Source organism: Halichoerus grypus, chromosome X, assembly GCF_964656455.1.
Source record: "Halichoerus grypus chromosome X, mHalGry1.hap1.1, whole genome shotgun sequence".
In the NCBI taxonomy this organism is placed as follows: Eukaryota; Metazoa; Chordata; class Mammalia; order Carnivora; family Phocidae; genus Halichoerus; species Halichoerus grypus.
In genome coordinates this window covers 112702192-112773985 of record NC_135727.1, presented here as the reverse complement: position 1 = coordinate 112773985, position 71794 = coordinate 112702192, and the positions used below count along the sequence as shown (strand labels likewise).

The 71794-nt window shown below is 41.8% G+C and overlaps 2 protein-coding genes, 1 long non-coding RNA gene and 1 other non-coding gene across 11 annotated transcripts; 2 read left to right on the top strand and 2 right to left on the bottom strand.

The window, feature by feature from the left end:
* Positions 1-5608: 5608 nt before the first annotated feature.
* On the bottom strand, positions 5609-11171 carry LOC118524039 (uncharacterized). Its single transcript, XR_004911401.2, has 3 exons — positions 10418-11171; positions 9607-9779; positions 5609-5858 (listed from the first exon to the last, which is right to left on the bottom strand). It is a non-coding gene; the product is annotated as an uncharacterized LOC118524039 (long non-coding RNA).
* A 42-nt stretch (positions 11172-11213) lies between these two features.
* Positions 11214-29166, top strand: PRDX4 (peroxiredoxin 4). Of its 2 annotated transcripts, XM_036073983.2 has the most exons (8): positions 11214-11575; positions 15187-15304; positions 18130-18246; positions 20275-20397; positions 23072-23202; positions 24228-24262; positions 28165-28211; positions 29054-29166. In XM_036073983.2, exons 1-8 carry the CDS (start codon positions 11323-11325, stop codon positions 29055-29057), a joined length of 828 nt encoding a protein of 275 aa, XP_035929876.1. In that variant the 5' UTR covers positions 11214-11322; the 3' UTR covers positions 29058-29166. The 2 variants fall into 2 exon arrangements, with proteins under 2 accessions (XP_035929876.1, XP_035929875.1); XM_036073982.2 differs by lacking the exon at positions 28165-28211 and having other exon boundaries at positions 11215-11575.
* A 10261-nt stretch (positions 29167-39427) lies between these two features.
* On the bottom strand, positions 39428-64567 carry ACOT9 (acyl-CoA thioesterase 9). 7 transcript variants are annotated; one of them, XM_078064843.1, is made up of 16 exons: positions 64425-64567; positions 61128-61225; positions 58975-59010; positions 58332-58377; positions 56276-56446; positions 55974-56011; positions 51639-51722; positions 51107-51210; positions 45614-45687; positions 42120-42187; positions 41459-41570; positions 41206-41296; positions 40945-41030; positions 40452-40539; positions 40154-40304; positions 39428-39730 (listed from the first exon to the last, which is right to left on the bottom strand). In XM_078064843.1, exons 1-16 carry the CDS (start codon positions 64445-64447, stop codon positions 39657-39659), a joined length of 1344 nt encoding a protein of 447 aa, XP_077920969.1. In that variant the 5' UTR covers positions 64448-64567; the 3' UTR covers positions 39428-39656. The 7 variants fall into 7 exon arrangements, with proteins under 7 accessions (XP_077920969.1, XP_035929870.2, XP_077920970.1 ...); XM_036073977.2 differs by having other exon boundaries at positions 58984-59010; XM_078064844.1 differs by lacking the exon at positions 64425-64567 and adding an exon at positions 64134-64320.
* On the top strand, positions 49977-50049 carry TRNAE-CUC (transfer RNA glutamic acid (anticodon CUC)). The gene has a single exon. It is a non-coding gene; the product is annotated as a tRNA-Glu (tRNA).
* Positions 64568-71794: the final 7227 nt, after the last annotated feature.

Sequence of the window (71794 nt, the reverse complement as noted above, 5' to 3'; positions counted from 1 at the left end):
ATTAATTGGATAGGTGATTTTAATTCTACCTCTACCTCCCTAACCCTCCAAACTCTTTCAACAGGTAGCATACACAATGGCCTCCCAGAAAACCTATCTTACTCCTAAACTGGCCCAGACACCCTAGAAGAGGTTGGACAGTGGGAGGACCCTTATGCTCCCCGTCACCCACCATGTAGATAAGGAATGTGTGACCAGATCCTGGGGAGCCACACCTCTCGTAACCTGGCCCACGCTGATCCAGCGCAGCACGGATTTCAACTAATCTGACCTTACTGTGTTACCACACAGATCGGGAGAGTCTCATCTCATCCACTGATCCAACCAGGGTCAACCCAAGTGCCATGGATCCCTGGTACCTTATCCTTTCTAACATAGAATGCACAATGCCCTAGTGGGGGGGGACCCTACAGACTCTCTCACTCACCCGGATTACAGGATGCACTACCAGATCCTAAGGAATCTATCTGAGGCCCAAACCAGGCCAGAGTGGCCTCTTATCTAATAAAAGGGCATCATAATTTTTTGGGCCACACATTCCAGACCAAATCTGTCATCTCATGCACAGAGACATGCAAGGCCAAAGCCAGAGCCCAAATTATTATTCCACTAAAAACACAAAAAACTTTTAATATTTTGATACTTTAATACTTAAAAAAAAAAAAAAAACAGTAAAATGAAGAATAAAGCAAAAGCGCCAGCTTCCCACAATTCTTGTCCCACACACCAAAACAAAGACAGGGTAACAAGAGGGTAACTTAAGACCTCAGTTTGAGTTGTAGGATACCCCCTTATGGAGAACCACCTCTAGGCTGCAGCTAAGTGCTTTTCTATCCTGCAGCTCTATACTCATATGAGGGCAGGGCAGAAATTCCCATATCTCAACAGACCCTGAGATGATGAGAAAAATGGCCTCATGAGGATGACGACTGGAATGGTTGACTCAAGGGCAACCTTTCAGAAAGCTTCACTTGTGTTCCCTGGATTCATGTAGAAAGAGTAGCAGAAGCTAGAATTGTCCCTGGCAATAAAGACAGAAGGAGGCTGACATGGGAGAGAACCGCACGTCCCCCAGCTGAAGAAAGAAATGTCCACAATAGCCAAACTGTGGAAAGAGCCAAGATGCCCTTCAACAGATGAATGGATAAAGAAGATGTGGTCCATATATACAATGGAGTATTACTCAGCCGTCAGAAAAGATGAATACCCAACTTTTACATCAACATGGATGGGACTAGAGGAGATTATGCTAAGTGAAATAAGTCAAGCAGAGAAAGTCAACTATCATATGGTTTCACTTATTTGTGGAACATAAGGAATAGCATGGAGGACATTAGAAGGAAGGGAAAAATGAAGGGGGGAAATCGGAGGGAGAGATGAACCATGAGAGACCATGGACTCCGAGAAACAAACTGAGGGTTTTAGAGGGGAGGGGGGTGGGGGGATGGGTTAGCCCAGTGATGGGCATTAACGAGGGCACATACAACATGGAGCACTGGGGTGTTATATGAAAACAATGAATCGTGGATCACTACATCAAAAACTAATGATGTATTGTATGGTGACTAACATAATATAATAAAATAAAATTTAAAATAATAATAATAATAATATTTTGAGAAGGGAAAATTATGTACATGCAAAACATAGGAACAAGATGGAAACATTGGAACATAGCTGTATAAACTCAAATAAAATATTAGCAAACCAGAAAAAAAAAAGAAATGTATTTTCCAAAGTTCACATGTAGACCCTGAAAAAGGAACAACAGTGGGCATTTTCTCAACCCTCATGGGGGGGGGACAAAGATTACTCCCCCCTTGCCTCAAACTAAGTACAGACAGTTTCAGAAAGCTTGATGTATGTCCCCTGGAGTTAGGGGGACAGTGGGACTAGTGTGTGACTCACAGAAATGAAGCTGAGAGCCTGAGGCAGGAACCAACTGGGTCTGAAGATACAAGAGAGGACTGGCTCGGAGCAAAGAGCACTTCTAACAGCTGCTATGAGAACAGCTGTGTTTTATATGGTCCACACACAGACTCTGCACAAGTGAGTGGACTAAGACTGTCTTAAAAGTAAAGCACCCAAGAGGGGCACCTGGAGACAGAAAACCCCAATCCAAGAGAGGCCTACAAAAGCCCGAGTGTTTAGGGGAGTTTAATGTTCAGAGAGAAGCTGCACCCATGGTCCCTTCAGATAAAGGGACACAGGCACTAGTCTCTAACTGACACAGGACAAGAAGATACGGGTAGAGCTGCCCTGCGGAGGAAAGGTCTCTGTTTTCCAAAGTCAGTATGTGCACCCTGAGGAAGCGATAATAATGGGCATTTTCTTCACCTTCATGAGGACAGGACAAGGATTACTTCTTCCTACCTTAACCAAATATAAACAACCTGGAGAAAGCTCAACTCAAGTCTTCTTCAGTTAGCCGGACACCAGAACTAATGCCTGACTCATGCAAATAAGTCAGGAGTCAAGGGCTGGAAATGTCCAGCTAGAAGCTACACTAAGAGGGCTTGATTGAAGGAGAACTACACTATGACTACATGCACAGAAGGATGGTGGTTTCCATGGTTGACATGAGAACCCTGTACAAGTGAGTGTATCAGCTGTCTTAAAAGGAAGGAACCAAGATAGAGCACCCAGAGAAGTAATGACCCCAACAGAAATGTGGGTCACAAGAGACTAGGGGCTAAGGTGGAGTCTGGGGGCCAGTTAGAGCAAAGACACATGATAAGGCAGGAGCCAGCAGTCTGAGGTCCCTTTAAGAAGCTCAAAATGTGCCCATGAAAATGTCAGCTCAGGATTTCACTGTCACAACCCCAAAACTACATTACAACTTTACAGATCATGCCAGGGTGTGCTCTTCTCCACACACCTCTCCCCCTGGAGATCACATCTAGAGTGGTGATCAAGGAATGGAGGGAGGAGTAAAGAGAGGAAAGGCAAAAATAAGTACTATATCCATCCTATGAACACATATACACGGATCACTAACAAGATGACAAAACCCATGAAGGCACCAGTTGGTTTAGACAGAAACTCCTAGTATTCAGGAACATAGTGTTTTGATTGTTATAGTACACTTCAAGCTGCTTGGAAGGGACCACAGGATGGTTGGTTATTTAAGAGTTAACAGTTGGCTATGGGACCTTCTGGAAATTTCCTCCCAGACTAGGGACAAACAGATCCCCAAGGAAGTTTTCATGCATAAGTAGAAAGAGAAAAGGTTATTTTCTCTTTACACTTGTCAAAGGATACTCAACAGACTGTTGATGAAGACCTATTCCAGAGGAAAACCCATTTTTTGGAAAAGCTTCTGTTTTCCCTCCAACAACTGTAGGACAGCAATATCAAAAAAGTATCTCCAAAAAGAAACATTCTTGGAAAGGGCTGTGCAAATGTGTATAGATAACTCCAGAAAAGGTCACCTCAACTCTGAAACAGGAAATGATGAGGTCCCACTTCACAGCTATGATGCTCAAATGAGAGCATGCCATTTCAGCCTACAGAATATCACCTATATTTTTCCAACAGAATATTGTGGCCTTAGACTCCAAGAGGAAGGAGTTAAAAATCCTGTGGGATCAATCTGTCAAAAGCTTCTGAAAGCTCAAGAGCTTGGGCCAGGGACCCACATGAAGACAGGTCACTTCAAGGAACATTCACTGCCATGTGCCCAAACTTGGGCTCAGGCTTTCTGGCCTGGTAAGGAGCCCATAGAGCCTGGAGGACTGATACAGTACTACACAAATTGCAGAAGGAACATAAAGGCGAGGAACTGGTGTTCACTGAAACAAAGCACTACCTACACTGGCCAGCCAGACTGACTAGGCCCATTAAGCTGCAGTGATTTCAACAACCAACAAATACTGAGACTTTTTAAGGGGCCTTTAAATTTACAAAACAGGTTCCCTGAGAGAACCCAAAAGGCTAAACACTGAGGCTTGAAAGCGCATAGACAACATCACAACGGGGATGTTCCTCTTTGGAAATTTTCTCTGAGAACTATCAGGAGAATTCTGGTCCAGAGATAGATGAAGGCAGTCACATATGTGAGGGATCTCCATGCACCCTGAAAACTCCTACAAGGATGGGATAAAGGGAGACAGCCTTCCCTCACTTTACCCCAGTGTGACTTCCCAGTACCCTCCTAGGCCCCCACTTTTCTCTCCTTTTCTGCCATATTTCAACCTTGTGTTACACATCAGTTTCTTTAGTATGATGCTGATAGCCCTAGCAACCAAAGTAAAAGTAACTGAACAGGAAATTATGAAAATTTTTGAAATTTTGTGTCAAAGAACAGTATCAAAAAGTAAGGACGATCCACAAAGTGAGAAAATATATTTGCAAATTATATCTGATAAGGTTGTAGTACCCAGAACAAACAAAGAACTCTTAAAACTCTATAAACAAAAGACAACCCAGTTAAACAACGGGCAAACATATGAATGGACATTTCTCCAAAGACAATATACAAACGGCCAAAATGCACATGAAAAGATGCTTGACCTCATTAGTCATTAGGCAAATGCAAATCAAAACCACAACGAGATACTACTTCACACACAGTAGGATAGCTATCATCAAACACATGGACAATAACAAGTGTTTGCAACCATTTGGAGAAATCAGAATGCTTGAACATTACTAGCATGCGATGGTGTCGCTGCTGTAGAAAACACTCGAAAAGGGCCTTAAAAAGTTAAACGGAGTTACCATACGGTCCAGCAATTCCAGTATAGATATACCCAAGACAGCTGAAAAACATGTTCACACAAAAACTTATACTCAAATGTTCATGGCAACATTATTCATAATAGCCAAAAGTAGAAACAACCCAAATGTCCATCAGCTGAAGAACAGATAAACAAAATGAGCTTTATAATGGATCATTACTCACCCATAAAAAGAGTGAAGGCAGAGCACAGAGGATTTTTAGTGCAGAAAAATACTCTGTATGATATTATAATGATGGATATATGTCATTATTCATCTGTCCAAACCCACAGAATGTACTACACCAAGGGTGAACCCTAAGGTGAATTAGGGACTTAGGGTGATTATGCTGTGTCAGTGTAGGTTCATACTCAGTAAAAATGTACCATTCTGGTGAGTCATTTTGATAATGGGGACACTATACATGTGTGGGAGTGGGGGGCATATGGGCAATCTTTGTACCTTCTCCTCAATTTTGTTATAAACCTAGAACTGCTCTAAAAACAAAATCTTTTAAAAAGAGAAATGAATGATTGACTCATGCTGCAACATGGAGGAACCTTGAACACATTCCGATACATATATGAAAGAAGTCATTCCCAAAAGACTAAATATTGTATAATCCCATTTATAGCAAATGCCCACAATAGGCAAATCCTTAGAGTCAGATAGTAGATTTGTGGTTGTCAGGTGACACAAAGTAGAGGGAACTAAGAGTGATAGCTAAAAGGTATGGAGTATCATTTTTGAGGTAATAGAAATGTTCTGGAATAAGATAGTAGAAAGAGTTGTACAACAATGAATATACTAAAAATCACTGTATGTATGTGAATTGTATTTCAAAAATTGCAAAATTAAACAGTAATGAATATTTATCAAACTCACTGTTTGTGTGGGTCACAATATTCAGGAACTGGTGAGCTGGGTGGTTCTGGCCCAGGGCATAGCATGAGGCTACAGTCAGAGGTCCCTGGGGCTGCAGTCATCAGAATCTGTTGGAGCTGCAAGATTTGGTTCCAAGGAGGTGCAGTCACAAGGGTTGCAAGGTGGTGCTGGTAGTTCATGGGAGGCCTCAGTTTCTTCCCATATGGGTTTCTCCACAAGCTACTTGAGTGTCCTCGTGACGTGGTAGATGACTTCTAGAATGAGAGAGGGACAAATGTTGCTACCAAGCAAATGACAAAAGGTTTCAGAAAGCTGGTGTCTCCTATAAGTTGAAGATCACAGGAAATAGTGTCTAACTCAACACAAGTTAAGTCTAGAGGCTGTGGCTGGAACTGTCCTTACCAGATGGGACAATAAAATGACAGCCTTAGATGCAAACTGAACTGCCAGAAAATGCAGAAAAAAACTATGTTTCTAGGGAACAAATGTGGACCCCACAAAAGACAGTGGCCCGATTGTTATAAAAGGAAAAGCAGGAGCACCTCAGTGGCTCAGTCGACTAAGTGTCTGCCTTCAGCTCAGGTCATGATCCCAGGGTCCTGGGATAGAGTCCCGCATCAGGCTCCCTGCTCAGCGGGGAGCCTGCTTCTCCTCCCTCCCTTTCCCCCTCCCCCTACTCATGCACTCTCTCTCTCTTGCTCACTCTCACAAATAATCTTTTAAAAAATTGAGTAAGAGGGACGCCTGGGTGGCTCAGTCGTTAAGCGTCTGCCTTCGGCTCAGGTCATGATCCCAGGGTCCTGGGATCGAGTCCCACATCGGGCTCCTTGCTCAGTGAGGAGCCTGCTTCTCCCTCTCCCTCTGCTGCTCCCCCTGCTTGTGCTCTCTCTCTCTCTGACAAATAAATAAATAAAAATCTTTAAAAAAAATTGAGTAAGAGATTTTCATAGACATTTCTCCAAAGACAATATACAAATCACCAATAAGCTCAAGAAAAGTTGTTCAACATCATTAGTCATTTGGTAAATGCCAATCAAAACCACCATGAGATGCTGTTCACATCCACTAGGATGACTATAACCCAAACAATGTAAACTACCAGCTGTTGAATAGGATGTAGAGAAACCAGACCCATCACACATTGCTGGTATGACTGTAAAATCGTACAGCTGCTTTGGAAAACACTTTGACAGTATTTTAAAAAGTTCAACATAGAGTTACCATATAGCCCAGCAATTACAGTCTTAGATATACACCCAAGAGCGCTGAAAACGTATGTTCACATAAAAACTTGCACGAGGGGCACCTGGGCAGTTCAGTTGGTTGAGCACCTGACTCTCGATTTTGGCTCAGGTCATGATCTCGGGGTTGTGGGATCGAGCCCTGAGTCGGGCTCTGCACTCGGCGCAGAGTGTGCTTGAGATTCTCTCTCTCCCTCTCCCTATGTCTCTCCCCGCAACTCACACTCTCTAAATAAATAAATAAAATCTTATTAAAAAAACCTTGCACAAGAATATTCATAGCACCATTATTTCATAGTAGTCTAAAAGTATAAACAACCAGGGCACCTGGCTGGCTCATTCGGTAGAGCATGCAACTCTTGATCTTGGGGTCATGAGTTCATGCCCCACACTGGGTATGGAGATTAAAATACATAAAGGAATTAATGAATGAATAAGTAAAAGGATAAACAACCTAAAAACCCATCAATTTATGAGTGGGTAAACAAAATTAGTACATCCATACAATGGAATACTATTCAGCCATAAAAAGGAATGAAGTATCAATACATGCTACAACATGGAAACCATTGAGCTTAAATGAAAGAAGCCACACACAAAAAGATAAATATGTGATTCTACTTTATGAGGTACCAGCAGTAGTGAAATTCTGAGATGAAAAGTAGAATGGTGGTTTCCAGGGGCTGAGTGGAGGAGAGAATGGAGACTTACTGTTTAATGGGTATAGCTTCAATTTGGGAAGATGAAAAAATCTGAAGCATACTAAAAACTGTGGAGTTGAGTGCACAACAATGTGAACAAACTTAATGTCGTGAACTATACTCTTAATGGTTAAAATGGTATTCTGGTATGTATATTTTACCACAATAAAAAAAAAGGAATGAAGTACCAGTACATGCTACAACACAGATGAGCCTTGAAAGCATTATACTTAAGTGAGAGAAACCAGACACAAAGGGACACACATTGTAAGATTCCATTTATATGAATATGAGATGTCCAGAATAGGCTAATCTATAGAGAGAGGAAGAAGATTAGTCATTGCCAGGGGCTAGAGGAAAAGGAGGAATTAACTACTAAAAGCATAAAGTTTCTTTTGGGGGGTGGTGGAAATGTTCTGGAATTAAATAGTGGTGAGCACAAAGCACAACATGCTGACTATGCTAAAACCACTGAATTATACATTTTAAAAATTTAAATTACATGTTTTAGGAATTTTCCTTCAAAAAAAGTTTGGACAGAAAGTCTTCCCCCAGAATGAGTAATCCAAGTGCAAGACAGAAACTATCCTTTTTATGACCGAGCTTCCCAAGTCACAAAGCATTTCTCCTGTCATATGCATCAGAAGTGAGTCCTAAGTTGTGAAGCCATAGCTTCCTGGGACCCCCCCCCCTTCCAAAGGACCTCTTAATCATTTCTAGGGCTTGGTCGGTACGCTTGAATGTTTTTAAGCTCCCCAGGTGTTTCTGAGATGCATCCTATATATAGAACCACCCCCTCCGTGCCTGATAATTTTGTATTATTACTATGGGCAGCTGACTCCAGCTGGACGGTCAGTGCCCTGGGGGCAGGGCCCCCACCTCCAGCTCCCTCGCGACTGCCACTGTGACAGCACAATGTCTGCCTACACAAGGCAGGAGCTCAGGAGCTTTCATTGGACAGAAGGATTCAGAGCAACCGCCACCTAGAATGTCCTCTGCCAAGGAGTTCCAGGGGAGCTAAGGGGAGCACAGTTTGTGCCTGAGAGCTGGCCGCCCTGGCCACTCTCACCAGCGGGCAGGAAGGTCGCTGGGCCCACTTGGTGGGCAGCCCTTGCTGCCAACTGTGGCACCTCAGCTCAGCCTAGAACAGAGGTGTCAGGAAATAACACTCTCCTCAAGCTTCCTCTCCCAGTTCTCAAACGTAGAGACCCAGCCTAGGGCCTAGAATTCACTGAGGCTCGGTGGCTGTCCAGCGGTCAGCATGGATCACCGAATCCGACCTCGGGGCATAGGCCTGGGCCGAATCCTTGGGGCTCAGTCCCGAACCGCTCGGATCCCGTTCCCCTTCCATGTGGAACAGGAGGCCAGGGAAGGAGAAGAATGCGAACACCGAGAGCAACCTCGTCAGAGGACTCCTGTCTACAGCCCCCCGGAAAGTGAAGAATTGTCAGACAATGTTATGGGTAAGAACAAGCTTACCCCCCACCTCAGAAAAGAGAGGTAGCTTCATATTTTCCTTCTCTGCCCACAAGAAAGAGGTGTCAGGAAACAAAAACCAGAGCATAAAATGGGCAGAACTGGGGTGAGAGATGAGTCTGAAAGGGCAGGTTTCCTATTGCCTCAAAGGGCTGTCACAAGGACCAAGGATGTAATTTGTGAAAGCAACTGGAAGGGAAGACAGGCTGTTGGGAACATTCGGTGTCATCTAGAAAATCAAGTGCTTAGGATAGCAAACGCTCACAGAGTGCCAGGAGCCTTGGGAAACAAAGATGAATACACATCGATTTCAACCCCAGGGAGCTGTCTAGTAGAAGAAAGACAAACTGTTAGGATGGCTTCTGCAGAATTCAGAAAAATGACAAGAGCTCAGGGGAAGATAGAAAGGATGGGGGCGGGGCATAAGGGCTGCCAGTGGCCGCTGTCTTTCTGGTGTGTGTTGTATCTCTCCCCCCAATTCTCACCTGCCATCCTAACAAATGGGTGAGTGAGGGGGTTAACTGCTGGGAGAAAGGGTTCTCGAGGAACTTATCAAGTCTTAATTTTTTAAAAATTATACACACCTTGAGACAGTCTTAAGTCACCAAACTGACTTTCCTGCTGGAAGAGTCCTTTCTCACTGGATGAGAATAATTGGTCTCCAGATATGGCTTTTCAGGTTAGACCTTTCTTCAAGTTTTCCCGGGACGTAAAAGGGATCCAACGGGAGGGGGAGTCATCGCTGTTGACCCGCTCACTGCAAGGAAAAGGAGAGTAAATGTTAAAGGTATAAAATGCAAGCCTTTCTAGGGCAGAACGGTTTGTTTCAGCTTTTGGTGGGGAGGCAGGCTGGCATGCGGAAGCGAGGCTTCCGGCAAGAGGTGGGCACCGAAGGGTGAGAGGATCTAAAACAGTGCTGAGTGCAAAAGACCAGTCACCAGCAAGGGCCGGAGGCCATCTCCAGCTAAGCTTTGTAGAAGAAATGGGCCTGCAAGGATGAGCAGCGTCTAAAACAATGCTGAGGGCGGACGAGACACGGTGGACGCCACAAATTGGTCTTTCTGGGGTTAAGAACCACCTGGCCGGGGTCTGGCCCCAGAGCACAGGCGCAAAGACCCGCGGGGTGGGGGAGGAGCTGGGGGCCTGAGGGAGCCAAAGAGGGGGTAGGGTGCCAGGGACCTTCAGCCCTATTCCCATCAAACTCTTCCAAGGTATACAATGGGCTGGACTGGGGTAAGGGTTGAGCTTGGAAAAAATCAGGTTTCCTATCTGCTTCAAAGGGTTATCACAAGGAGCAAGGATATAATATGTGAAAGCAACTGGAAGCTAAGACAGGCTGTTGGGAACATTAGGTGTCATTTAGAAAATCAAGTTCTTACGATAGCAAATGCTCACAGAGTGCCAGGTGCCTTGGGAAACAAAGATGAATTACGCAACGATTTCAACCCCAGGGAGCTGACAGTCTAATGGAGGAAACAGGATGACTTTTGCGGGATTCAGAAAGAAGACAAGAGCCCACAGGAAGCTAGAAGGGATCCTGGGGAGCGTTAAGGGCTGCCGAAGACTCCTGTAATGTGATGGGGTAATTATCAGAAGATGGAACAACGCTGTGTTGGGAGAAAGTTTGGTTTTCTGGTAACTTACCAAGTTTTAAGTTAAAAAGAAAAAAAAAAAAAAACCTTTGAGACAGGCTTAAGTCACCAAACTGCCTGTTTGCTCTTGCCTGCTTGAGAAGAGTAAATGGCGAGACCTTTCTTCTCCAAGTTTTCCGGGGACTTAAAAAGGCTGCAGCTTGAGCAAGTAGTCCTGGCACTTTTCACAAACATCGCTTCAAGGAGAAACCGAGTAACTGTGAGAAGTACAAAATTTAAGCCATTCAAAGGCAGATAGGTTAGTTTCACTTTGGGGGTGGTGTGCGGTGGTGAGGCTTTGCCCAAGAGATAGGCGTGGAAGGATATCTAAAACTGGACAGAGGGTCGGCGCGCTCCAGGCCACTCGCGCGAGGCCACTGGGCGGCTTCCGTTCACAGAGTTCGGCTAAACTCCCCGGCCCTGGCCAGCCCAGGGCGCAGGCGCAAACTCCGGCTGGGGGCGCGCAGGCGGGGCTGGAGCCCACGTGGCGGGGGGAGAGGGAGTGGGTGGAGCAGGGAACAAGGTGGGGGCCGGGGCGGGGTGGGGGCGGAGCAGGTCTCGCGAGGCCGCGCCCCGGCTCACGCGGGCTCCGGGCGCGCGGCTGTAGCTCCCTGACGGCGGGAGAAGTCGCGCTCGCGCCAAAGGACGTGTGTTTGCGCTCGCGTGGTCATGGAGGCGCCGCTGCAGCCGCCAGCCGCGACGACTCCAGCCTGTGGCCGGAGCCGAAGGCTGCTGCTGCAGCTGCTGCTGCCGCTGCTGCTCTTCTTCCTGCCAGTCGGAGCTCTGCGAGGTTGGGAGGCAGAAGAGAGGCCCCGAACCCGCGAAGAGGAGTGCCACTTCTACGCGGGTGGACAAGTGTACCCAGGGGAGGCGTCCCGGGTTTCGGTCGCCGACCACTCCCTGCACCTCAGCAAAGCCAAGAGTAGGTAGTGCCCCGCCAAGAGGGAGGGTGGGGGGTAGCAGAGGGAGGCGGGAGGTGGAGAGGGCCGGAGACACGTGCACCCTGGTAGTACCTGGGGGCCTGGCTTGGGCGGCACCCTCTGGGCGGCCTTAGGTCCCTGGGCGGGCCTGCCTGGGGGGCGGGGTAGGGGGATGGAGAGGGGTTCCAGCTGTGAAGAAAGGGATGGGTTCCACGAATCAGATTTTGGAAAAAGTAGTGGTTACCCCAAATGAGGGTAGTGGTTACCGCAGATGAGGGAAAGAGGGTGGCCCCGGCCCCGAGTTTGTAGGCATCAGGATGTTGTGCAAACTGAAGCACTTCCTCAAACATTAAAAAGTACCTGCAGCACATCGCGTCTATTTTCAAGTACTATTTCAGGGAAGAATACATTGAAAAGTTGAATAATGGTTCACAGAAAATTAAACAGAAAAGTGGCTAACCAAAATGCTCAGGGGGGCAAACCTTTCGTTTTCCTTTCTTTTTTTTTTTTTTGTTACTGCATCTTATAAAGACTATTAAAAGCCACCTTCCCCAAAACCTGTATAGTTAGTGGGTATTCTTTGTGTTTCTCAAAAAATGAAGAACTTGTTATAGGCTGTACTTGGGAGGCTCCTTGTAAGAAAATGGGGGGGGGGAGTGGTTGGAAGTAATGCATTTGGGTTGATGATAAACCTTGTGGCAAATTTGTGTACTGCCAATTTGGCTTTCTGTTATTTGCATTTCTGTCCAGTGTACACAGCTAATGGCCACTTTCAGGAAGGACACGTCAGACTAGATACTGAGAAACTTGTGGCCTGCTGCATCTGGATGTTAAGATTGGCCAAAAAGAAGTGGCCAGGGGCTAAAGGATAAAGATTATCTCTTGCTTGCTTTTAAATAATCAGCTTTTCCTACGATTATTTGGTATTCTGTGGATACATATTTGGTTCAGTTACAGCATATTCCCTGCCTGTATTCAGTAACAAAAGTAATGCTTCACAATTATGAATCCTCAGTGTTAAACGGGATGTTGTTATAACTTAGGATGGAGTGGGAGCCATAAATGAGAAAAACTGTTTTGCCTCCTTACACATTTGCAGTTCTTTCCTACTGAAAGTTAACTGGAAGTTACTTTTAGATTTTTGTTTTTAAAGAGCCAGTCTTGCACTTTTAAAATCATAGTATTTCCAAGTCCCGTTGCTTTTACTTGGCTTGGGAAGATATTTTGAAATATGGCAGCCTGTTAAGTATTTACTGGCATCACATAAATTTCCCATAAGAAACAAATCCCATTCAGGTCTGCTCATGGAAGCAAAAAAATAGTAATAATAGATTTGCCTTTACCAGCAAACCTTTTCAGAGTTTAGATATCTGCTACATTTCTGAGTCACATGTAGGCTTATCTAGAATTAAAGAGAGGAGGACTTTTATTCATAAAATGGAATATTATAGAACCATTAAATTTTAAATAAATTTTAGTAACATGAAAAACTGTTAATGATTTACTCTCCCCCCCCCTTTTTCAATTTTAATTCCAGTGTAGTTAACATACAGTGTTATATTAGTTTCAGGTGTACAATACAGTGATTTAACAGTTCCATATATTACTCAGTTCTCATTACTGTTCCCTTTTTAAAAATGGGTGCAACATGATCCAAATTTATGTGTTTAAAAAAAAATGGAAGGAAAGACATCAAAATGTTAACAGTAGTTAAATTGATGGGGGGGCAGATATGGGAAGAAGGGATTTAAACATTCTTCTTTACTGCTCTGCATTTGCCAGAATCTTTGTTAATGCTGCTATTTATATTTGGGACAGTTGTTATTTTGTAACAGTTGCAGGGGGTTGCTTTGGGAATTCCATTTATAGATCTTAATAAAGTAATTGCAGTCTTTTTGCCTTAAAAATTGATGAGTTCTTTTTCTTTTCTTTCTTCGAACAACACTTAAAGTATTTGCAGATGACATGATACTATATATAGAAAACCCTAAAGACTCCATTAAAAAAACTATTAGAACACTGCAGTTCTTAAGTCAAAAACCCCAAATTTCCAAAATCACAATTTTCAGAAAAAAATTATTTTTCAGATTTGGTTTTCCCTACATGCTAAAATCATTAAGGAGTGTCATTTTAACAGATCATTACAATTATAACCTCACACTTGAGTAGCATTTTCAGTAATGTATATAAAGCATATACAGTTAAGTTCCCTTCTGTCCAGTTCTCCCTCATGGCCTTTACCTAACTAGGTCAGGATATTTATATGAGGTAGCCTTCTGGCTCAAGGTAAATAATCATGTGTTATATATTAGCTTCACAGAGAAATTCATCTTAAGTTTGTCTTCATTTTCAGAGTGATCAAAAATGCTGGCTATTGTAAGCCTTACTTTCTAGGAACCTTAGTCAAACTTGGAATCAAGTATTGACTTCAATGTATGTGATGATTCTGAAAGTTTAAGTGCCATGTGAATGTGTTAACAGAAGATCAAGGTACATTATTATGAAAGCTTGTTGGCTAGAATTACAGCATGCCCTTATAAGAGAGCAGCATGAACTATTCAGTTACCATCAGGTCACTTGAAACCTGTTCGGAGCCCTCTGGGAAAATAATCCCATGGTCTGGGATTTTAAACTTCTCACCTGACATTTGCAGATTTCCTACTCCTTGAGTGTGGCACCAGGTCTTCTGTGTGAATGTGAGAAACGGGACAAACATTTAAAAAATGAGTACATCTAGAAGACTGCCATTAGAAAAAGGAAAATCTAATTATTTGAACTGTAGGAAGTTGATTAACTTGGAGGGGCTCTAATGAAGTATCCAGTAATATTTAGTGCAGGGATGGAATGTAGGGGGTCTGTGAGCATGCATAGAAAAACAAAGTCTTTATTTTCACTAACCTACAACTGAAATTTAGAATTTCCTTCCATTATGAACATCAGCAACAAATCACACTAGCTTCAGCAGTACTTGCTTGTACCTGTTGCCAAGAGAATCACAAATATTTTTATGCCACATAATTGCAGGTATCCTGCAACAAAATTTAAACTCATCACTGTCTTGGACAGTTATTAGACCACTTCTAGATCTTGCAGTTTAAAGATTTTATTTATTTATTTATTTAAGCGGGGGGAGGGGATCGCACGCGTTCAAGTCCTTGCCCACAGAGCCAAGGGAGGGTCAGAGGGAGAGGGACAAGCTGACTCTGTGCTGAGGGCACTGCATGAGTGGAGTGGGGGTTGGGGGGGCAGAGATCATGACCTGAGCCGAAATCAATAGTCAACAGTCAGCTGCTCAACTCAGCAACCCAGGCGCCCCATAGATCTTGCAGTCTTAAAGTGTTAATAAAAGGGTATATGTATTACTATATCACCAGTTTGTTTTCTATTATTTTGATGATTACATTTCAATATACTTGGCTTCCTTTGTAAATCCATATATTTTGTTTTATGCATTCAATAACACTATCCATAGAAAAAGTCCATAAGCTTCACCAGACTGCTAGAGATCCAAAGGTTTAGAATCCTTAATTTTTAGTGATTTCCTAAAGATGTCTTTCTGTCATCCCACCAATTTTCTCAGTGTTGTAAAACATCATGTATTTCTCTTTCTTAGTTTCCAAGCCAGCACCTTATTGGGAAGGAACAGCTGTGATAAATGGAGAATTCAAGGAGCTCAAGTTGACCGATTATCGTGGGAAATACTTGGTTTTTTTCTTCTACCCACTTGATTTGTAAGTAATACATGTACAGGTCCTAAAACGTCAGTCATGATCAATCATTATTCAAGAACATCAAGTACAAATTATTTTATTTAGCTCTTGGTTCTTAAAAGGCAAGCGGAGATGAACTTTTTCAAGAAGGTAACGTCTATCATGTATTTCAGAACCAAAACCCATTGACCCCAATACTTTATCCTTAAATCTACACGATTGTGTTATAATATAATCATCAAAGAAAGGAAAGCTACAATTATATTAAGCTATACCTACTAAGGCAAGAAAATGGATATTTGAGAAAGCATTTAATAGCAAGACTTACACCACAAATCTGTTTATTGTATCTCTCTTAACTAGAAAATTAACCCTTTACAATGATGATGCCACTTAACTATGGTTTTATCATTTTTATTCTTTGCTGCATCTATTGCTTTCCTGTGGTTTGAACATTTTCCTGAAAATACTGCATATGCTTAAGAAATAATGCCTATTAATATAAATTATGCTTATTGGGGGGAATTTTCTCTTTAACTCTGATGGTGAGCACTTGAGATAAAAAGTTGACTCAAATAAATACTCCTGCAGCTTCATTCTTATTGAGGATATAGTTTTATTTGGAGTGTTTTTCAAATTCCACGAAAGTGAAAAGGTAACAAAAAGAGACTTAACCTGACTTTTATCTTTTTTCTATTTGAATATGTTTTTTGGTTATAAAAAGAACTTCTATTTTGCCACTGTATATTAAGGTCTTTTTTCCATTAGGACTAACCTAGAACTGTGTAAATAAAACCTTAAACTTGCAGGGAGGATATACTTAAGCTCATCTCTATAGATTGTCTCTAGGCCAGAGGTCAGCAAATTTTTCTGTACAGGGCCACATAGTAAATATTTTTTGCCTTGTAATCTCTATTGCAACTACTCAACTTTGCCATCATAGCACAAAAACAGCCATAGACTATACACAAATGAATGAATATTGTTTTCTATTGAAAGTTTATTTACAAAAAATAAGGTAGGCTGGATTTGGCCTGTGGACTGAAGTTTGCTGACCCCTACTCTAATCCAAATAGGAAAAATTCTCAGAAAAATTAGTTCACTGAGACTAAACCAAGTCATAAATGTGGATAATACATAATCTTTTAAATTAGTACGAACTTCCTTCTTTCTAATCAACTTGTACTTTGGCCTGACTAGCTAAAATGTATGATATAACTTATTTTCTAATAGAAACCAGAAGTACAAATTTTAATATATAAAAATGATAGGCCTTCTAAATTCATGTTGTTATAAAACCAAAAAGTTAACACATCTGTTAAATAAATAGGACACTAAACATGAGTTTCGAAATTAGTCTAATATAGCAGACAAATATCCTGTTTATCCCAGTGTTACTTAAAACTCCGTAATGAATAAGACATATCTAAAGCATGATGTCACCAGTGGCCTCCTAGGGCAAGAAGCTAAGATCGCTTCTTTCTGTTTCCATGCGATGCCAGATTAGGCCTGGTTAGAAAGGAAGAATTCTGAGACATTTGCCACAGTCTGCAAGTATGAAAGTCAAAAACATAACCCTTTAGTTTTTTGCCAGAACTTTTTCTCTGTCTTCACTAAGAAGTTGGATAAATGTATTTCTAGGTAGCATTTGTTGGAATAATAGGAAGGCAGGCAGGGGCTGACCATTCCTACCTTTGGGAAAATATTAAAAATACATATCATAGCCCAGGTTTCCAGGGATATAATCTAGATTAGAACTGTCTGCCTGCATGTGGCAGTCCTACATTTGAACAGCCGAAACCTCTGAAAAGCCTGTATCGGGCTGCAGTAGGAATTTGTCCCCTCAGTCTGTGTTCTTCTGACTTTCTTGACCATGACCTGAACACAGTACAAAATCCATTTTTCATTGCCACCCAATACATTTACATATACATACAGGGTAACATTCAGTCTATAAGCACCAGTACAGCCGTGCTCATTAAAATCCTGAAACACTTCCATACCAAATGGTAAATAGCCACTTTCCCAACCTCCTCCCCAAGTTGCCCCTCCCATCTGGTCCCTTTCAGAAACCTCCAGAGCTAAAGCCAACTTTGAGTTAAGGTTGTTCAATATTTTTAGTATCACTCCTGAACGCACACACACACACAGATATGTATGTGTATGTACATATGTTTCATGACTTACCCTTCCTGTATATAAAGTATTCTCATATTTTCTATTCCACTTGTTTAAAATGTTAGTTAGAACTCCATAAACTGGCTTAAGGAGTCCCTAACATGGTTCAGAAAATACTACCCTAAGGTAATATTCTCTAAACATGCCTTTCTGACAAGAGGACTGGGAGACAAGGTAGAAGGGAACCTTATCAAGAAAGGGAGGGGGATGGAAGAGCATTTTCTCATCTCTGAAATAAAGATCAGTGCATCTAGCTCATAGGAGTGGTATAGGAATATTAAAAAAAAGTGGAATGATGGAAAATTTGTATAGATCCTTTGAAAGCTGTAAAGCACTATATAAATATAAAGCATTGTTAAATAAAAGCTAATGAAATAGGACGAGGTGCTGCCGTAACGGAGAAGGGAACATTGGTTGACCACGGATCCATTAAGTTATAAAAATAACATTTATTGAGATGTAATTGGGAACTCTGTAATATACATTTTTTAATTAAATGATATTTGATCAAATAATTTTCTAGACAGCTGCATTGTGACAATGTTCATATATAAAATTGTTCTTAATATGCATTTTTCTATACTAAAGGTGTTTGTAAAAACTAAGTCATTTGAAACTTTAAGTATATGCATATTTTGAGAATACTGAAATTTTTTTTTAACTTTCAGCACTTTCGTGTGTCCAACTGAAATCATTGCCTTTGGTGATAGGATTGAAGAATTCAGATCTATAAACACTGAAGTGGTAGCATGCTCTGTTGATTCACAGTTTACCCACTTGGCCTGGTCAGTATCTTACACTTAGTTTTGTAGGGGGGAAAAATGGATTTACTTTTCAGTTATAGGCAGACAACTCTCATTGTGATAGGAATATAGGGGTGTTTTTTTTTTTTAATTTTATTTTAATTATGCTTCACACCCATGGGGCTTGAACTCATGACCCTGAGATTAAGACTTACATGCTCTACCAACTGAGCCAGCCTGGCACCCTGGAATATAGTTATCAAACAGTTTGGGAATAGATATATCTGAGAGCTACCAGTTCAATGAAGTTATGGTAAAAATGCTTAAGGATTTTGTAGGACATTTCCAAATTGGGAAAAAAGCTCAGTGCAAAAGACATAATATCCATAGCAAACACAACTGAGTTGTATGATTATTTTATTATGATAAATTGGGTAGCCTTAATCTGGAGGGAAAAAATTCTTTAAAATTCCATTTCTCTGTTACATAGTTGTCTAGTATTAAGTCAAACTCAAAATACCTTTCGTAATTATTTTTCAAGAAGCTTTGATTTTCTTAATTTTTAAATGTTTTTTTAACTCATTAAACGTGAAAAGATGTTTCACCTGATTAATTGCCAAGAACTGCAAATTAAAATGACAAGGGATGCCATTTTTTCCCCTGATTGGCTAAGATTTCAAATATTGAAAAATTTCATCCAGTGATGACAAAAGTGTGAAGAAATGGTCCTCTCACACATACAGTTGGTTGAGCATTTCTGGAGAGCAGTGAGGCAGTATGTTTCAGAATCTGAAATGTGCGTGTTGATGTAAATTTTTCATGTCCAAAATTCTGTGCGCAAGATTCTATGCACAATAAAGATGGTTCAGAATTATCTTAGTTTTAGAAATTAATATTCATTTCATTAAAGTAAATTCAAAACAACTTTTTATCCATTTACAATTATATAGAGACATACATATATATAACTAAAATTTTAACTGGTGAGGAGCTACAATTTATATTCTCTTAAGTAATTAATTCTTTCAAGTATTTTTAAATGCAGTTATATATTTATTTGATTTGCTTTGTGTCTCAATTTTCAGATAAAACTTCCAAGAACTTAAGTAATTCTTGCAAATCTAATAGACAAATATGGCATGCCTAAAGTTCTTTTAAAAATGTTTCTTTACTATTGATAAACTGAATAAAATTTCACATTATACATTTTAAATTGGAATCACAAAGTGAAAACGATGGGTTTAATTTGCGTCGTCACTTCTATAGTAATTCTAAATCTTTGTAGGATTACAACATAAATCCACTAAGGAAAAAGTTATATCCTCCCAAATAATTTGGGATTGGCTTCTCAAGGAATTTGCGGGGGATGCATTCTGAGCTGGATAGGTTTCATATCAACCAGAGATTTCTACTTGGATGTCAGAACTGGGGCTGCAGACATCTGGAGCAGTATTTCCCTGTTTGCTAGCTGCTTGGTCAGTACCCTCCCACTGGGACACCCAGATTCCCTGGTTTCAAGTAAAAGAATGCTTAAATCTGACTGATGTGTCTGAGATTATAACTAACTTCCTTCCCTGCTTCAAATGGACTTTGCATTCCTTTGTCTCAGAATATTAAAATATCCAGTTGTATTCTGTCTCTCAAGGCTTTGTCTTGTGATCACAATTCTAAGGTTATGGTTATGACAGTGCATATCCTTTGATCCATCAGTTCCTCTTCTAGGAATTAATCAAATAAGTGTGCAAAGTTGAGAATACATAGATGTTTCCAGCAGTGTTGATAAAAGCAAAAGAAAAATGGAAATAGTTTAAATGTCTAGCAATAGAGATTGGTAAAATACAGTATGTCAATACTTTAAAAATGTGATATGTATCTCCATATTTATTGTTTAAAGGAAATGAATATATTAGGTCTGGAGTAAAGGTAAAAAATAGAATGTGTATTAGCCTATTTTTGTTAGAGAGAGAATGTGTGTGTTGTGTGTTCATTGATATGTGTGTGATGGAGACAAACAGTGCTGTTTGGATACATTTACTTCGCTCTGAGTGGTAAATGTTTTGTTTGTTATAGGATTAATACCCCTCGCAGACAAGGAGGACTTGGGCCAATAAGGATTCCACTTCTTTCAGATCTGACCCATCAAATCTCAAAGGACTATGGCGTATATCTGGAGGACTCAGGCCATACCCTTAGGTACCTTTCAGTGGTTTTATATTTTGACAAATCCAAATATATTTGTAATCCTCCCTGAAATGGAGTTAGAAGATACAAGGTTTGATCAAGAAGAATTATTTGCTCTATTTGCAAAAATGTTGTAGATACTGTTTAAAATAATTGGTAAGTGCCCTACTTAAATTATGTGAGTATCATAGTCTGTTAAAGCTTGAGGATTATTTAGAGGTCTTTGACCAACCCTGTCATTTTACAGATAAACAGATTCATAGAATTCCATGAATTTAGCCAAAGTTATATAATCAGTTAATGGTAGAGCCCACACTTGAACCCAGGTACCCAGACTCCTTGCCTATTTCTTTCTCCTCTTTTCTAAAATGACTCCAGTAATGGTTTTTCTAAATGCAAGTATCCTAGTATTTAGCAAACTTGTGCCTTAGGGAGTGGGACAAATTAAGGAAGTGCTACTAGAAGTCTTTGGTAAAAGGACAACTTTAGCTTAAAAGAGTTGTAATTTTATTATAATTATATTGTCAATTTGCTTTACTGTGCTAGTAGTTTTTTAAAATGTTTTATGTGAAGGTGCCAGTATTTTATAATCCTATGTTTTTTAATAACAGCTTTATTGAGATATAATTCACATACAACTCACCCATTTAAAGCATACAACTCAGTGGTTTCTAGTATAGCCAGAGAATTGTGCAACCATCACCACAATCAATTTTAGAACATTTTCATTACTCTAAAAAGAAACCCCATACCCATTAGCAGTTACTCTCCCTTTCCCCCAATCCCCCTCCCCTGGCCCTGGACAACCACTTACCTACTTTATGTCTCTCTGGTTGCCTATTCTGGACATTTCATGTAAATGGAATCCTACAATATATACTTTTTTATGACGAGCCTCTTTCACTTAGCATATGTTTTCAAGGTTCATTCATATTGTATCATGTGTCACTACCAATAGTTTCTTTTTTTGTACTTGCCAAGTCTTTAATGTTTTCTCCTTTCATAGAGTTTATGACTAAGTTAATTCCCAAAAAGTAAATATGCCACTATAAAGACTGAAGCTATTAAGCTATTTTAAAATTTGGAATTATTTGAACATTAACCAAGTAAAACCAAGTAACCCCAAGATCATGACCTGAGCTGAAATCAAGAGTTAGCTGCTTAACCGACTGAGCCACCCAGGCACCCAAGGCATATTTGTTTTTGTGTGCTGTGTGTTGGTATGATGTTGGTTACCAAAGTAAGTTCAAAATTTCACATCAGACTCACGCACTTCAGAACAAACTTCATCACCAATGACAACCGTTTTCTACTGTAGAAGTAGCTACATGAAAGAACACCCATATGAATGATAGTTAAAAGTTTTACCCGAGTTTGGCCAAGTTGACCTAGTCAAAGGAGAGTGAGCTCTAGTTGGTTCAGATGTCATGGTGCTCATTAAAAATATATATTGTGGGGTGCCTGGGTGGCTCAGTTGTTAAGCGTCTGCCTTCGGCTCAGGTCATGATCCCAGGGTCCTGAGATCGAGCCGCACGTCGGGCTCCCTGCTCAGCAGAGAGCCTGCTTCTCCCTCTCCCACTCCCTCTGCTTGTGTTCCCTCTCTCACTGTGTCTCTCTCGGTCAAAATAAATAAATAAAATCTTTTAAAAAATATATATATATATATATAGTAAGATAAGCAGGAACATTTTAGTCATGTTTAATATGATTATAAAACAAAATTTCAGGGGCGCCTGGGTGGCTCAGTTGGTTAAGCGACTGCCTTCAGCTCAGGTCATGATCCTGGAGTCCCAGGATCGAGTCCCGCGTCGGGCTCCCTGCTCAGTGGGGAGTCTGCTTCTCCCTCTCCTGCTCCCCCCATCTTGTGCTCTCTCTCTCTCTCTCTCAAATAAATAAATAAAATCTTTAAAAAAAAATTCACATAATAGATAAGTAATTCCATGTATTTCTATTAAAAATAAATCTCATTATTATGTATAATACTTGTATGCAAGCAGTTAGCCCTAGTACCTGAGATCTTTTTCTAAACCAAATATTGGGTTGAAATCCATATTGACCGAAATAAAGACAGTAAAGTCCTTTTGAAATTTTTGTTTTTCTCTGGTCTGCTTTAACTCTTGCAATGCCACTCCATCTCAACAGCAGGTCTTATAGGTGAAACTACTCCATTATTCCCTAGGCCAAAAAAGTGAATCACACATACACAGATTTAGAGGGAAAGGTAACTTCGCTTGTATTGGGACTTTGTCTTTTCCACCTCCGAAAAAGGAAATACAAAGGTGTTCTAAACAGCCAGTGATAAGAAAGATGGATCACTCTTTCACCCAGAGGAAGACTTTGCTATGTAGATTCATTGTTTCATTAACAGTGCAATAAAATCCCAAACCTAGTACTCGTGAAGATTTAAATGGAAGTACAACAGTACATTGCATAGAAAAAAACAAATTTTTAAAGCTATCATTTGACAATGATAATCCCAAATTATACAGCAGATAAGCTTGGGTATGGGGACAGGGGTGTATTTGCACGTGTGTGTGTGTGTGTGTACACCAGTCAAGCAGGTAGGTAGTGTGTTGTTGGTTGTGTAGAACATCCTTCCATGTGGACAGCACAGGGATCAGATTAACTAATGTTTGTCTTAATTGAGATGAAATCACCTCACCTGTACCACTCTTGTGTTTTACAGGGGTCTCTTCATTATTGATGACAAAGGAGTACTAAGGCAGATTACTCTGAATGATCTTCCTGTCGGTAGATCAGTGGATGAGACACTGCGTTTGGTTCAAGCATTCCAGTACACTGACAAACATGGAGAAGGTACCCTTTCCTTTTAAGCATCTTAGCCTTTTGATTTTTTCATTTGAGAGATGATAGCATGATTAATTTCGTTTCTTAGTCAGAAAGTAATTTGGATGGTTCCAAAGTCCCCTGATTATTTTCAAATTATTACCTGATCTTCTTAGCAGATCCAATTGTTACTTAAAGTGCTTTTAACAAAATATCACTAATATATCCTACTTACAGAATAAGATGCAAAAATATTCATTATTTGCACAGTCCACAGAGAAAAGTTTCTGCTACTGTAATTTTTCAAATTATGTTTCTCTAAACTTAAAACGTGCCAGTCTGGCAATATTTAGTCATGCAGGTTTTATTTGCATGTGTACATTATTTGACTTAGCTTTTTTCCTCACAGCTGTCAGTATCACACTAGTAATCTATCAGTTCGTCCTTTTACTCCAAGTTTTTGCAGTAGCTAAATGGAAAAGGTCAGATTTTGCTAAAACAGAACATACGTTATATATTCCTTTCAAAAGTGTAACTCAGTGCCTGAATAAGGGTGCATTCTAAATAAAGGGGAAATGCCACTTTCCTAGTAATTTTAAACTCTTATTTGACAAACAGCAAACTGTGGCATCAGTACACAGTACTGCAGAAAACAGAAGATAAGCTAATACTGGAAAACAAAAGATAAGCTAATACTGGAAGTTTATGTAAATTCAGAGAAGTTTTTACCATGCCCCGACCTGTCAGTTCACCAGATTCCCAAACCTTCCAACTTTATTAGGGGAACACTCAACTTGGTTTCTTATACTGTAATTGTAACTAGACATAATTGTCAAAAATGGACATAGATTAGCTGCCTGCTGATAAACTCCGTGACTGGAATTCTTGGTGCAAGCGGGCAAGCAAACAGTAGTCAAGTGTTTGGTGGCCTAGAAATGTTCTCATTGTTATAGGCTCTTTTCAGTGTCATTTTGGAAAAAGAAAAACCAAGAGTTGCTGAAGACAACTGAAATCTGTTTTTAAACTGTCTTTTTGCCCATTTTTGTTCCTTTCAGTCTGTCCTGCTGGTTGGAAACCTGGTAGTGAAACAGTAAGTCAAACTGATTTTTTAAAATGCCAACCTTAGAATAATCTTTCTTTGTAATAGAACTATCTCGATTTTGTAAATGAAGTAAACATTACTAGACAGAAATCATAAGAGTACAGGCATTCTTTGGACCGTAGAGAGAGTAGCTGAAACTGGAGAAAGCAGAATATGAGACTTAATGCTGTGAATTTTAAAGCCAAGTATCCAGAGAAATATACCATCAAAAAAAAAAAAAAAAAAAAACCCAAAGGGAACAGTAGAGATCTGATAGAATAAAGTCAGAGGTCTTAGGGATCATGTATGGCATTTCTTCCTATATTGTAGGCCAAGAAAATAGTCACAAGCAAGACCTTTCTGTATATAGTAAACTTTTAAGAAAATCTGGCTTAATTAACATTGAAGCTAATGATTCTGTCCTTATCAGTTGAAGGAAGATTGAAATAGGTGTATCTTTTCATTTAGAGAGGCTGTATAATTTATAGGCAATTCCTGAAGTAGTCTCTGGCCAAAATACAATTTGGAAACTCGCTTGAACCTTTTTTAAATAACATGTTTATCTTCTAAAAATCAACACTTCTATACAAACTATAGTTAGGAAATTGACAAATACTAGAGCATCAGAGGAAGAAATCATTATCTTAGGATAAAAGAAAAATACAGATTCCTAAGACTTTCTTCTTTAGCAAATCAACAAAAAGTACCATTACTCATAGACAATGAGAGGTAGAAAGTCACTCTGTAACCTAACTCAGATTGGGGATTGGGTAAAGTAACATTTCACTGATTTTGAACCAGTTTTTGATGAGTTTGCAAAACAGCTTTGCCTTTGTGGGTCAAAGTTAAGGTTACAGTACAAATTTATTTACCTTTACATATATCTGATGGATCTCCAAGATAAACATGAAGGTAGGCATTAAAGGTACTTTGAGCACTAGGTACTTTAAATCATACATGAGGCATTAGGTTAGCTTATAATTATTGACTGTGAGGCTTCCAGATAGAAATAGGAATCAGAAGCTACAGAGGCATCGCCTGAGAAGCCTTAGAAGGCATTTCTGGATGGTCTTCAAGGTAGGGGCCATGTTCTGCAGGAGCTGTAGCAAAACCAACAGTGAGTGATGAATAACCTCACCATCGATCACACGCTTGTATTGAGAGATCAGCAAGAGCTTGCAAGAGGTACAAATTAACTACAAAGGGTATTAGAGGATGAGTGTTTTACATTTCAGAAAACATGTTGACTATCCATTTGACTAACTTTTGGAGGGGCCACAAACCCCTTTGAGAATCTGACGAAAACCATGAATTCTCCCACCAAAAACATTCACATATGTAATCACATACTGTGTTTGGGCATTCCTTTTCTTGTTCTCAGCTTTACTGAGGTATAAATAGATAAACAGAATTGTAGATATTTAAACTATACAATGCAACAATTTGACATATGTATACATTGTGAAACGATCACAATCTGATTAACAAATCCATCACCTCATATGGTTACATTATTTTGTGTGTGTTGAGAACACTTAAGATCTACTCTTTTAGCAAATTTCAAGTACACAAAACAGTATTGTTAACTATAGTCACTATGGTGTACATGACATCCTCAGAACTCACTCATCTTAAAAGTAAAGGCTTGCACCCTTTTGACTGACATCTCCCCATTTCCCCCACCCCCAGTCCCTGACAACCACAATTCTTCTCTGTTTCTATGGGCCTTCTTTCAACAGACATTTCTTGACCACCTGCTATATGGCAACTATTCAAACTATTACAATAGGCAGATGGTACTTATTAGTGAATACCACAGGCCAAGGTCCCTACCCTCGGGGTTACATTCTAATTCTAATTTTAGATTGTGGCAAATGCTTTTAGAAACAGGTTGATGAGAGTTGGTGGGATAGTGCCTGGGGTGAGGGATTAAGTGGTCAGGAAAGACTTCTAAGATGACATTTCAGTTGAAATGTGAGTGAAGAGAGGGAGCAAGTCAAGCATAGAGCAGTGCAGAAAGAAAAGCAAGGGCAAGGCCCTGAGGCCAGGAACCAGCTTAGCATGTTCAAGAAACGTCAAGAGGGCCCGTGTGGCAGGAATAGAGTGAGCTGTGAGGAAGGGACTAGGTACACCAGTGTCACGTGGCATGGAGAATGGGAATACAGCGAAGTAGCGGAAATGTGAAGTCTCTAGTGACTGTTGTGAGGGCAGCAGCTAGTTTGGAAGAGTTTGAAAATAGATCTGCCTCACTTCTCTCCTGTATATTGCACAGGCCTCCTGATTTGTTGCCCTGACCTCAGCTTGTCTCCTCTCTAGCGCATGTCACTCTCTCTCCAAACCAGGACCTTTTAGCAGCCCTCCAGTACCCACACAACAAAATCCAGATACCTGGCACAGCTTTCAAGCCTTTGCACTGTTTGTGTCTACCACCCTCTCCCGGGTCATCTTCCCTACAACGCATGCGTGCACACATACTGTGTTCCCACCAAGTCCCATGACTCACTTTTCCCCAAAATAAGCCCTGCTTTTTCACACCTTTGTGCCTTTGCTCGGGTCTTTAGCCTGGAATATCTTCCCCCTTCCCTAAATTCTACTCATCTTTCAAGACTAACTTAAATGCCACCTCCACTCTGAGGCCTTCCCTGATGCCATCTCAGCCTCCGTTCAGGCACAGCCTGCGTCATACATGATCATCTTGTGCATTGCGTCAAAAACTTGTGTGCACACACATCTTCCCCACATGCTTGGACAAGTCTCAAAGACAGGGACTTGAGTGTAGTTATCCTCGTACCCCTCACTGCCCAGCACACTGTTGGCACACAGTACCATATCATTCCATAAGTATTTGCAAATTGAATTTCAATGCAGAGAGATTATAAATTGGCAAAGACACAATACTTCTTGAAGTGATACCTGAAAAATTATATAATATTTATTATAGGCTGATGAAAAATTCTGAAGAAAATGCATATAGAACTATTGTAAACTGATTACAATAGGTTACTTTTTATATATAGGGGCAGATGTACTTTACCTATAACTATCAAATAATAATATGAGGTCAAATCATATAGGAAATGTCAAAAAAATATAGTAGGGTTCGAAGGCTGTGATCCTGTTAAGGAGGGAGCATTTTTTTTTCTTTCAGAATGTTTGTTCATTCACTAAATAGTTATTGAACATACTACTTCATATATTTGAGTATTTTTTTACTTTGCAGTTTGAGATTAAAAGGTTGCATTCTGGACCTCCAAAAAATCCATTTAATGGATAAAGAAGATGTAGTATATATACAGTGGACTACTACTCAGCCATAAAAAGAATTAAATCTTACCATCTGTGGCAACATGGATAGACCCAGAGGGTATCATGCTAAGTGAGATAACTCGGAGAAAGACAAATATATATATATATATATATATATATATATATATATATATATATATCTCCTTAAAAAAAACAAGACAAAACAGAAACAGAGTCATAGATACAGAGAACTGATGGTTGCCAAAGAGGATGGGGGTAGGGGGATAGACAAAATACATGAAGGGATTTAAGAGGCACAGTCTTCCAGTTATAAAATGAACTAAGTCATGGGGGTGAAAAGTACAGCACAGGGAATATAGTCAATAATATTGTAACAACTCTATATGGTGACAGATGCTGACTGGACTTATTGTGGTGACATTTCATAATGTATATAAATACTGAATCACTATCATATACACATGAAACTAACACAATATTGTATGACAATTATTTTTAAATAAATAAATAAAAATTTAAAAATCCATTTGAACACACTGCCGCCTTTCAGGTTATTGTGGCATACCAACATTTCATCAGCAGATAACTTTAAAAATACATTAACATCTGTAGCCATGCTCTCTTAATGTGTTTGACTTAATTAGATCAAACCTGAAGATGTCATGAAAGCCTGGTGGCCAAGAGAAGAGCTGTAAGTAAATTTTGGGATGCTTGAATACAGATGTTAATTTATTAACAAATTTGCCTTTTGGGATAGGTGAGATTAGTAGGTAGGACAAATCCAGTTTTCCTATATATAATTTAGGACACAAAAATCATCTTTATCTTCTTTAGTCAAGAGATGAGCAACTGATATCAGACTACTACCGATGTACTTTGGCTTTTAAAATAAATAATTTGCAAACATCAATTTGAAGAGATATGTGCACCCCTATGTTCAGTGCAGCATTATTTATTATAGCCAAGATATGAAAACAACCCAAGTGTCCATCAAGAGATGAATGGATAAAGAAAATGTGGTGTATATACACGATGCAGTATTACTCGGCTTAAAAATGAATGGTCTCTTTCCATTTGCAACAACATGGATGGTCCTAGTGGGTACTACGCTAAGTGAAATAAGTCAGAGAGGGACAAATACTATATGATTTTACTTATATGTGGACTCTAAAAAACAAAACAAATGAACTAACAAAACCAAACAGTATTAAATATAAAAAACAAACTGGTGGTTGCCAGAGGGGAGGTGGGTTGGGAAAGGGCAAAACAGATGAAGCGGATTAAGAGGTACAAACTTCCAGTTACCCAATCAATTACAGAGATGAAAAGTATGACATAAGGAATATAGTCAATATTGTAATAACTTTGTATGATGACAGATGAGAACTAGACCTGTTATGGGAATCATTTCATAATGTATAAAAATATCAAATCACTATGATGTATACCTGAAACTAATAAGATATTGTATGTCAATTATACTTTAATAAAAATTAACATTTTTTAAAAATGAATAATTTGTTTTTTTAACAGATAATTCCAGATCCAGCTGGAAAACTGAAGTATTTCGATAAACTCAACTAAAAAATACTTCCTCAGGTTTCAGTGCTTGAAAGTTCTCAATAAAGGTCACCGTTTTGGTACCATATTGTGTTACAGTGGTAATTTTTTGAATATAGAACTCCCTAAGGTATTTAGTGTTCAAGTTAAATACTGATGCCAAAAGATAAGCAGTTACTCTCTATCTTCCCAAAGTAAGAAATGTCAGATTGAATCAAACCAGTAACAAGAGTAACTAATATTTATATAATACATGTCATGTGCCAAGCATTGTGTTAGGTAGATTAGGTGCAGTATTTCATTTAACTCTCAAAGCAAGTCTTTAAGTTCTTTATTTTTTTTTTTAAAGATTTATCTATTTGTTAGAGAGCACACGTGGAGTGGGGGGGGGGTGGATAGTCTCGAGCAGACTCCATGCGGAGCACAGAGCCTGATGCGGGCTCCATCCCATGACCCCAAGATCACAACCTGAGCTGAAACCAAGAGTCAGATGTTTTACTGACTGAGCCACCCGGGCTCCCCAGGCTGTATCTTCTTGATTAATAATTTCCATTCCATTCCATTAATAGTTTTCTAGCCTTTGGTTCAATTTAGGTATGTTTACAAGGAAGACAGTTACGTTCAGGTCTGTTCCAAAAAGCCAGTCGTTAATGTTTCATTCAGTATTTATTCAGCGACTTTTGATCATCTACTCTAAATACCTGGCATTTATCAAGTAACCAAAGATATAGTTCTGCCTTCAAGGAGCTTAGTATTTGATTACTGAGGCAGGTGCTGATAGTGTAGTAATTGGGGGGGTACCTAAAAAATACATCCTAAGTCACCCCTTTCATATTAACTGAATAATGTAAATAGCCTATGAATAAAATGGCATTAAATGCACTCCTTCTCAATGCCTTTTATAAACTGTCCCTTTAAACAGTTTACTTCTGAAAGTCCACAGATCCAAAATTATATCCTAAAGATGATCTCATGTGGCCATTTACAGAAGACAGGAAAAGCAATGTTCAGAAAGGAGAGTCCTGTGTCCTACTGGAGAGGGTGGGCCCTGGGCCTGACTGGGGTCAGCTGCAGGAGACCTATTCCCAGAACACGCTGACCTACCATAATCTAGAGCAGGACTTCTCAACTGGGGACAATTTGCCCCCAGGGGACATGGTAATGTGTACAGATATTTTTGGTTGTCATAACTGTGGGAGTGCTACTGGTGTCTACATTGCACAGGACAGCCCGCACAACAAAGACTTCCCTGACCCAAGAAGTCCGTCGTGGTAAGGTTCAGAGACCCTTCTCTAGAGACAGCTCCCAAGGACTCACGGAAAGAAAGCCAGGGTGGCTTAGCAGCTGCTCGCGCCGCAGAACAGACCGTGCCCCCACAGCTGCAGCTTCTCCAAAACATCAAGAGGTAACTTCAAGCTTCTACGAAGTACACTAGGCAATGTCTTTCAGGGCACTGGTACATAGATGACATCTATCATTCCCTGCGTCTCCCTCTTCTGCTGAACGCTTCCCAGCTAAGCCTTACCAGTGTTCGGAACTTTACAATGATAGTGGCAGACTGCTCTGTCAGGGATTTTAGTCTCCAGAATCTCATGCAAGGACTCCTTCCCCACCCCCATCATTTCTTCTCTGTCCAAGGACATCTCTAATCCTACATCCTAAACTTTCCATCTGTCAGTAAACGTCCAGGTTGTATATTTTATTGTCAAATACATTAACCACTATTTTATTATTTAATGATATTTTGTACCCTAACCCCCCTATCTGATATCATGGAATGGCATCCTTGTATTTTGTTACCCATGAACTTGCGGACAACATGATGTCAATGAAATGTCTTTGATAGAGTCACTAATATATGAACGTGATGAAATGTGTATTTGAGGTAAATAGCTCTACAAAGGTCTCATGTCAGGGGAGATATATGTATATATACATGCATACATATGCAGACATACACATACATATACACACACACACTCCTGTAATTAAATTTGTAACTAGCTTTTAAAAGGAAAGAAAATGTTTATCATAGTTACTATATATTTAGCCTTAGATAGCAAAGCAACTTTTACCAATTCCATTATTAACATAATAACACAATTTTGGCATAATGATATACACTTATATAAAATCCTAAAAATATATTTTTAAAGGTCCACCTTCCTAAGGCTTAAGCTTACAATTTTTTAAATTAAAATCTAAAGCCAAGTCAAAACCCAAATTTACGGGGCATCTGGTTGGCTCAGTCGTTAAGCGTCTGCCTTCGGCTCAGGTCATGATCCCGGGGTCCTGGGATCAAGCCCCGCATCGGGCTCCCTGCTCCGCGGGAAGCCTGCTTCTCCCTCTCCCTCTGCCCCTCCACCTGCTTGTGTTCCCTCTCTCACTGTCTCTTTCTCTGTCAAATAAATAAATAAGATCTTTTTAAAAAACCCAAATTTACCTAAATCATGCATTTGTTCATACAGAAAATATGACCTACACATGTGCAAGGTACTGTGCTGGCGACGTGGATAAGAACACATGAAACAATCCCATCAAGCCCACAGTCTCCCAAATGAAAGCATACGAAAAGAGCAGCACAATGTAATACATGCTAAAAAACACCAACACTGGTGGTAGCACTAAGGGGAGCGTGAGCAACTACAAGGAAAGACAGGGATCAGGGAAGGTGTCCCATAGGCAGGGAGTTCGCATTTCCTACTCCTCCACTGAAGGCCATACCACCTACAAGTGTACTGTCCTTTAAAAAAAAACAGTATTTGTGACCCAAACTCAAGAGACAAAGCACTAACTGGTTTTCCTCTCTCATGCTAATCTACTGGGAGATAGCACGTACTTTAGACTTGATTGGTTAGGGTTAGAGGTGTGTGGCCAAGGTTACATGGAAGTAAAAATTGAATCTCATGGACTTCAAGCTCTGGCCATTTGTACAGCTCCGTCAGGACATCACAAACTGGGTTTACAAGTTTTCTATTAAAGGTAGTAGGCTGCACTGTAACCCAAAGCCACAAGATGGCACGAGGCAAACCGAAATGACGTAGTAACTTGCTGCGTCCTAGAACCCTGTAAGGCTAAACTGAAAAAGCAATGACTCTCAAATGGGTTTTGTTATTGTTGTTTTGGGTTTTTTACAACTCTAATTTAAAAACAAAACTTGAGCACTGGGTGTTATACGCAACTGATGAATCCTTGAACACTACATCTGAAACTAATGATTAGCCAACTATGTTGGCTAATGGAATTTAAATTAAAACAAAAATTCTGACCAATTCAACCTAAGTACAGCTCAAGTAGGCATCTTAATGTGTACTAAGTGTACTCCTTCCATCAATTACCATGACCCAATGAGTACATTTCACAGTGTGACCTAGTACATCCATGAATGTATGCCCCATGAACACGCAGAAAAAGTTTCACGTGATACTTACCATTACTTGGCATGATGCATTCTGATCTTTTATTTTTGTAATGTTGGTCACAATCCACTAAATGTCATGACCCACAGTTTAAAAATTAAATAAATAAATAAATAAATACACAGTTTTCTTATAAATATATATGATATAGATATAGGTACATATAAAATCAGGATAAAATAAATGCCTGGTATATCAATACCTTGTCACATGTAACTTTCATTTTACTTCCATTAGGGTTTTTTGTTCATTTGTTTTAGTCTTACTATTCCTTCTATTAAAGGTGTACAATTTCTGTGACACAAACCAAAATATCCTACCCTTTTTTTTTTTTTTTTGGTTACTCTAATCCTTTCTCTGAGGTATTAATTTCTCAATGCCTCTGGATTACTGAATGGTTTTCAGAAGGGCCTGTTTTATTCTGAGGCTCCATATTTTTTTAGCATACGCATCTTAAATAGAACTTGATTTTTAAGATGATATGCAATATATTCATTAAAATAGTTCACTAACTGAAAAGCTGAATCATGTGAAACAATAGAGGCCTAAATCAGGGGACCGTGGAATGAGGAGAGCACCCCTCCTTTTACAGAGTAGGAAATAGAACTCAAAGACGTGAATCCCCTAGCCCGCTCCCAGAAAAAACCAGTTGCAGACCTATAGGCAAGAGCTCACGGGAACGGACATTCAGGCCAACACTGCTTTACCCACATCACATCACACTGCCTTCCGAAACCCATGCAATGGATGTAGGGACCCCCAAATGCCCCTCAGATTGATCCCCTTGGATCAAAATAATTTTATGACAACGGTTTCATGGAAGCAATGTGATGAGTCAAGGCCCCTTAAATCCATTTTGAACTTGCTAAATCCTTATTTTTAATTCCTCTTTCCTGTTACCTATTTTACAGTAATTCATTATTTATTGCCGGCGGTGGGCTGGGGGGGGGATTCACAAGTCCATTTAGAGAATCAATCACAAATGTAGTAAAAATTTATTCTATAAGGGAATTAAATGCCAAAAATATTTCAGCAATCCTCATCTCTCATGGCTGGAGACCTGACTGTATCCTGAGATTATATATTTATATATATATATTATTATATGTTATATATAATACAGATACATAAATATAGAATCAGTACTTAAACCTTTATCATAACAGCTGTATGAAATGTGTAAAAGGGCAGGACTCTAGACCAGTTACAGGAGGGCTTTGGGAAGTCACTTTCATCTGCAGAATATGGGTAACAATGACAGTGACCTCAAAAGGTGACCGTAGGGATTCATGGAGAAACTACACTTGAATGTCCTTAGTACAGTGCCTGACCCATAGCAGGACTCCAATGCTAGCCATATATAAAAATTCTTTTTTATGATGATTACATCTTATCACCAATTTTTTGCAGCACTTTGCCAACATACAAGTTGCCATGGGGTTCTGTAACCAAATAAAGAATGCCTAATTACTCCCAAATGTTTTCATGTTGAGCATAAAACCTTGAATTTGAGCTTGAGACTCTGGCGCAGAAACAGAAATTGGTAACAAACTTGGGTTGTTGGTATTAAAATGGAGGCAAATGTAAACTAACCTTCACCGTCCCCCTCTGGCACTTCCTTTTGCTTCCCTCTTCCCATCTGTAAGGAGGTACAATGCTACAAGGCTATTGTTCAGAATTTGCTGTAAAGTTAAACACATGTTCCTACAAGTTAACATTTTCTACCACATCAGCAGTGACAACAAGCAATTACACTCCCATTAAAAGCAAGACTGCCAACAGCTGAAAGCTGGAAATGTCACTCAGATCTACTATGAGATCCTACATTTGGTTTTCAAAAACATAACACTAATATTTGATTCTTCCTAGCAAAAGAGGGCATAAAGATTTACTCTTTGGACAACATACCACACTGCTTTTTCACAGTACAAAATAGAATAGAGAGCAGGACCCCGACTTTGTAAGTTATAAAAACTCTTCGTGTGTGCAATTTGTTAAAAGCTATTTTTTAAGATTTTATTTATTTATTTGACAGAGAGAGAGAGCGAGTGAGCACAAGCAGGGGGAGGGGCAGAGGGAGAAGCAGGCTCTCTGCCCTGGGACCATGACCTGAGCCAAAAACAGATGCTTAACCGACTGAGCCACCCAGGCACCCCTGTTAAAAGGTTTTAATAAGAAAAAAGGTCCATGGTCAAATGAGTTTCATGAAAGCTGATTAAATAAAGTTTAAACAGGTGTTCTTATGGGCCTACTTTTCCAAGTGTCTTTTGTAACCTAATATGCATTAAAAACTACCAGAGGAGGGGTAACTGATGTAGTGTTTCCCAATAGGACTTGTTGATAAAATGTTTTTAAAAGAGTATCTCACTGGGCTCCTGGGTGGCTCAGTCAGTTAAGTGGCTGCCTTCGGCTCAGGCCATGATCTCAGGGTCCCAAGATTGAGCCCCACATCGGGCTCCTTGCTCTGCGGAGTCTGCTTCTCCTTCTCCCTCTGCTGCTCCCCCTACTTGTGCTCTATCTCTCAAATAAATAAATAAAATCTTTAAAAAAATAAAAGAGTATCTCATTAGCACTAGCATCCGAGAAATTCACCCAGGAAAGAGAGCAGAACACTTGGAATGACTCAGCCCTTTCCCACCCAGCTCACATTTTGAAACTTTTCTTACCAGCGACCTCTCAATCATCCCACTGTTGGCCTTTACCCAGTGCTCATCTTTGTCAACTCCCATGACACCACTGATCATTCCCTCCACGGAAATGGCTTTGAGAGGCAGGAAGACGGCATAGTTAGCATCTGAAAATCTGGCTGGCTGCTCTTGGAGCCCTCAAGCCACCATTTAAAAAATCCAACCCGCCTGTTACAGGCCTGGTCAGCCCCCAGCAATTTCAGGCACCCCAGCTGAGGTGCAAGATGTTCCAGTCCCACACATGCTCCCAGCTGCACACAGCTGCCCAAGTGACCACAGCCAGCGCCACGTGGAGAAGAACCTTCCGGGTGGGCCCACCATCCCACGGAATCAAATATGCCTTTAGGGGGCATCTGGGTGGCTCAGTCCGTTAAGCATCCAACTCTTGATTTCAGCTCAGGTCATGATCTCAGGGTCATGGGATCAAGCCCTGCATTGGGCTCCATGCCCAGCTTAAGAGTCTCTCTCTCTCCCTCTGCCTCCCCGCCCCCGCCCGCACTCTTGTGCATGCTCTCTCTCTCTCTCTCTCTCTCAAAAAAACAAACAAACAAACCATGTCTTTAGAAAGATAAAAGTTCTTTCTCTGCACAAACTTACAAAAAGAAAAATAAAATGTTGGACTCCCTGGGGTGACAGTGTGGGGAAGACTCCAGTTCTGCAGCAGTCAAGCTCCTGGCCCTATTCAAAGAGATGAGAGAAAGCAGATCATATCACAGAGAACGCAGGGAGCAAAGGGAACATGCGGAGTGTTCAGATTCCACAAGAAGTGGATCCACAGCATCACATGGGTACACACAACACAGTGCAAAGCATACTAAGCATGAAGTCTTCCAAAAAACCAGTGTTAAAGACACCATCCTCAGAGACTGCCCACTGAAGAAATACCTAAGCAAAAGCAAAGAACATGGTAATAAGTAAATTTGGGGTATCTCAGCATGGACAATTCAGTACAAAACTATGTCCAGCCCATACTAGGAAATTCCATGCTAAACACTAACAGTGCTGGGTCTACTTAAAAACTCGTTATTTTTTTTAAGATTTTATTTATTTGAGAGAGAGAGTGAGAGCGAGAGAGACAGAGCATGAGAGGGGGGAGGGTCAGAGGAAGAAGCAGACTCCCTGCTGAGCAGGGAGGCCAATGCGGGACTCGATCCAGGGACTCCAGGATCATGACCTGAACCAAAGGCAGTCACTCAACCAAGCCACCCAGGTGCCCAAAACTCACTATTCTTTAAAGAGGGACAAAACACTAAATATCTAGAGCCTCCTGTACGCCCTTCGTAGTTTGCTTCATCTTATCTTCTTAAAGTCCTGTATTAAAAATGAAAATCTCTTTTTATTTTCATGTGCCTATTGGCCATCTGGATGGCTTCTTTGGAAAAATGTCTGCTCGTGTCTTCCACCCATTTTTTAACTGGATTATTTGTTTTTTGGGTGTTGAGTTGTGTAAGTTCTTCATATATTTTGGATACTAACCCTTTACCAGATATGTCATTTGCAAATATCTTCTCCCATTCCGTGGGCTGCCTTTTAGTTTCGTTGACTGTTTCCTTCGCTGTGCAGCTTTTTATCTTGAAGTCCCAAGAGTTTTTGCTTTTGTTTCCCTTGCTTCAGTAGACATGTTTAGTAAGAAGTTGTTATGGCCGAGGGTCAAAGAGGTTGCTGCCTGAGTTCTCTTCTAGGATTTTGATGGAGTCCTGTCTCACACTTAGGTCTTTCATCCATTTTGAGTCTATTTTTGTGTGTGATATAAGAAAGTGGTCCAGTTTCATTCTTCTGCATGTGGCTGTCCGGTTTTCCCAACACCATTTGTTGAAGAGACTGTCTTTTTCCCACTGGATATCCTTCCCTCTTTGTCAAAGATTAATTGACCATAGAGTTGTGGGTTCATTTCTGGGTTTTCTATTCTGTTCCACTGATCTGTCTATTTTTGTGCCAGTACCGTACTGTCTTGATGATGACAGCTTTGTAATATAACTTAAAGTCTGGAATTGTGATGCCTCCAGCTTTGCTTTGCTTTTTCAAGATTGCTTTGGCTATTTGGGGTCTTTTCTGGTTCCATACAAATTTTAGAATTGTTTATTCTAGCTCTGAGAATTGTTCTTATCACATGAAAACCCATATTGGCAGGTAACAGATTTTGAGTTAAGATTCTGATATATAAAATTACTTGAACTAGTAATTTAAAAAGATAATAAGCAATTTTTTAAAGTTCAATCTCAGCAGAATTCAAAGAAAGGCCATTAACGAATGTCATTTTTCACCTACCAAAATGACAAAGATGTTTAAAAAGGATAAAATTTGGCAAATTTTAGGGAAATTGATGAGTAAATGAAGGTGTCCAACTGTTCTGGAAGGTTATGTGAAACGGATATTCAAAGCCTTCAACATGTGCATACTATTTGGTTCCAGACATCACCTCTCTACAATTTTCCTAAGGAAGGCATTTCAAGGTTACGTATTTCAGCTATTTCGGATATTTAGTGTAACACTGCTTAGAATAGCAAGAAAAGTTCTAGAAAGACCTTCAGTGAATAGAGCAATAAATGCTCAAATGTATAATCTCTACAACAGCATACAGTAGGTCTCTTAACTGCCCTGCACTTACCACATTCGCACAGCTCCCAGGGTCACCGAGTCACAGGTGAATATGCAAAATGCTGTACTGAAGAGCCCAGGGCAGCTCAGGACGGTAGCACAGGCAGCGCAGGGAAACAAAAAGCAGAGCGAGCAAGCTACGGCAGTGCAGCACGGACTGTTCTCCGAGAGACAACAGCACGCCTCCTGGGGACCCGGGTCTGTTCCCCTGACTATGCCAGAAGTGCCTGCTCATATTCACTGTGACTCCAGGAAATATTAGAATAATGTGAACATTTTTTAAACATTTATTTATTTATTTGAGAGAGAGAGAGAGAGAGAGAGAGAGAGTGCAAGCAGGGGCCGAGCCAGAGGGAGAGAGAGAATCTCAAGCAGACTCCCCGCTGAGCGCAGAGCCTGACACGGGGCTCGATCTCACAACCCTGAGATCACGACCCGGACTGAAAAGAAGAGCTGAGATGTTCAACCAATTGAGCCACCCAGGCGCCCCAATATGAAATTTGTTTCTTAAAAGAAAGCTCTCCAGCTAATTCTGTGGCAGAACCACGTTTGCGATCACTGATCTAGACCCAAGACTAAGGCTCGCTTCCTTCCCAGGAGCACCTGCTCTGGGATGATTCGTCTTCTGGGTTTTGTCTCTTGCGGACTCAACCACCCTCCCGTCCCATCAAGGAAGACACTGTCTCAGCAAGACTCATGGGAATACCTCCCTTTGGGTTCCCAGGTGACCCTGTGATACTGGACACAGCCTCCCTTGCTAGATTCCCAAGAAGCAGTACAGTGTTCTGGTAAGGGTGCCCACCGCCTGGCTCTGAGTGCTAGCACCACCACTTACCAGCTGTGGGACCGTGAGCAAGTTACTTAACCTCTCTGTGCTTCCATTTCCTGAGTGGACTAACCTGAGGGGGTTTCGGAACCTACCTCTAGTGTACATGTCAAGTGCTTAGGACTGTGTTCAGTAAGCATCCGCAGCTGCTATGATCACTGTTCCTGTTTTTGGATCAGATATATCCTGGCCAGCCCCTAGCTGAGTGTGCTGAAGAGCTGTCCGGCGAACAAAAGAATGAACACTTGGCTCCTGTGTCCTCATCGGGATCATCTCTGAACACCTCCTCTTAGTATGGCTTTAGATCTAAAGCTTCCCACAAATCCTTCCAAATGCCTTACCTTTTGTTGGATCCCTTCACCCTGACTTTTCATCTTCCCTCTGCTAACAACAAAAGCTGGGAAGCAGGAGCAGCTGGGTGGCTCAGTTAGTTAAGCGTCTGCCATCGGCTCAGGTCATGATCCCGGGGTCTTAGGATCAAGCCCCGCATCGGGCTCCCCGCTTCTCCCTCTGCCGCTCCCCCTGCTTGTGCTCTTTCTCTCTCTCTGTGTGTGAAATAAATAAATAAAATCTTAAAAAAAAAAAAAAAGCTGGGAAGCAGAGGGAGGCAAAACACAGAGGAATCATGTCGGGTTGATGGGCTTAGCACAGGGGAACTGCCGCCAAGGTGAGGTTTAAGGAGCGCCCTCCAAATACCTTGGCAGGAAAGCGCACATCCAGACAGTTTCGGAGAAGTGTAAGAAAAGAACTGTTTCCAACTGCGTACCAAGGCCTTCTGCCCCCATTTCTCGACCACACAGGAGGCAACACGGTAGGGTCACAATTTAAATTGTCTTGAGAGTATTTATTGTTTAATAACTCCTCCTCCCTCTGCCCCACCCAGCTACCCTCTCGGTCTGCTTTTCTGATCATCCTAAAGGCTGAACACATTCTTCTCTCTGGAGGACAAGAATAAACACTAAAGCCAGGGCACGTGATCAGGCCTCCCTCAGGTTCTATGTCAGTGTGGAGAGTTGCTCTTCAACAGCATGGTTTTCCTAGGACTCCTAGTCCTTTCTCAAGTTCACCGGTACGCTCATAGAACTGAAATGCCGCTTCCCATCTAAATACAACATGGACTCTGAAACACAGAAGAGAGAACCGTGAAGAAACCCGCGGAACCTTACAAAATCATCATACAAACACAAGACTACTTGGGAACACAAGGACAGCAACGAGCGTGCAAAACGCACTGGGCGTGCCCTGTGGGGCCGGGGCCGTGCAGGGCTCCTGGGGGAGTGGGCCTTGACTCTCGGCCCTCTCCTCGGGCCAGGCCAGTCTGACCACCAGTGGCTGCTTGCAGTTGGCCCCAGCCCCTCCGACAACAGGCAGGTCGGGCAGGGCATCCGGGCCTGCAGGGCTACCGCCCCTCAACAGCACAATCTTCTAAAGACCCGCTCTTGTACTAACAGGCATCAGCACACTTCCTGCAACAGTTTAAAAGAAGAAAAATAGCTTTGAAAGTTCTTCCATTCATTAGGAACAAGCAGACATTGCTGCTCACCTCCGTACGTTCTGGGGAAAACCAAGGGCACTTCTTTTTCCGACATGAACGTGAAATGAAAGACGTTGGTGGTCATATGCTCTTTACTCTCAAGAGAGGCCACTTCACTGTGTACTCGGACTTGAATGTAATTGTCCTGAGTAAAGCAAACCTAGGAGATTCAGACATGACAGTTAGTCAAGGGCACTAGCAAGGGGGGGAGGCAGTCTTAAGAGAAACAGTGGCTTTAGAAAAAAAAAACTTCTCTTCTAGGCCCAAATGATAAAAAATTGTCTTTCATCTCTCATCGCACACCTACCTGCGAAGAAAGAAACAGCAACGATCCAACATCTACGGGTTTCTGAAACATGATATCATCTACTGCGACTACAAACGGTCGGGAGCCACTAACAGACAAAAGGCAGAACTGGGGTCAAGCACAAAATGCAGATGATCTCTATTTCTCCCCTAACAATCAGCTGAAGCAAAATTTAAATGATCAAAGAATAAGCCTAGGGAAGGGGGAAATAATCCTACCAGTGAGAAATGGTAAGTGATGCCCCTGAGACCAGATCACCCCTCTACCTTTTCCCTCCTGCCGATCATCACCCCTTCTCAGGTCATTAACGTACTGAAAAAGGCAGAGCAACAGCCTTTGAAAAGTAACATCAAAGGCAGCTGGTATCACTGAAATACTTATTTAATAACAGAGCATATGCCCCAACACATACAGACTGGTCCAAAGTGCTTCAATTCAATGGGGTAGTACACATTGCTTCTCAGAAGTTAAAACCACCTTCAATCTAACTCACCCAAAGTTACAAGCAGTAGCCCATCCAAGTTCATATGCTTTCCTCATCAGGAAACCACCAAAGATCCGATTGAAAATGTTGCGCTCCTATTGGACATACAATAAGATTAACAGACACAAGCTCATGGCCACCCTCAAAGCCAGAAGGAAGGAATGCACAGTGCTGCAGAACGGAGGTCAGTTTCACGGTGTGTCAGATTTTACATGAGAACCACGAATGCAAGTTATCCTATTTAAAAGATTTTTCATTAACTGACAATACCTGTGGGTGGCAAACTTCCAAGCTCTTCAGTTTTGAATCCTCCATCCACACTGCATTGGGGGGCAAAACTCGACTTTGAAAACTTACAGTCCTGTACAAACGGAGATTGAGTAAACCTTGTCAATGCCACGGTTTTGCTGCCGCAAAGTAAAATATTTGCAAACAACTGCCAGTATGCTGAGGCAGGCGTAACTGTGGAGCGGGCCGGGGTGTAAATGCTCTTGCAGCCTGCAGTCTCACCATGCTAACTTACTTCGGATCCAGCGTGTGAAGAAACATCTCATGGATAGTATTCCTTTCCTCAGCACTGGGAGCCATTTTCAGTAACGACTTGGCACTGAAGGCAACCCTTCTCCCCTTGTTCACTGGAACACAGGACAATAAGGAGCTACAGTTAGTTGGGGGGGGTCACCGAACAGCACTGGGGTTCCTGACCTGGGCTGCCTTGGACCCTACAAAGGCAGCATTTCTAGATTTTGAAAAGCCCACGGGAAATTCCACATATATCCCACAGAAGGCTGCTGAGGCTTCATAATGTGACTGGCGATTCTTTGCCTCCAGATGGAAATTATACTGGCTCAGTGTGGGAGCACTTTTTAAGACCACACGTAAAGACCATCCTGACCTACAGCCCTGACCAGCTGTTATTTTACTGATCCATTTCCCATTTTATTAAAAAATGAGAAAGCAAATTATTTTACTTAATGAATATTGTCTAATTGATAAAACTGTTCAAACTACTGACTCCAATGGAAAAAAAATAAGGTATTTTTAATTTCAATAAATTCTTGGCATGAGTAAGACACGTGACTGGCATGAGGAGTCCATCCATACTCTTCCACAACCTCCTCTGCAGTACAGGTAATGGGCTTTTTAAACTGTTATCTTTACATTATAAACAAATTAATATATACATTCTCCTTGTCTAAAGAGCTCTTCTTCCTCTGGGCTTTCAGGGATGAGTGGATTTACAAACGCCGGCCTAAAGAGAAGAAAAGAAAAGATTACAGCTTAAGAGGTGTCATTCCCCAGTAAATATGGAAGGTGAACAATTACCCACTCGTTTCAAAAGTCTTTGCTGCTGGTGTTGGGTAATGCTGCCTGACTGCTTCCCATAATAACCCTGGAACAACTGGGGAGCTTTCCAATTACGGACCAGTCTGTACACTAGAAAGTTCACATTTATAAAAAGGATACTGCCTCTCACCAAAAAATTTCACCTGATGGCGGTAATGAGGAAATAGTGAAAATAGGCCGTAGAACATTCTACAGGACACCTGGCCTGGACTCTTCAAAAAATGTCAACATCTTAAAAGACAGAAAATGGCAGGGGGACTCTTTTTAAAACACATGCTAACTACATGCAGTACATGATCCTTGATCAGATCCTGACTCAGGGGAAAGGGCTATAAAAGACATCCTAGGGACAAGTGGCAAAGTTTGAATATCACTTAAATTTCTTGGCTACAATAAAGGCATCGAGTTTGTGTAGTGGAATGACCTTATTATCAGGAGGTACATGCTGAACCGTCTATGGGTGAAGTAGTCTCAAAACTTATTTCAAATGATTCAGGGAAAGAGCGTCCACGTGTGTACTTATAGAGAGAGGGCCAGAGAATAAGGCTGGAGGCAAAATGGTAATCGGTGAATGTAGGTGAAGCCTTTATGAGTGCTCGCTGCATTATTCTACCTCTCCATAGGTGGCAAAGTTTTCAAAACGGAAACGATAGAAACAAACATACTGAAATGGCAGCTCGGAAAATTCAAAAGCATCAGCTGTGAGAGAACCTTTAAATCCCGCCCTTTCCAGAGCTGGCAAGGAGCCCCAGGCCAGCCAGCAGCAGCAGGAGTGAAGAGTGGGTGGCTGCATTCTACGCTCACATCAGTCACCAAAGGATGGTTTGATCCTAACTCGCTCTTCCGCATCAGCTCCCCATGAAGCAGGAGAGACTTCTCATTGCAGACTCCTCCTTCAAGTTTCTAAGCCAAATTAGACTCCCCACAGGCCCCTAGACTGTCCTGTACCAACAGCAATCCTGTTCCATTCCCTCCCACCCAGCACCACCCCAACAGTTTGACAGGATTTCTCCGTTTCGTCACCTTGGGCGTGACTGCTGGTTAGGAACCAAAAACACAACTTCAGAGGAAAAAAGTAGAAAGCCAAAGCAGTCAAAATCTGTAAAGTTCAATCTGACTTGGAATTGAGGGTATAAACTCATGAGGTTGGGTGTGTGCTTGTTGCTTTTTAACAGACATCCTAGCTCTGTCCACTGAAAAGGCTTAGAGACAGTGACAAACGAGTAACAACGTACAGTTCTGGTGCCCGGATTCTGGTCTCTAAACACCAGTGCTCGCTAAGGGGAACCCCAGGGCTCTGTGGAGAAATGGCTCATTCCAGGCCTGAGGCGGGAAATGTATAAGATGAGCCCAAGATATCCCACTGTACCAGAGAACAGGAAGACTAGCAGGGAAATATCAAAAGAGCTTTCACAGGAGCAAGCTTAAAGGGGCTCCCACCGCCCAAAGATGGTACACTCTGAGCACCAGGAAGAACAAGGGCTGCAATTTACTGAAATACATACCATTAAAATCCATGAATTCACAATGACACTTTTAAAAAAGCCGAAAAGTAGACAAACCATGTCATCACTAGCTAGTCAAGCAACTCATTATTAGGAAAATGTGTAAATAAAGGGCAAGAATGAAAGAATCCTCACTTTCCTTTACAAACCAAATTGCCCTAGCTAATAAAGGAAAGCTCTTCTTTCCAGAACTCCAGGTAGTAAATATAGAAGACAAGACAGGATTTAAGAATCATTTACATCCCTTAATGATTAAAGCAATGATTAGCAATGGCGTTCAAAGCACTGGAGAAAGACTGATAGGGAGCTAGCTATTCACAGGGTGACAAAGTATACTCGGGGTACACCCTGCACCCTACTAGAGCCTGCAGATTATTGCTGATCATAAGAGGCTCAAGTGAACCCTATAATGAAAAGACCAGTTTAGTCACTACTGAACCGCCACGCACCAATCTTGGCATCGCTATGAGTGGGACAATCTGTACCTCCTGATATGATACGACATGAGATACATTACAATTTGAGATACACAGATCTCATCACCTACAAGATGCTCTCATCAAGTAAGCTGAACCTGAATCTAACCAAGGCTTTAGATCTAACTTCAGTTTAGAGAAAATACTAGGGATAGAGAAACAAGTAAAAAAAAAATACCATGAGGAAGCCAGGAGACAAATCCAGAAAGTTGGACACCGTATGGAGGACTCCATCTGGCCTTTCAACAAATTAATATAAAACACTAAGGGGGCAGCAGGGACACACAACTATTTTGGATTAAAAAGCCTTAAGAGATCATACAATTCTGTGAATACACTAAAAGTCATTGAATTGCACACTTTCAATAGCTGAATTGTATGGTATGTGAATTATATCTCAATAAAGCTATTAATAAAACAACACGCTTAAGGGACATAAAAATCAAATGTAGTATGTCAATTTTGTTTGGATCCTGACTCGAACAGATCATTAAAATGATATCTGGGGGGGCGCCTGGGTGGCTCAGATGGTTGAGCGTCTGCCTTCGGCTCAGGTCATGATCTCAGGGTCCTGGGATCGAGTCCCGCATCGGGCTCCCTGCTCCTTGGGAGCCTGCTTCTCCCTCTGCCTCTCTCTCTCTGTCTCTCATGAATAAATAAATAAAATATTAAAAAAATGATATCTGGGGAAAACTGAATATAAATTGACCATGAGAATATATTACGAACTTACTCTTATTTTTGTTAGGCACGCTAATGGTAATGTATTTATTTAGGAAGATATCCTCATCTTTAAAGAGATGTCTACACAAAAGTATTCAGAGATGAAAGGTCATTATGTCTGGGATTTGCTTTAAAATATAACAAAGAGGGCGCCTGGGTGGCTCAGTCGGTTAAGCGACTGCCTTCAGCTCAGGTCATGATCCTGGAGTCCCAGGATCGAGTCCCGCATCGGGCTCCCTGCTCGGCAGGGAGTCTGCTTCTCCCTCTGACCCTCCCCCCTCTCATGCTTTCTCTCTCTCAAATAAATAAATAAAATCTTAAAAAAAAAAAAATATAACAAAGAAAATAATATAGTATGAAGAAACAGATGAAGCAAATATGGCAATAAAAAATGTTAAAAATTCTAAGTCTGATGGGTATATGGAAATTCTTTATAGTCTTCTAATTTTGCTTTAAAATATAACAAAGAAAATAATATAGTATGAAAAAACAGATGAAGCAAATATGGCAATAAAAAATGTTAAAAATTCTAAGTCTGATGGGTATATGGAAATTCTTTATAGTCTCTCTAGTTTTAGGTCTCTTTGAAATTTTCAAAATAAACAATTAGGAAAAAAGAGCAGTTACCCTTTATTTTCAGAATCACGAGCCACCATTACAAATGTTGCATCCAAAACAGGACAAAATTCATTGCCATGTAACTACAGAACAATGGAAAGAAAATACAGATGTAAGAAATGCATTTACTGGGAAGACCTACTACAATTCTAACAGCTAGCATGCATGCTTTGAGAAAGGCTGCAATTAGAAAAAGAAAAGTGCATTCATTAACCACCATCTGCAGAACTAAGCTCTGGGTGAACGGCAGCATGACCAAGGAGCCTGTCGTGTGGGAGAGGAGAGAGACTTCCTAAAATTCAAACAGCATCCAGGTGAGAAGGGCTGGGATGGCCACGACCGACGGGCTTTGGAACCGCGCATGACTGAGACTCAAGGGCAAGGGTCACAGAGGGACCCTCTGCATCAGCATCATTTAACTGTCCAGCAGCACGCAGCACCCCAGCGTTCTTCACGCCTGCCGGTCCTCATGACGGCACACAGAGCCAGCTGAATGGCCCACTGGTCTCACAGACATTAGTGTTTTCAGTGTGCCAACGATGAGGCGAGGATCATGATAATCCTGTGGGTTGAGGGACATATTTACAATTGCACAAGGCTTTGAGGTTTTAAGGTATTTCTTATCCTCTAGGAGTCTGTACTTCCAGGGAAGTTATACCGTGAAGTCCCGTCATCAGCTGGGGGTACACTAGGCTCGCTCGTCCACAGACCTCACCCCTCGTCCTCCTCCCTGCTGCCCGTTCAGGCCCCTATCACCCTCCCCCTCAACCTTCTTCCCGCATCTGCTCTAAGCCTGCGGGCACTACACATAAAGCCTTCCACAACACAGCCCAGATTCCTCTCTGGTCGTTCACCGAACAGCCCCCTCACACCTGCACCTTTTGCCCTAGCTGACAACTTGGAGGTCCTGGAAGTGCACTCGCCCTGTCCAGGCCTGTGCCTGATGCCTTCCTCACAGCTGCCCTCCACAGGACACTCCTCCCCACACCTGCCCCGTCCCTCCTCCCCAGGCAGAGGCCATCATTCCCTCCTTGGTTTGCCATGAGAATGGGAACGAAATTCTCTCCTAAAAGAGGCTCTCAATATAACAGAGATGGATAGCACCCCCTATTGGGAGCATTTGGGTATGTGTCGAAGAGGTTTTGGTTGCGACTTGAGGGACGTCGCTGGGGGGGCAGAGGTAACCTAGACACCTCACAACGCAGGGGACTGTCCTGCATCACTAAGAATCTTCCTACATGCAATGCCGACAGTGTCCCTGTGGAGAAACGCTGCACGATGCTTAAATACTACAGACCTCCTTTGACTTACCATGAGATTACACGCCAACACACCCATCATAAACTGAAAATATCATTAAGTCGAAGTGTGTTTAATACACAGAACCTGGAGAACATCACAGCTTAGCCTAGCCTACCGTACACGTGCTCAAGAACACTGACATTAGCCTACAGTTGGGCAAAACCATCCAACACAAAGCCTATTTTATAACAAAGCACTGAGTACCTCAGGTAATTGATTGAATACAGTTCTTTCAGAATGGCTGAATGGGGACAGGCGGGTTGCAAGCTATGAGTCAGCTACCCTCACAATCATGTGGCTGCCTGGGGGCCGCGGCCACTGGTGTGCTGCGTATCACTCGCCCGGGAAGAGATCAAAATTCAAACTTCAAGGTACAGTTTCTACCGAACGCTCTTTCACACCATCGTAAAGCTGAAAATCAGAAGTCAAACCACCCTAAGTTGGGGACTGTGTGTATATCACAGTCTTGTATATACATGACTGACTCCCTATTGAGGACAAAGACCGTTTTTGCTCACATTTGCATCCCTAGCACTTAGCACAAAGACCGGCAGATAGCAGGTAATTGCTGATGGATGAATTAAGGCAGAAAATGACTGAGCACTACTAGAATGTAAGCTCTAAGAGAATGAAACTTCGTGTAGCTCACTGCTGTATGCCTAGCCCAGAACAGGCACTCAAGGAACAAGGGCTAAGTGAATGAGAAATGAATGGATGTCCGGAAGTGGGCTAAGCGACTCATACCCAGATGCTGTTGTTAAGACATGCATAGCCTGGTAGAAGACAAAAAGATGTGTTCATACGCCGCTTGGTGGAGAAGAGATTCGCAGGTGCCAGGAGAAAGGATCAGAGCAAGGATACTGAGGAATGAGTCATGGGGAAGGAACAGGGGCTGTGAGCTAGAAGGACAAGGGAAGCATCCGAGCATGAGGGGATCCGGAAGCGCAGGTGGAATGTGGATATGTGCAGCCAGAGCATAAGCATTTCAGGCAAAGAGAAAAGCATAAGCAATGATACTCATCCAACCCACTGTTTAAATTATGGTTTACTATAATGAACACCTAATAGTGTCAAGCATGCAAAAATGAACAACTCTCTACTCCTGGAATGTTCAGAATGTCCAGCAGCAAGCTCTAGGAAATGATAAGTTGGCGGGAATACAGTTGGAAAGGTAGGTGGGAGCTAGTTTATGGAGCATCCTGGATCCCAACTAGTCAAAAGAGTTTAGGCTTTAATGCACAGACAATGGTCACAGAAGGTTTTTGAGAAGGAAAGCAATGTGATTTAAGGTCGGCTCTGGAATGTCTAACTGGTAAAAATCTGTACAGTTAACAGAGAGACAACAGACTAGAGGCAGGCAGACTCGCTAACTAGGCCCCTGTGTTTCATTCAAGGCCTTACTGCTTCTTGTGTGACAAGAAAGAACTCTGGTGAGTTGTTATGGGTGATGAATTTGCAAGACTTGGCAAAAGGCTGTGTAGGCAAAGGGGAAAATGGAGGAGGATCAGGATTGGAAAAGAAGCTAATGTACTCAGTTTGTAACACACTGGATTTGAGGTAGCAAGAGCACATGTAAGGGGAGAGATGTAACAGGCGCTCAAAAGATAGGTCTGAACGTCAATCCCAGAAAAGATTTGGGACCACGTCCATAGTAATGATAATAAATTAACATTGCCAACATGTGATTAGTGGTCATTGTGTGACAGGCAATTGTACCAAGTAATTAAAACGGTTGGGTTGTTTTTTCATTCATCCTTACCAAATATAACATGGTACTATTTCTGCGTCCATGTTACACTTGAGAAAACAGAAGCTCAGAGAAGGTAAGTAATTTACCCACAGTCACATGGCTAATAAGCAGCGGAGCTGGGATTTAAACCTACAGGTACCCAAACCAAAGGCAAAACACCTACCACCAACCTTCCTCTCTGGAATAGAAAGGATCACTCAGGTCTTGCATTATTAGTCAAAATGGCCAATGAGAAACACAAACTTAAAACAGAAGTTTGTACTTGTCTGACATTAATTTTCATTGGTTCTCTCCTTGAAATAACTCCTGCATCTCTTTTCAACCTATTTGGCCAAGATTCAAATTACTAAGATTCCCCAGAAAGCAGGTCCTATGGCAGGAATCGGAGCAGGGTAGGAATCAACCATGAAGGTAGCTCAGTCGGTTAGGTGTCCAACTCTTGGTTGCAGCTCAGGTCATGATCTCAGGGTCCTGGGATGGAGCCCCGTGTCGGGCTCTGTGCTCAGCGTGGAATCTGCTTGAGATTCTCTCTCCCTCTCCCTCTGCCCCCACTCCACTCTCTCTCTCAAAAATAAATAAATAGATGTTAAAAAAATAAAAAAAAAGAAAACAATGTGCACAAATCATAGCAGCATCCCCTACAACCTTACTGTGTTTTGTTCTAAAAACAGTGTTACTGTCAGTTACAGCAACATGGGAGTTAAAGAATCCAACTACTTGTATATAGCATCAAATAAAAAACTACCTAACCATTCTGACAAAAAACTTTAATTACTGCAGAGCAAGGTGCAGACTTTTTCCAAAAGGTGAAATGCTTCATCGTTCCAGAAAAGAAAAAATGTTTCTGAATAATGGGCCTACTGAATACCCTGGCGTAAGTGAAGCCATTCTTTTTCTCCCTTTTTTATTATTTATTTATTTTTTGAGTAAAGTTGACACACAGTGTTACATTAGCTTCAGGTGTACAACACAGGGATTCAACAAGTTTATCCATTATGCTATGCTCACCATTCGTACTCTGAATTATCTGATTTCTGTGCTATTATCCTCTTTGAGGAAACTTTTCCTGTCAAATTTCTTGATTTCTTTATAATACCTACTCTGAGTTCCGCTCATTAGAGAGGCTGTTCCTAACTGCTGTATTGGTCTAAGTGACTGTTACGGGTTGAACAGTGAACAGTGTCCAGCAAAAAGATATGAAGCCCTACTCCTCGGTACCTGTGAACATGTCTTTACTTGGAAATAGGACGAGGTCATACTGGAGTAGGGTGGGGCCTCACTCCAATATTACTGATGTTCTTATAAGAAGAGAAGAGGGGCGCCTGGCTGGCTCAGTCAGTAGAGCATGTGACTCTCGATCTCGGGGTCGTGAGTTCGAGCCCCACGCTGGGCATAGAGATTACTCAATAAAAAAAAAAAAAAAAAAGAAGAGAAGAGACACAGAGACGCAAGAGGAAAAGAGCATGTGGCAATGGAGGCAGAGACTGAAGTGTTAGAGCTGCTAGCCAAGGAATGCCAAGGACTGCCAGCAAACCACCAGAAGCTAGGAAGGAGCAAGGAAGGATTCTCCCCCTATAAATTTTAGAGGGGTCATGGTCCCGCTGAGGCCTTGATTTTGGGCTTCTAGCTGCCAAACTGTGAGACAAGTTGTTTTAAGCCACCTACTTTGTGGTACTTCGTTACAGCAACCCCAGAAAACTAAGAGTGACCAGTACCATTCATGCCTAATGTAACTCAGACTCTTGTGAAATTCTCTGGGGCAAAACCAGAAACAAGCACCTTAATATGTAGCTATATATGATTTGAAAGTAATAAACACTGAACATAAATACCAAATAATGTGTCAGTCTTTATACAGGAGGAAGACGTTAATAAGCTACCGTTTACAGGGTGCCTGGGTGGCTCAGTCAGCTGAGTGTCCGACTCTTGATTTTGGCTCAGGTCATGATCTCAGGGTCCTGAGACTGAATCCCTGGTTGGGCTCCCGGCTCAGCAGGGAGCCTGCTTGAGATTCTCTCTCTCCCTCTGCCCCTCCCCCCACTCGCTTTCTCTGTCTCATTCTCTCTAAAAATAAATAAATCTAAAAAAAATAACCCACCATCTGCATGGAATGAACTTTTTTTTTAAAGATTTTATTTATTTGACAGAGAGAGACACAGCGAGAGAGGGAACACAAGCAGGGGGAGTGGGAGAGGGAGAAGCAGGCTTCCCGCTGAGCAGGGAGCCCAATGCGGGGCTCGATCCCAGGACCCTGGGATCACGACCTGAACCAAAGGCAGACGCTTAACAACTGAGCCACCCAGGTGCCCCATGAAATGAACTTTCAATTCTTTTTCTAGAAGTGGTGAGCTATATAGCTGTCTATTGATAGATAGGTAAATACGCTGTTCTTCCACTAGGCCTAGCTGGCTGTATTGGAACAAGCAGGCAAATTTTAGATGAATACACACCTGAAACATTTGCATCTTCACTTCCATGGATGTCTTCCCAACCCAGCTAACGTGGCCACTGAACTTAATGTCCTGTTCTGGGCTTAAGCTCATCTTCTGCATATCTGCAAAACAGAAAATCAATCTGAGTTCACACCATACCCCAAATTTTCTCTATTACAACTGGAAAATTTCACTTGAAATTCTGGCAAATTCCACCACATTTCCTCTTTTCTTTTTTTTAGTCTTCGAAACGAAAAACAACTTTTCTGACATAGAAAAGAAATTTGTTTATCTTTTTGAAAACTGCAGACAATGCAAAGAATATAAAAAATAAAACTGGAATCATGCAAAACCCTTCCACTCAAAGATTATTATAATAAATATGTATCTTGGTATATAGCATTCTAGACATTTTCATATATATATATATATATATATATATATATATACATAAAAATTCCCTCATAAAAGGAAAATATTTCCTCTAATTTCAATAATCTCTTATAACCACTGAGAATTCTAATGACATACAGAAAATAATATCGCTTACCAATCTTGTCCACCAGGGCTGTAACTATCGACAGAGGAGACATCTTAGCGTCATGAATTCTGGTGTGCATGTAGCAGATAAGAACTGTAAGAGAAGAGAACCAAATAAAGGAAAAGCAAAATTATTTCTCGTCATTTACAACTGACTCTCTGAAATTCTCTCGTTTTGAAGACCCAACCCCCTATATCCCACTAGTGGTCTTATCTGAGGACCAGAGACTTTTCATACATTGAAGAGATTTGGGGGTTCTCTAATCTGACTGCCCACTCAATTTTAGATTTGGTGAAGAAACCGAAGCCCAAAGCCCAAACCCACCAGGTGGCCTGTCACCGCTGCACAGAGACGCAGTGCCTCAATTACAGAAAGACCCCAGCACATGAGTCTGACAGCATCAGACATCTTCAGAAAAGAGAAACAAATCACAAGGACTCAGCTCTTTTCCCTCTCTTTCCTAATCGTAGAGCAATTATCTCGCTTAAGTTATTCCTCCGTCCCCATAACGCCCTTGGCTCCTACACTACCTTGCGGCTATCTGTGTACCTTCCATACTTTAATAAGTTTAGCATGGCTCTGTGCACCTTACAAATAACAACTCATTTAAAGTTGTATTATACTCCTGTGTTTGGTGGCCTCACTGCTTCCCCATGATTCATTCAAACTTGTATCATCAGCCCTCAGGACCAGGGTCTGCACCCAACAAATATTAGTTAAGTGACAATAAATCCTTTCCATCCATGCACCTGCTAAAGGATGCCCTGGGGGAGTGAGAGGCTGAAGGCAAGAAAGGCCATTTAAAAGCCTCTCTGGTACCCATAAAATAAATCGTATGCGGCTGACCTATGGCAGTATCAATGGAAATGAAAAGATCCTAGAGTTAAGAAGAAGGTGCACTTGACAATAGTGTAATAACCCCAGTGAAGGGGTGAAGATGGTACACCATTCACTGAAAAAGAGAATATGAGAAGAGCAGAATGGACTATTTTCAACATGTTAAATTTGAGAAGCCTATGGCGTATCCAAATGGAGATGTCCAGTTGGACAAATTGGTCTGGAACTCAGAAAAGCATACTGAGAACAAGTGAAGCATTGGGAGTAATTGAGATTACTTATAGTAAGTGTACAGATAAGCAAAAAAGGGCAGAAAACAAAACCCTAGGGATAACTAACATTCAAAAGATCACCAGAGAAAGAGGAACTCACAAAGGAGACTGGGAAGGAACAGCCAGAGAGGCAGGAGGAAATGTCCCCAAAGCCCAAGGATGAGTTTGACAATATCAGGAGCCACAAAGGGGTCAGGTAAACCTTGAAGAGCACCCATTAGATCAGGAAACAAGGGGGCCAATGGAGAGCTTGGCAAGAGCACTTCAGTGGCACAGAGGAGCAGAAGTCAGAACACGTGAGACTAGGGGCGCCTGGGTGGCTCAGATGGTTAAGCGTCTGCCTTCGGCTCAGGTCATGAACCCAGGGTCCTGGGATCGAGCCCCGCATCGGGCTCCCTGCTCCGCGGGGAGCCTGCTTCTCCCTCTGCCTCTCTCTCTCTGTGACTCTCATGAATAAATAAATAAAACATTAAAAAAAAAAAAAAAGAACACGTGAGACTGGGAAGGAAACAGGAAGTCAAGATAGAGAGGAACTAAAAGCAAATTACTTTTTCCAACTCCTTCCAGAAAGTTAGCTCTGAAGTGAGAGACAAAGTTCAACAGTGTTGTAAGGAAAAGGGATTTTACCTACTTTTCCTTATAAGATGGAAGAGCCTTGAACATGTTTATAAGTTAAAGGAAATGTGAAGTTGAAAAAAGGCTTGAGATATGAGAGAGAGAGCATAGGTGATAAGGCAAGTTGCTGGAAGAACTGGAAAGAACAGAATCCAAGTGAACAGGTGAAAGGAATTCAACAGGAGCCAATGAGGAAAAAAACAGGGTAGAGGCAGACGAGTCTGTGTATTTAGGGACACCTAAGTAAACTGAAGTCAACAGTGTGTGTGTGTGGTTTTTTTTTTTTTAAAGGTCAGTGAGAATGTTTACCCAAGTTCATTTATTTTTTAAAAATTTTATTTATTTATTTGAGAGAGAGAGAGAGAACAAGCGAGAAAGAGAGCATGAGCCGGGGGAGGGGGGGCAGAGGGAGAGGAAGAAGCAGGCTTCCCGCTGAGCAGGGAGCCCTACGCGGGCTCAATCACAGGACCCTAGGATCATGACCTGAGCCGAAGGCAGATGCTCAACCAACTGAGCCACCCAGGCTCCCCTAACCAAGTTTATTTAATCTGAAGAAACAAGCAGCTGGGTGTTAAGCCTAACAATGGACTTATGTCTATATTGTAGAAGTCATTAGAGCCTTTCTTTAAACCCTTTCCCAACAGCTCAGTCCAAAAGTCATTAGTAAGAGCAAGCAAGGTAGCCCAGAGTAGGATGTTGGAGCCCAAATGGGGTCAGGAGGACATAAAGAGAGGAGGCAACAAGAGCAATGGCCCAGCGTGTTGTAGGCTGAACACAATGAGGATGGTGACCCTGCAAAAGGGAACCTAGTATGAATCCCAGTGAGATGACGGGAGCATCCATGAGGGGTCCGTGAGGGGACAGGGCTGGCAGAGATATGAAATTAGCTTCATGCCAGGGAAATTGATAAGTAAATGGATTTAGGATAATGGAGCCAGCTGGAAAAGGAATTACAAACATGAAAAGGGAAGAAATGAATGAACCTGTGGTGCTGAACCAGAATTGGAACTGTCAGCGTAAACCCATCATTTTCATAGATAGATAAACAGACAGAAAGACAGACATGGAAGTAAATATATGTGCATGTGCACAGATGCCCCACCTCGTCCACTGAAAGGACATGGGAGCAGTGACACCCCATCAGCAGGGACCACTCCCAACACAGATATCTTGGTTTCTAATGACCATTCGCCATCAAAAAGAACCAGAGCTCCTTGGAGATTTGGATGATTCTAGGACTAAGCCAGGGAAAGTACAAATAAGCCTAGAATGTCTTCCTGTGCCAGAAAGTGAGGAAGTGCTCAAAGAATGATAGGGACACATAAAAAAAAAAAACAACAACAACAACAACAACAACAACAAAAAAAAAACAGTCCAGTCTGAAGGGATTGGGACAGTCCCGGCACAATGTAAGCAGCACAAGAGATGAAAGTGACATTATAATCCATTCAATGAAATAGAAATCCTTGAGTCCATACTGATTTTAAAATAATAAATTAGGGGAGCCTCGGTGGCTCAGTCGGTTAAGCGACTGCCTTCAGGTTCAGGTCAGGATCCCAGGGTCCTGGGATCGAGCCCCACATCAGGCTCCCTGCTCCGCGGAGAGCCTGCTTCTTCCTCTCCCTCTGCAAGCCACCCTGCCAATCTGTGCTCTCTCTATGTCTCTGTCAAATAAAAAAATAAAATATTTTTTTAAAAATTAAATAAATAAATAAAATAATAAATTGGAGGTCTGACAAGAAATGGACTGTTTATAAGGTCTGAATTTACCTGCCTACAAGGTACTTATTCATTACAAAGGGGGAAAGAGTAACTTTACAGTGAAGAAGCCTGGCGGACACCACCTTCATCAAGGAATCAAAGTTAATATCCCAGTAATGGGACAAATGAGAATTATGTGCCAGTTGATGAGAGGCAGTAAGAACACATCATCCTTCCTGTGATGTTCCTGCCAAAGATGCAGGTCTCAAATCCAATCTTGGGGAAGCATCAAATAAACCCAAATTGAGAGAAATTCGACAAAAGAACTGGCCTATAACCTTCAAAAGTTTCAAGGTCATGGAAGTCAGAGACACACTGAGGAGCTATTCCTCACACAACAACTAAATGCAACATTTGATTCAGAACTGGATCCCCTCTGCTACAAAGGACCACTGGGGAAAGTTGAATGGGGTCCGAGGATCAAAGAGTCTAAAGTAGCAGGGTTAATTTCTGGATTTTGATGGCTGTATTGTGGTTATGGAGGAGAATGTCCTTGTTTGTAGGAAATAGTAATGAAAACCATCGGGGGTGATGTGCATCACATCAGCAATGTATTCTCTTATATGACTCAGAGAAGAACAATTCTTTGTACTGTACTAGCAACTTTTCCATAAATTCAAGACTTTTTGAAAAGTTATTAGAAAGAAGAATTAATGAGATTACAACTGTTAAACAGGAATCTACATTTTCAGGGAAAAAAATTATGACAATTCAGAGGTAACAGAGGCCCTTCTTTTACTCCTCTTTTAGAATATCCTCAGCTGCGCAAGTTAAAGAATTAAAAAAGCCCCTCTCCAGCCAAAGGATTCAATGTATAGCTGTAAATATCTACTTAGAAATGCTAAAATAATACCAGTACCTCCTAAGCTGTCAAGGTCCTCAAGAATCCTGCCAAATCTGTGAAATAAAGAAAACTGTGATTAAATGAAAACCATGATCATCACCCCTTAAAAATGAAGAACACAGTTTGGGTAGATGAAAGGTTCTAAAATTGAATGGGGTGATGGCCGCATGACTCTATGAATATACAAAAAACCACAGAATTGCACACGTTACCTAACTGAATAGTATCGTGTGGGAATTACATCTCAAAGTCACAATAATGAAAGGAAATAAAATAAAAACAAATAAATGACGCAAATAAAAAGAGTGCTGTGTTACCTTATGGTGTTTTGAACAGTCAAATATTTCTCTCGTAATTCAGGCTGACTACCCAAAGGCAAGAGAACCTCACTATAACTGTCTCTCATTCTCCTGGGTGGCAGTCCTTTCTGCGACTCAGCCAAAAAACTCTGAAGTAATTTTCTTTCCTCCATTGCTTTCACATGGTCTCTGAGAAGAAAGGAGGCAAGCTTCATGAAACACAGAGGCAGCTGCTATTCCATGTGCCAGTGACATTCAGGCAGGTCAGACACCATCAGAGGAGGAAAATGAAGGTCTGGACCTACCTCATCCTCTCTTCCTTCCCTCCCTCCCCACCTGGCACTTGGTGGAATTAAAATGTTTCTGTTAAAATGTCTTGGGCTTGTAGATAAAAAAAAAAAAAAAAAAACTTATAAGTGATACAGATATACCCAAACAAACCATATATTCACCTCATCAAAAAGTGTATTCAAAACACAGAATATTTGACATCCAATTAAAAATGCAGCGAGGGACACAAATATACATGTGGACTAAGGAACAAAGTGGCCACTGAACTCCATCTTCCCATTTCTCACCTCGACAATTCTCGCATTCTCTGTGCCCCAGCTCGCTCTCTCTCTCTCTCTGCCTTCAATTTCAGGAAAGAGAGACAGAGGAAGAAAAATGGAGTATATCCAAAAGAAGTATGGAAGGCAGAGCAAAAGGTAAAGAGGAGGAGAACATGAAAAGGAGATGGGAAGGGAAGAAAAAAGAAGAGATGATTAAAGTGGGACAGAAGAGAGAGAAAGGGGAGAGGAAACTAAAATGTTGACAATATCATTAATTCAGACGTCTTTCTAAGCTTCACTTATGAAGTATTATTGCCAGAAAGGTTTAGCTTACCAAAAATAGAGGGGGTAGAGGAAAAAGTTAAATGGCACCAGGTAAATCCTAAATATGGAACATTCTACATGACATATGGCTTGGCCTCTTTAAAGTCAAGCTCATAGAAAAAAAGAAAAAAGGAGGGAGGATGATTGTCTACTATTCTAGATTAGGGGAGACCAAAGAGTCATAACCACTAAAGGCAATATACAATCCTTTATTGGATCTTGGTATTTTTTTAAAAGCTGTAAAAGACATTTGGGGAACGGGTGAGAAATTCTGAATAGATAAGTAATATAATATTAGGGAATTAGTGTCAGTTTCATTGTGTAAGAGAATATCTTGTTTGTTAGAGACACACAATTGCTGATTTTTGTTACACAAGAGAATATATTTATTTATTGGAGATATATGCTGAAGTGTCATGATATCATGATACCTATAATTTACTTAGAAATAGTTCAACCAATATATGCATACTGGCAAATCTGGAGAAACATAAGTATCCAATCAAGATGGTAGGGACACAGGTATTCATTTTTTCTACTTTGCAGTAAACTGAAAATTTTCATATAAACAGTTAAAAAGAAGTCATTAGATAATTTCTACACAAGAATAGATTATTTCATGACTAGTGACTGCTTTTTCTTTTTATCTCATTTTAGTCTCAAAATTCGGTACACCAAGAAGGATATTATCCTATTTCACAGCAGCGAAATACTGAGAGACCAGGTTAACTGTGAACTGACAAGAAGCAATAAAGGAGTCAGGTTGCATGAAATAGAAAAACCGAGAAACTTGGGTTTAAGTCCCAAACCCTGATACTTAATTATTCAATCTCTCTGTAACATAACAATAAAAAAATTAAAAAAAAAAAATTATTCAATCTCTCTTGAGTTTCAGTTTCATCATTGGTAAAAAAGACAGGAACATACACCATAAGCATGTCACAAGTTTTGTTGAGAATCAGTGAGGTAATATACCTGAATGCACTTTGAAAAATGTAGAGTACGTGTAAATCACATTATTTTATGACAACAATGCATCCAATGATGAGTATGTTGGAATGTTGGTCTTCTCCCCCAAGTAAAAAAAATACCTCTCAACCCATTTCCGAACACAGGGCCCCCTCCGTCCCTACAATGAGACCATCAGCTGGGCCTACATACAGCCTAGCCTATAGGGATAAAAGAAATTGCATGCCTACCTCCAGTTTGTGGATGCTCCTACTATCTCCCGCAACTTATCACGAACTGAAACAAAAATAAAGAGGTCACTCCAAGAAACAGAGAAAAAGTGGAACTGGATTATGGCAATGAGTTCAAGAACTATGAAAAGCAGTTCATGCACTCAGAAGCTTTAAAGAATGATTAATTTCCATTTAATGCCACAACAAAGAGCTCAGAGAAGGGATCAAGCCTCTGCTTCCTAAAAACTTGAGGCAACTGTTGTCTCCTTCGTGCAGAAAAGAATACTCTTGTGCCAATCACTGGGATTTACTTACATAAACAAAAAAGGGTAACTCCAATTATTCATCAGGTGGGGCAGTATCACAGTCAGTAGGAGTCCCTTTATGATGGAGATATTATGACCCAAATCATCATCTCGCTTCTTGTAGGCAGTAGTAGATCAGATTGCTTAGTGCAGAGACTAACACTGATATCCAAGTCTCATTCTGATTTTTTATACTATCCTAATTGTCAGAAAAGTTTAAGCCACAAAAATGAAGCAAAGATGTAAATCAAGGATAAGCAAAGAAAAGCAATTTAATTTTAGTTAATGCTCAAAAAGTGCAAGAATGAATTAATGCAAAAACAAATTAAGCACTTAAAAAAGTTGATACTAATTACCACACACACCGTGATTCACATGTATAGGTGAACATGCTATATGGATAAAGGGAAAATAAATTAGATAAGTAGTGGAAATTGAAGACTAAAAAATAAATCTATATGATTTCATATAATGTGCTAAGTTCGGGACGCCTGGGTGGCTCAGTCGGTTAAGCGTCTGCCTTCGGCTCAGGTCGTGATCCCAGGGTCCTGGGATCGAGTCCCGCATCGGGCTCCCTGCTCCGCGGGGAGCCTGCTTCTCCCTCTGCCTCTGTCTCTCTCTCTCTCTGTCTCTCATGAATAAATAAATAAAATCTTTAAAAAAAAAAAATAATGTGCTAAGTTCATGTTTTTTCTAGCATTTACATGCATTTATATAGGATTTATAAAATACATATTCCAGTTATAGGAAATGAACTACAGCAATCCTTGGTCCTTCAATAACTAACTGATCAAAACAAAATAAGGTTAGATAAACATGCACTTTAATGAAAAAATAGTTGATTTTTCTGTCAAACAATTGTTACACACCATAAATTTGGTACAAACTCTAATTACAACTAAATCATAGGGGCGCCTGGGTGCCTCAGTCAGTTAAGTGTCTGACTCTTGGTTTTGGCTCAGGTCATGATCTCAGGGTTGTGAGATCGAGCCCCACACCAGGCTCTGCGCTCAGCCTGTAGTCTGCTTGGGATTGTCTCATTCTCACTCTGTCCCTCCCACTACTCTCTCCCTCTCTCTCTAAAATAAAATAAATAACATCTTTTTTTAAGATTTTTAAAAATTATTTATTTATTTATTTGACAGAGAAAGAGCACAAGCAGGGGCAGCGGCAGAGGCAGAGGGAGAAACAGGCTCCCCGCTGAGCAGGGAGCCCGATGTGGGACTCAATCCCAGGACCCTGGGATCATGAGCTGAGCCGAAGGCAGACGCCCAACCGACTGAGCCACCCAGGCGCCCCAAATAAAATCTTTAGAAAACTACTAAATCATAGAGAACTGCAAAATATACAGGCATACCTCATTTTATTGCACTTCACTTTATTGTTCTTCACAAACAGTATGTTTTTTGCAAATTGAAGGGTTGTAGCAACCCTGCGTCAGTGCCACTTTTCCAACAGCATTTGGTCACTTCGTGTCTCTATGTCATATTTTGGTAATTCTTGCAATATTTCAAACTTTTTCATAATTATTATATTTGTTATGCTGATCTGTGACCAGTGAGCTTTGATGGTACTATTTTAACTGCTTTGATATGTACACTGTTTTTTTAGACATAGCACTATCGCATATTTAATAGACTACAGTGTAGTGTAAGCATAACTTTTAAATGCACTGGGAAACCAACAAATTGATTTGACTCACTTTGTTGTGTTATTTTCTTTATTGCACTGGTCTGGAACCAAACCTGCAATATCTCCAAGGTATGCCTGTAACCACTAGGAAATTGTGGACTTATCTGTGACTTTTCTTCCCTCCTGAGCTCCTTGAATAAAAGAATGGTCAGAAAGCATACCAAACAGTACACTCGCCGATCCTCGCTGACATAAAATCATTATTACTAGTTTAGTTAGTGTAAGAAGAAAGGTGGGTATTGAGGGCCAAGAAAAAAAGTAGAAATATATACATATATATATATATATATATATATATATGACAATATGAGGATCAGATTATATATATATACACACATATGTATATAATAAATTTGTACCTTTTCAAGAAGCCACAATTTTAATTATAATGAATACTCCTAAACTGATATAGACATCCATAGTTTGCATATCAGACTAGTAACTGAAATTAACTTCAACTAAGCATGGATTAACAGCATCTCTAACAAAACTATAGATTAGGAGCATTTAGTTGCTACAAATGAAGGGCCCATGTCTTACTTATACAGCAGGTGTCTTTTGTGCATGCTTTCCCCTTTAGTACTGATACAAGGAAGGTGGATATCATTTAACTGAAAGAGCTCCGTCTCCCAGTCTCCCAGGAACAAAAGCTCAAATTCTGAATGTGGTTTCTACCCAAAGCTATACTGAGTATTTTATACATGAGAAGTTCTACCGTTAGTATGTCTCATTTGTCCTAAACTACCTATCTATATGCCTCCCAAGTAAGACAGGGTTTTTTACCACGTGGGTCTAAAAGGTAAACAGCCATGCTTGCCTTCATGCATATGGATGACTCTCTGTTTCTCCGGATTCTGGGATCCTTGAGTCAGTCCTCTGCCAGGAATAAGCAGCCCCTTGTTCAAGGAACAAAACCTACAAAACAAGATAAAACATACTGGAGTAGGTTCCATGGCTTCTTGGCAACCCCAAAGACCCGCCCCTCCTCCCAGAACACTTGGCCAATCCATATCCTTAGTATATACTTTCTTGTAAGGGTCTGTACTTGTTTCTCCAGTGTGTGTATATTTGCATATGATACTATTCTACAAATCATCTCTCCAACTAGAGTAAACATTTCATGAGAGCAGAGACCAATTAGCTAACAATCTACAAAATAAATAAAAGATATCAACCAGGTTTAATGGATTTACTCTTGCTTTTTTATTAGCTTCAGAAGCCCAGAATCAATTTGGTAAACAGCTGAGTAAATTAATTATGAACATTTATTATTAATTATGAACATTTATTTTGTTCTTTATTCTCACACCATAAGCTCAAGCCAATTATAAGTTAATGAATTTGAAAACAGAATTAGCCCTTTCCAGACTCAAAGAGAATATTTATTGGACTGGGGCAGAAATCTCCTAATCCCCAAACAAAAAAAAAACTATTTGCCCAAATGTGCCTAGCCTAGTCTGCCAAAATAAGTTAAGTTGGTTTTAGTTCACTGTTTTAAGTGTTGACTCCCAATCACTCACTATCATATCAGGGATAACACACATACAGTGTCAGAGATTGACAAAGCAATTTGCTGATTGCACAGCTGAAGAAAGCAAGGCACTGAAGAGGTCAAGAACCCCAAATACTGTTACTCATTCTAGTTCAAGTTACTAGTAAATTCTTACTACCTCATGCCAGGACAAGTGAGGACTAACACCCCCACCCCCCCAAAAAAGTTTCTTCATCTGTAAAATGGGGTATAGTATCTTATCCTACAGGACTGTCATAAGGCGAAAGAAGTTCCTATACACACATGCACACATAAATGCATCTGCAGGCAAGCTGTTTTTTGTTGGTTTTTTTTCCACAATCTCAGGCTACTTCCCTTTTATATATGCAGCACTGAAGTGGAGGGAGCGGAAGAATGGTTTAATCACTACCCAACATCTCATCACCTCAGAGTTACTGGCTTATCCCCTGATAAGCTCTCCGGAGTTTTACAGCGAAATCCCTAGGTAGGCCTTTAGAAGAAACTGTCAAGAAGCTTTGGGACATTCAGGACTCTATGATTGAACCTTTCCAATAAAAGAAGACCAAGGAGGCCAATCTCTTCATGGCTTGCTTAGGAAGTCACAGAAGTCACCTTAGGTGTGAGCAAAGTGTCTTAGCTCTGTTCCGGGTCCCAAGCTTAGGGCAGGTGTCCAGGAAGAGCTTTCAGGACACTAGCAGGCAATGCCACTCATATGCCCTCCACTCTGGGGAAATGCCTCAATTTAGAAACTGAACAAATTCAGGTGACTCTTTGGTGAGTCTGGGGGAAAAAAAGAAGCTACAAAGATTGCCCACTTGTCAAATAGCCTAATCATCTCGAACAGTCTGTATTCATTTATGAACTCTTCCACTCACTAAACACTAACAGAGTACCTGCTTAATTAAGGTTCAACAGAATTTACAAGAAAGGAATGCAGGTTTATGGGAGTTCAGGGCAAAGAAAGAGACTTCCAAACTGGGGGAGAGGAGATCAAAAAAGGTTTCCTTGGGAAAAGGCACATGGCAAGACCATGCAGCTTTTTTTTTTAAGACTGATTGATTGATTGCTTTGACAGAGAGAGCGCCGCGCACAAGCAGGGGGAGCTAGAAAAGAAGAAGCAGGCCCCCCGCTGAGCAGGGAGCCTGATGTGGGGCTTGATGTGGGGTTCGATCCCAGGACCCTGGGATCATGACCTGAGCCGAAGGCAGACGCTTAACTGACTGAGCCACCCAGGCGCCCCAAGACTGTGTAGCCTTGCAGAAGGCCCCTCACATCATGTCCAATATAAGCTAAAGCCAACTGTGGCCCTTCCTGTAATGTAACACTGTCTAAATAGTGTTAACAAAGCTTTTCTTTTTTAAGTGCTATGAGAGAGAGAGAGAACCTTTTTCAACAGATAGCAAGATCCACAGGGACAGTGAGAGAGAGAGAGAGAGAGAGATCCAGGATCCCCAAGAGAAATGATAGAGTTCAGTGTCAGTGAGCACCAGTATGGCCCACACCGAGCTGGTGCACCTGTAGCGGGATGATTCCAAACGCTGCAACAGGGGGAGGCCCCTGGGAACCTGGCCAGGCACAAAGAACCTGGGGACAGCTGGAGTGCTCGGGTGAAAGGGGCTGGGGGAGAGCCAGACTTGCCCTAGAGTCCCTAGGCGTTAACTGTGCAAGCTGGCATATGACACATACAAAAAGGCATCCTCCTTGTCCAAGTAGCCTAATCAAGCCCCCCACCACGCCCCCTCGCTGCTCATTAAAGGTAAAATTTAGATCAGCACCGAAGGCCCTAGGCACACAGTCCTGACTGAGGTCCTGACAGCCCAAGAGGTACCCTGAAATCTCTGCGCACATTATAATACACTTTACCCAGAGTCCAAGCGGGTCAAGCACTTAACCCTAAAAATGCTCTCCAAAGGAGGGCAAAGGGCTGGAAAGTTAATGTGGAATCCTAAATGCTAGCTATCCGACAAGGGGCTACCCCCAAACCACACCCCTGATGAGCAAAGAGAAAGGAATCTCAGGGAACACCCAACTTCCTCCCTTAAAGTGCCGCTTCGCTTTTAATATCAAACTCTGCTCCAGAAGCCTTTAAGGTGGGGGTCGCGGCGCCCCACCCTAAGCCAGACAGCACCCGTCCAGGCGCGGTTGCGGAAGGTGGGCGCCCCTTCCCATCCGGCCCCCCTTTCCGCCCCCAAACCCTCGCATTAGTCCCTCCAGCAGGCGGCCGGCTCCTTCCGCCCAGGCCCGCTAGCAGCCCGGAGCGCGAGCGTGAGCGACCCCAGGACGGCGCCACACCTGCCCCCTGCTACCTACCGCAGCGCCGCCCGCCTCATCGCGCTCCGCGGCCGCGCGCGCGACCAGAGACCCGGGCCACGAGAGCCGGTCCGCTGGGGAAGTTGAGGGAATGGAGCGCGCGAGCTCAAGCGCGAGCGGGGGACCAGACCTCGCTCCCCACCGCCGCACCCTCGCGGAGCAACCGCCCGGGGGCGGAGCCTTGCTGCTGAGGGTGGGGGCTCGCGGCGGACCGGGGGTGGTGCGCGGCGCCTGCAGCCTCTGTCATTGGCGGGAAGCCTGAGTTGGAGGACAGGCCAAGCCCGCCATTACCGATTAAAGGCACCACGCAGCATGGACAGAGTGTGACGTGGAGGCCAGAGGTTCTCGGAGCTTGTCTTCGTTATTCCGCTTCGCCGAAGGCCGCGCAATCTTGACCCCCATGCCTGGGCTCCCGGTCTGTGGTTCTTGCCCTTAGCTGCGCGTCGGAATCTTCTGGGCAGCTTTCCGGAATACTGATGGCCGAGCCCCACCCTCTGGGGATTCCTATATAGTTAGGAGTCCGGTCCGGCCTTCAGGACGTCTAAAGGCACCCCGAGGTGATGCTTACATATGCGAAGTTAGAAACCACTGACCTAAAGGGAAAAAATTGTTTCTTTTCTTTTTTTTTTTTTAAGATTTTTATTTATTTATTTGACAGAGCGAGAGAGCACAAGCAGGGGGAACAGTAGAGGGAGAGGGAGAAGTAGGCTCCCGGCTGAGCAGGGAGCCTGATGCGGGGCTCGATCCCAGGACTCTGGGATCATGACCTGAGCCGAAGCAGACGCCCAACCATCTGAGCCACCCAGGCGCCCCAAAATTGTTTCTTTTCTAATCTCGGCCTGCCCCCTAGTGTTTGAAAGTTGGAGATTTTGGCTGGCCCAGAGCTATTCAAGGCCAGAGAGTTAATATGATTTTACCCTACGACCTGATTCTCCATTTCATTCAACGAATTCTTATTAAGCCGTTTGCAGTGCGCCAGACGCTGTTGTAGATGCTGGGGATGCAACAAAATAGACAAAAATCCCTGCCCTTTGGGGGCTTACCTGAGAAGGAAAACAAGTCAGCAAGTTAGCAAATAACATAATTTCAAACGTGGTAAAGCAGTCTAAAGAGAAACAAAACAAGATAATGAGAAAAGATCCTTCCAGAATATACACAAATCTTGACTTTCCCTGAAGATGTTTATTTCCTAGGAGGCAGGGACCATACTGCATGCTTTTTATGATACCTCATGCTTAGTAAAAATGTGTCCATTTTAATTAAGCTGGCTTTTTTTTTTAATCACTTCATAAATTACAAACGGAACATGGTCTTTGGCTTTGTCTTTCCTCTCTACCTACCTTTCCCTTTTATGAGACCCACATCCAGAAGACTCTCCTTTTGGCCATCAGGAATACATTCTTTCATTTTTGTTCATATTGTCTGTACCTCTTCAGTGATGGTTTTGATACATTTTGTGTCACTTATACTTTTTAACACTCTACCAACCTAACACAGTACAATAAATATTTTATTGAATTACACTATTTTTCTTCTTTTTACTTTTGGTTAAAGCAAAGTTAGATGCAGAGAGAAAAATTAAAGAGAATTTTTCAGGTTACAAAGATGGTATAATAATGGCTAGTGACAGCTTATAATTTTTGTGCAATCCAGTCACCTTCCAACCAGACACATTCTCATCAGCATATAAATGGTGTCAATTTGGACCAGAACAGCTGAAACCAGGGACTCAATGCCATGAAGATGCCTTCTTTCCATCGCTTATCTTCACTTCCCTTTGCACACTGGCCTCATTCTTTTTTCTGTGTATAATAGCATTCTCCACATAGCAAAAGAAGTTCCTGAACTTTACATCTTATAACCATAGCCACATGCATAGAAACTCAACCAAATTTCTGTGTCCCAAGTAAAAAAATTCCTGAAAAGAAAGGGGATTGAGAAGTATAAATTTCCCATTATAAAATAAATAAGCCACGGAGATGAAAAGTACAACATAAGGAATATAGTCAATAATATCTTAATAACTTTGTGTGGTGACAGATGGTGACCACACTTATCGTGGTGAGCACTGAGTAATGTATAGAATTGCTGAATCAATATGTTGTATGTCTGAGACTAATATAATATTTTATGTCAATTAGACTTCAATGAAGAAAAATTCCTGAGAAGGGATTCACTGGCCCAAGTGGGATCAGGTACACACCCCTGGACAGGTCAACTGTGGCAGCAGCACAAGGTCATATGATTGGCCCATGTGACTTACCAGGAATCCCATCTGCCAGAACCATGGTCAAGTACTAGGTCACAATCTACTAACATGGCTATTTCCAACAGTCACTACATGGATAGGGAAATGGAGCACTTCTTAGAAAAGGAGTGCTGAGGGGCGCCTGGGTGGCTCAGTCGTTAAGCGTCTGCCTTCGGCTCAGGTCATGATCCCAGGGTTCTGGGATCGAGCCCCGCGTCGGGCTCCCTGCTCCGCGGGAAGCCTGCTTCTCCCTCTCCCACTCCCCCTGCTTGTGTTCCCTCTCTCGCTGTGTCTCTCTCTGTCAAAAAATTAATAAAATCTTTAAAAAAAAAAAAAAAAAAAAGAAAAGGAGTGCTGAGCAACCAACCCCATAGATGTCCACTACATATGTAATTTAAACAGGAAAAAAAAATGATCCCATCACTTAACCCACTTACCTCAATTCTAACCTCACAGAACCCCTGTTAAACCCAGCCAACCCAGCATTCATCCATGTGTCTACAGTTTTCTCAAATGGCAGATGCATAAAATTCTTAAACCAGGGGCACCTGGGTGGCTCAGTCGGTTAAGCGTCTGCCTTTTGCTCAGGTCACGATCCTGGGGTCCTGGGATGGAGCCCCATGTTGTCGTCCAGCTCCCCGCTCCGTGGGGAGCCTGCTTCTCTCTCTCTCCCTCTGCCCTTACCCCCAACTCGTGCTCACTCTTTCTAGGGCTCTCTCTCTCTCTCAAATAAATAAATAAAATCTTTAAAAATAAATAAATAAATAAAAATTCTTCAAACAGTTTAGCAACCCTGATTCCTGTGTGTGTAATGTTGTAAAGCATACAGGCTATACCAAATTGTGGGTAGCAGGCATAGAAGGCAAAATGGCCAGAAATCAGACCAGGAAACATCCAGCAGTTGTATAGTGGTGAGATCACTGTCCTTAAGTAACAGATTCTCCACCCCACCTTTTTGTTTCCTGTTTTGTTCCATTAGTTCTATTTTGATCTGGTGTCAGGGTAACAGAGATAATACCAAGAAAAATCATGCATTGACAGATATGTAAGATATCATCAAGGTCACTATTACAAGTAGAAGAATAAAATCAGATAACAAAACTTAAAATGTTGTCTGTTCAGTCATGCAATATGAGTGAAAAGTATCTAGTAACCATCTTTCCTTGGGCTGTTGAACCATATAAATTGTGGATATCTAATTTAGGGTAGAATATGTTTTTGGAAAACTATGTCATCGACTTTCAAACAAACTGATTTTTTTTTTTTTTTTTAAATCACTTGTTTCAGGTTTGGCATTTTGACTTTTTTTTTTTTTTTTAGATTTTATTTATTTGACAGAGAGAGACACAGCGAGAGAGGGAACACAAGCAGGGGGAGTGGGAGAGGGAGAAGCAGGCTTCGTGCGGAGCAGGGAGCCCGATGCGGGGCTCGATCCCAGGACCCTGGGATCATGACCTGAGCCGAAGGCAAGACGCTTAACGACTGAGCCACCCAGGCGCCCCAAATAAACTGATTCTTGCTACGATTTCAATTAGGATCCAGAAATTACTTTTTAAAAATTAGTTTATTTCCTGGATTATAGAGATTACACAGAGGGATCCAGAATTCGGAGGTAGAGGAGGGAACAATGGAAAAGAGTTTTTCCCCCCAAACCTTAAAAAACTGGAAAGACTACTGAGCTGTTACATGAAAGCGCTTAATATTATACCCACTTGCGCCAAGAGAAACAAAACTCAGCGTAGGCAATTTTGGAACAACAGTGATTTTTATCAGTTTCCCTACCTTCCCTCAGTTCCACTTTTATGACTGCTCATCAAATCCAAGGGTTGAAAGGTTTGTGTCTTTAATGCTCTCCTTTTCCTCTAACAATTTCCTCTTGCTTAAAAATAGTAAATTTTTACAACATGCCATACTATTAGTGATATGGGATCAGAGGGCCTCCTTAGGATGGGTACAACTTCATTTCAGGGTGTCATCTTCAATAAAAATGCCTCTTTCAATAAAAGAGGGCTTAAACAGTACAATTTCAAAGGTGTCTCCCCTACCACTGCTAACCTGATCATTCTTCACCTTGTCATGCCCACCCTCTCTCCCACTCTATCCACTTTCACCAACCAATTCAGTTCTCTTCCATTTGTTCTGGGGCCTGGGTGGCTCAGTCGTTAAGCGTCTTGCCTTCGGCTCAGGTCATGATCCCAGGGTCCTGGGATCGAGCCCCGCATCGGGCTCCCTGCTCCGCACAGTGTGTTCTTCTTCCATTTCTCTCCATTCTCCTGCCCAGCCACGTTCCATATTTTCTCACACCACCCCAAGTGCTATCATCCCAGCTAGGAAATAGAGCCTCCCGTTAGTCCCCAAGGGAGCCTGTTCAGCTGGGCCAGCGTAGAAGCCAATTCTGCCATTCCTCAAGCAAGGAAAACCAACAAGTACCTCCAATGGAATTACAGCTGCACTGGGGTGTATAACCATGAAGGGAACAAAGCTGTAAATATATTTCATTCTCTTTGCAAAAGCTCATGCTTCAGAGTGCATGCAAGCTTTTAAAACTTACTTTGCAGTAAGATTTATATATTTCATATATGCTAAGATCATGCTGGCTGTTTGAATTCATAAAACATGCTTTGGGGTATAAATTTGTATTTTGTGCTTTTGGGAGATGGGCCACACAAAAACAGGACAGTGCCAGTAGTATTAATTTACTTTATCTTTAGAAACACTGACGTTACTCTAGCTAGTTTATCTTTATGTGTGTTATTTATAGGATTGTTAGACTGCTTTGTTTGGTTTATATAAGTAACTAGCACATTGCACAAGACACCACATATGGCTTCTGTTTGGCCTCTTCTGTGGAGGGAGGAAATATCCTTATTTTACTCCTAAAAGCCTCTTCACGGTGCCCATTTCTTCCTTGACTCTAGTTCCTACTATTACCCACAATCCATCACTCCCCGTGTGTGGCTCGGGCTCCTCCATCTCCCTCACCCTGGCCCTGGCAGTTCTCACAATACTTCCCTGAGGAGATAGTGAGAGTGAGAGACAGAGACAAAGACAGAGAGATAAGAAAAAGAAGAAGGAGGAGGAGGAGGAGAAGGGAGGAAGAGGAGAAGAGAGATTACAGATAGAGATACACACAACAGTACTGTTGGGGGCCCTGAATATGCCCTCTAATAGCAAACTCAAGCTCTCAGTGTGTGTGTGGGGGGGGGGGGGACACTAGAGAAACAGTGGTCCCAGCAGAAAGCTCCAATGATATACTTCTGTGAGTGGAGCAGCTCCATCTCTAACTGTTGTCTGTGGCTTCCCGTCTGGGACTGTAAGGGTTGAGAAACACTGTGGGCGGCAGGTGAGGGAGTGGACGAGAGGGAATTGGAGAGGGGTTCTCTGTGGATGGGGCATATCCACGAGGCTCAGAATACTGTTGAATCATTCCTGAACCAAGAGCCCTACCGAGACCAAGCTGCTTGCGGTGCTGCCTCCCCAGGCCTGCAGCCGACCTGCAAATTCTCTGCATTCCACACAAGCCAGCCCACACCGGAAGAGAATGAACATCAGCCAGATTCAGTCCCCACCATTTCTCGGGCTTCCCCTCTCTAACACTGACACCACCACCATTTCGTCTCCTCCCCTCATCCCTCCCCACTTCCTCCTTCAATACCACAGACACCCACAGAAATTCAATGACATTTGAGAGATTAAAAATACAGAGAAGTATAAGGCACAGTCCTGGACCAGGAGAAGCAAACAGCCTGAGAGAGAGAGGAACGTGGAAACAAATCAACATAATTTAATAACATTAACTCTAGTAGAGGCACATGCAAAGTTCCCCTGATACAGCAGGAATGAATTACTTCTGGACAATGTGATTTGGACAGTTCTTCCTCACCCATGATATTCGTTTCCTATAGCTGCTCTAACAAATTTACCACCAACTTAGTGCCTTAAGACAACACAAATTTATTACCTTACAGTTCTGAAAGTCAGAAGTCTGACACAGGTTTCTCTGGGCTAAAGTTAAGATATTGGCAGGGTTGTGTTTTTTCCTGGAAGCTCTAAGAGAGAATCCATTTTCTTGCTCTTTCCAGCTTCCAGCGGCCACTTGTACCACTTGGTCCGTGGCTCCTTTCCACCCTATGTGAAGCCAGCCACACTGCATCTCTGTGCCTTGCTTCCATAGTCACATCCTCCTCTGACTCTCCCTCTTCCACTTTCAATGACCTGTGTGATTACATTGGACCAACCAGGATAATCCAGGATAATCTCCCTATTTTACTGTCAGCTGATTAGCAACCTTACTTCCATCTGCAACTTTAATTCCCCTGTGTCATGTAACCCAAGATATTGACACATTCTGGGACTTAGGATAGGGACATTTTTGGGAGGCCATGATTCTGCCTATTGCACCAACCAAAAAACAAACAAACAAACTCTATAAATATATAAATACACACACCCTAACCTGAGTTCCACACACACTCCTCCCTGTCCCATTTTTTAGCAGCACCTTTACTTCCTCCTGCTGATTAAGGGCAATCACCCCTGCCAAGATGATGACTCCTTGGCCACAGGAATCCCAAGCCCTGGCAGTAGCCATACTTGTAGTTCAATGTGACCCTTGCTATGTCCATTGGCAAGAGTGTGACCTTATGTGGAACAGAACCTCAAACTCTGCAGATCCCAGAGTTGCAGATTCAGAAAGCATAAAGTCCCCCATTGGGTCATTAGGGGTGATAGTATTGAAGCTACTCCTGCTTCTGCCCTTTGGTTCCCAGACTTAACCTGTTTCTCCTAATAGAGGCACAGTGCCATTCAGAGGTCCCTCATTCAGGGCTTGTGGTAGACAGAACCCTTGATTCCCACTCCCTGATATCCATGTCCCTTTTCTTCAGTGTGGGTGGAACCTGTGAATATGATAGATGTTGCTCCCATTATTGGGTTATGGTATAAAGCAAACATAAGGGGTGCCTGGGTGGCTCAGTCAGTTAAGCGTCTGCCTTTGGCTTGGGTCATGATCTCAGGGTCCTGGAATCGAGCCCCGCATCAGGCTCCCTGCTCAGTGGGGAGACTGCTTCTCCCTCTCCCTCTGCCTCTCCCCCTTCTTGTGTGTTCTCTCTGTCAAATAAATAAAATCTTAAAAAAAAAGGCAAACATAAAGGCATTTTGCAGATGTGATTAAGGCCCCAATCAGTTTGACTCTCAGTCAAAAAGAAGAGTATCCTGAGTGGGTCTGACCTAATTAGGTTAGTCCTTAAAAGACCTCCTTGGAGATAGTCTCCTGCTGGCTTTGAAGAAGCAAGCCACCACGAGTTCTACATCTGCAAGAAAATGAATTCTACCAACAACTGCTTGAGCTTAGAAGACCCAGAGCCTCAGAGAAGACCCCAGCCCTGGCTGACACCTGAGTGCAGGCTTGTGA

Bases quoted from the DNA above. Each gene is read 5' to 3' on its own strand.
- PRDX4 (XM_036073983.2), top strand. From the start codon at position 11,323: ATGGAGGCGCCGCTGCAGCCGCCAGCCGCGACGACTCCAGCCTGTGGC. The intron at 11,576-15,186 runs GTAGGTAGTGCC...TCTCTTTCTTAG, and splicing joins GCACCTCAGCAAAGCCAAGA to TTTCCAAGCCAGCACCTTAT. The intron at 20,398-23,071 runs GTACCTTTCAGT...TGTGTTTTACAG, and splicing joins GACTCAGGCCATACCCTTAG to GGGTCTCTTCATTATTGATG.
- ACOT9 (XM_078064843.1), bottom strand. From the start codon at position 64,447: ATGCTGCGTGGTGCCTTTAATCG. The intron at 41,297-41,458 runs GTAAGTTAGCAT...CCGTTTGTACAG, and splicing joins CTTCACACGCTGGATCCGAA to GACTGTAAGTTTTCAAAGTC. The intron at 40,540-40,944 runs GTGAGTTAGATT...TTTGTCTGTTAG, and splicing joins GCTACTGCTTGTAACTTTGG to TGGCTCCCGACCGTTTGTAG.